This window comes from Microcebus murinus, chromosome 22 (assembly GCF_040939455.1).
Source record: "Microcebus murinus isolate Inina chromosome 22, M.murinus_Inina_mat1.0, whole genome shotgun sequence".
NCBI lineage: Eukaryota > Metazoa > Chordata > Mammalia > Primates > Cheirogaleidae > Microcebus > Microcebus murinus.
This window is the reverse complement of record NC_134125.1, coordinates 10,897,163-10,969,251: the sequence shown is the minus strand read 5'-3', so window position 1 is coordinate 10,969,251 and position 72,089 is coordinate 10,897,163. Positions and strand designations below refer to the sequence as shown.

At 46.0% G+C, this 72,089-nt stretch overlaps 1 long non-coding RNA gene across 1 annotated transcript; it reads left to right on the top strand.

Moving 5' to 3' along the window:
* Positions 1–14,003: 14,003 nt before the first annotated feature.
* LOC142863520 (uncharacterized) lies at positions 14,004–66,818 on the top strand. Its single transcript, XR_012914299.1, has 3 exons — positions 14,004–14,106; positions 15,014–15,128; positions 66,212–66,818. It is a non-coding gene; the product is annotated as an uncharacterized LOC142863520 (long non-coding RNA).
* Positions 66,819–72,089: the final 5,271 nt, after the last annotated feature.

Genomic DNA, 72,089 nt, shown 5'->3' with positions numbered 1-72,089 from the left:
TGTCCAGGTGGCATAGCTCACTAAAAATGGTAAAGCCCCAGGACGCGGCAGATTAGGGTAAAGATCTGAATAATTTGAAAGGCTTTGCTTTTAGTCTCCCATCATCTGTTTAGAAATAGACACTGTTCTGAATATTATAAGCGTGAATCTAGAGATAAAAATTGTTGAGAATACTCAGCCTCACTTAAATTTCATCTGCAAATGAGGGGTGAGGGTGATTCTGTGAGAAACGCTTTGCAAACTAGAAAGCTGTGTCCGTGTTATTATAGTTGCACTGTTAAAAGAAAAGCTGAGAAAAGTGAGGCCAGATTTTCGGTTAATAGATAATATGCCCAAATCACATAAAGAACTACACGTTTCCCAGATCCCATGTAATATGGTCAGTCCGATGACTCCTACGTCAGGTAAATAATGGGAATTAGCTGTCTTTTTGCAAGTGTTCATTAGCTTGGATGCTTTAGCTCATGTATCAGGTGAGTGCTTTATCCAACAATTAGTGTTGGCTTGGTTTATAATAGGAACGTTATTTTCCTAACTACCACTCTCTGTACCAGTTCAGCCACTGTGTAGCTAAATCTCTTTGAGGTAAGACCAATTGTTGCATGCATCTAAAACATTGTGCAAGTTAGATGTAGATAGATTCGACTTGGCACCTTAGGACCCACTGGTCTTCATCCGTTTGCATCGCTCAGTTGCTTCCTGACGCTCATCCATCCTCTCCGGTGACACGATCGCATGGCTTTATGTTTCTGCTATTCAGGAAGTCATGGGCCAAGCGATTTGTTCGCAGCTGGCATCAAAGAGCCAATAAAAATCTTCATAAAAGTGCAGTTTGTCAGTAGGAGTTTTTAAAAGCAGATTTCTTGTAAGACATACTGCTGGAGCGTGAGCCACACGGAAAATAGTCTTCGCTGCTCCCACTACGCAACTCAAGCCACTGTAGAAAGGAATTTGCTTTTGCTTTTGAATTCACCGCATGCTAAAATCCTATCAAGATGCAGTTTGAACTTATTACTGTGTTATCCTGGTGTTAAATGATCTCTTGTTTATATCCCCTTGACAGAAAGGTCACTTCAACAGTAATTATTTCATGTCATTAATACCTAATGAGACACCATTAGAAAATTCTGTTGTGCCAGGTAATTACATGGTTGTAATGTTTGCCCTGGGCGTCTTGCTCTGCTTGGAGCCAGGTTTACCAGTCCCTGTCTACTTTGCTTAAAATTCCCAGGTCAAGTTTTAAAAAGATTTTTTTTGACACTTACTGCTTCTGGCTAGAACTCCAGAGTAATGAGCAGCTAAGAAATAGAAGCTGATGAGGAAGAAAGTATAATCTCCAGGAAGGAGGTTGGATACAACTAAAGTGTTCTTTTTTTCTCTGCAAAGGTTATTTCCTCAATAGATATAGGTTACCAGGTGATGGGAAGACCCAAAGACAGACACGCCAGTCCCACTTTTTTTTTTTTTTTAAAAACAAGCAGAGAAATGAGAAAAGCACATGTTCTGTTTTAATAATCTGCTAAAACAGCATTTATCTGGGCTGTTGGTGATACGCCTGAAACCACGTCTTTGCCTGCGATCACCTGCTACAACAAACAGGCAGGCATGTTGAAATGGGCAGCAACTCTCAACACTTCACTGGTCTTTGCTGCCTATTTTATGCTTTCTTTGCCTTGCCAGTGGAGTTGGTATGTTTCAATCCACCTGTTTCATAAAACCAGACAATATTCAGGAAAATTGGCCACCCCGGAGCTAAGATGAGAAGCTCTGGGGGAGAAAAAAAAATCTTTGTACGAGGAAATGTTTGCTGTGGGGGGTGGAAATAGATTTAAATACTTTAACATGTAAAATAGTAATTGTCTTATTTAATTTGCGCTAGAACATGCTCCAGTATGCATTTTCAAGTTCTTATTTAAATCTTATTTTGTTCACTTAGAAGTCTTGATGTTCGTTTTAATTTATATGCAGTATTTACATGTATAATTTCCTGTCTGCTGCTTTTTAAGTATGTGATTTTTAATTGTAGAATAGATAATGTTTATGTATTATACATCATTTTTTTTGTTGATATTTCTTATAATACTGCAAAGTTTAGGAAGTGACCTCTTTTAACAGGTCTAGAAGTCAAGATTATGTTTGTTTCCCAGTCCTTTTGTGTGACACGGGACAGTTTACATGACACCGAGTTTATGTCGGGCTGAGACTATACACTGGACTGAAGTAGACACCCAGGAAACATTTGTTGAACACTGAGACTGTCGAAAGAGTAGAATTACTTGCACCTCAAAAATCTGACATAACTTACCAGTGAATTCATGAGATCCTGATGCCTTTGGAAGAAATTGTTTAAAACATATCGGAATTTATTTCCTTTTTTTTCTTTTGGTGGATTTGGGGTTTCCATTTCTTATGTCAATTTTGTTAATTTAGATTTTTGTGGGGGAAAATGAGTTTTTCAAATACATTACTATGCAATTGTGCAGAATACCGTCTTAATTTTGAACCTGTTTTTGGTGATGCATGCTTTTTCTCAGTTCTAACAATATTTCTTATGTGGTTTTTTTTTTTTAATCTTTCTTGATTGATTTTTCCATCAGTTTGTTGGCTTTTTTTTTTTAACCTTTGTTCAGTTTTTCCAAAGAAACAGCTCATGGAGTCAACCATTCTGCTGTTTTTATCCGGGCTTTGTCTTTTTGTTCCTTTTCCTAGTTTCCTTGAGAGTTTGGTTTCATTTTCCTTGAATTTTAATTGCCTACTTAGTTTAATTTATTTTCACTTTTGATGATACAAGCACTTACAGCCTGGGGGCTTCTGGGTGTGTGTAGCCCTCCTCAAATTACATGCAAAATGTTTTATGTATATGCATTTTTCTAGGGAGAAGATTCTCAGAGATGTTTGTTTGACCCTAAAAGGGAGGACAATTACTGATCTGGCACTAGATGTCAGTCGATTACATCCTAGAAGATTTGACGTTTAATATTTTCACTTTTACACTCTTAGTTCTTTCTTTTTTGATTCACTTTTTAAAAAGTAAGTTCCCTTTGCGTTTAAAGTCTCTCACACTATAATTTTCTCTTATACTACAATATAATCTAGTAATGATCAGTTTTTGCAAAAATTTTCTGAAACCTTCAAAAACAAGATATGTCTTGTTTCTTGGGCAGTATTGTTCAATAGAAACATCATGTGAGCCATAGTATGATTTTATATTTTCTAATAGCCACATTAAAAAAGTAAAAAGAAACAGGTGAAATTAATTTTAGGTGTATATAATATTTTATTTGACCCATTTTATATCCAAATTCTTATATTTCGACAGAAAATCAATATAAAAATTATTGATGAACTATTGAGCATTCTTATTTTTGCAGTAAGTCTTCAAAATCAGTATGCATGTGGCGTTTATAGCACATCTAAATTTGTATGCTAAAGTTTCAATGATAAAAGTAAAATGTAGCTCTACCAAAAAAGTCAAGTTGGATTTAACAGGAAAAAAAAAACATTTTTACACTGCTTCAGTTTTTAGATTTACATTTTATGTAAATAAAAATTTTAAAAGTTTCTCAGTCACTAGTAGTTCCATATTTCAAAGTGCTCATCAGCCACTTGGTGCCAGTGGGTATCTTGTTGGACCGTGCAGTGAGGGGGGAAAGATCTGGTATTGATTAATTCTGTCTGGAATATATTTTCTGCATCTTCTATGCCCCTATTTGGGCCTCAAACTCTGTCACAGGCAGATAGTGAGAGTTCTTATTTCCCACTGCACATTTGTTGTTTCTCTGTACTTCGTTATTGGTGCATAAAGTTTTAATGATGTATCTCTGTTATATAATTTATTTCTGTATAATGACCCTTTATTCTGCATAATACTTGTTGCTTTCAATTATCCTTTGATATTAATCTCACCACCCCTCTTTCCTTTGATTAGAATTCCAGTGTTAACATCTTTGACCACCCATTTATTTTCCACTTTTGGCATTTTGTGTTAGGTGTGTGCTGCTTCATATGAGTTGTTGCGTTTTATTTCTTAATAGGACATAACATTTTTATTTGAATAGGGTGATTTTTACCATTTGCATTTTCTGTTCTGTGTTACCCTTAGACTTGTCAGCCAGTTTTTATAAATACACACATTTATTTGCTTCCTTTTGCTCTTCCGTTTTGCCTTTTTTGTGTGTATGGATTTGCAATTTGTTTTTATTTTTTAAAACATTTTGTAAGAAGCCTCCAGTTTCTGATCCTATTAGTGATTACCTTGAAACAGGCCATAAACGTTTTCTCCATGCTCTTCTCATTCCGTATGTCCCCATTCTAATAAACAACATTCCCTCCAGTCCACCCGTTCCTGTCCGGTTCCCATTCTCAGGACTCAATGGCTGTGTCCTCAAACTCACCTGTCAAACTTGCTTCACGCAGTGTTCATTTCCCAGGCCACATTGTGGTCCTTTTCCCTGGACACTGCCCTTAGCTCCCTTAGTCATGGGCTGCTCCTCCCAACAAAGGCAGAAGCCACTTCTGCACAGGGACTGTCTTGTCACGAGGTTCCCTTAGTGTCTCACACAGAACATGTTTGCAGAAGGACTTTGTTGTCAACTTTGTTGACAAATATTACATGCCTCTGAGGTGCCAGGCCCCGTGCTAGGGGACAGAGAGATAAACGATCCTGTCTTCAAGGTGGGAATTGGTCGGCGTGGTAGCACCTGTGACACAGTGGACTGTCCTCAGGAGCCACGCAGAGCACCGGGCAGTGAGTGAGCTGCAATCCTTCAGGCTCTGTCCCCACGCGGTTCCCACCCGCCTGCCTCTGTCACCGGGCACACATGCTTCCCATGTCCAGTTCTGTCACCACAGCTGAGCCATCCGTCATTTCAGCCACTGTCTTGCCAACACCTTTGATTCCTCGCCCTTTTCTAATTCTGCACAGCTCTTGGCAAAAATCTCAGTCCTTGATCTCCTGGGGGCCAATGAGCATTCGGATTCCCAGGCTGCCCCCAGACTCTGACCCAGTCCTCGGGGACAGGACCCACGGTCTGTCCCTCTCCGGGTGACAGGGCTCCAGGGCGCGGTGGTCCCTGCTGTGAGAAGCATTTGTCCAATTCCACTCACCTTCTCCCAGGGCAGCACGGGCAGGTAACAAAGGAGACCTCCAGACCTGTGACTGCTGTCACTGTGTTAAAGCTTAGGACAGTCCTTCTGCACCTTTGCTGGATAATCCCGCCCTTCCCCGTCACGCCCAGATCTGCACCTGCAGATCCCGTCTTTCCATCCGCCCAGGAGATCCTCCACCGGAAGGCCACGCTCACCCCGGACACCTGAGCACCCCCGTCCTTCAAACTGTCCCTCTCGTCATCAAGATGAAGTCTGTGTCATCCCGAACTCTCTTTCTCTCCCTCCTCCCACATGTCTTGTCACTCGCTGATTCTACATTCTGAAGGTCACCAGTGGCCGTAGGGACGGGGCAGCTGTGGTCCCCCTGCCAGAGCAATCGCAGTGGGGCTGGGGAGGGCGGAGACGGAGGAACAGAGGTGCAGGGGTGCAAGGGGCGGGGTTGGTCTGCTTTTTAACCCGTGAGGGTCCTAACGTGTTGACTGCCGGGACAGAGAAGGGTGAGTGACAGGCTGAGGGCACAAGGGGAGGGATGGGAGCCTTGGTTGAGCGGAGCCTTGCTTGGTGGCCTTGCTGGTTCTCTTGTGACGAGGAGGAGGCCAGAGTGGTTGGATGGGAGTGGAGGGCGGGGCAGCCCAGAGGATTTTGGACAGCCTGAAGCGGACGGGCGTGGGAACTGACAGCAACACGACGGGGGTCTGAGCCTGTGAACTTGCGGTGGCCCCCGTCTGCCCAGGATGGGGACAGAGAAGGCAGCTCTCGGTCCCTCTGTCCCCCACAGCAGCCCGAGAACGTGGAATTAGCGAGGGACGCCCTGATTCTGCAGCTAGAAACACACTTCCTCCCTGGAGCTCGGGGCGACCTGTTGGGCGGCCCTGGGCATTGGGGACCAGTTGCAAGACGGAAGGTTCCGCATCTCCAGGGAGGGGCAGGAGCGTCTGGCAGAGCAGGAGACGGGAGAGCACGTGGCCGGGGAGGTGGGGACTGGGCACGTGGGAGGAGCAGAGATCGACTTCACCCCGTCCTTGCTAACAAGGTGCCTTTTGCCCTGAATGTTCTAGAAACCAGACGGAGGCTGAGCAGTGGTTCTAAGCAGCTCCAAGCATGGCCACACCCCGCCAGGTCACCCAGGCTAGGGTTCTGTCCTGGGCCCCCAGCGGTCCTTGCAGGGGCCCAGGTGCTGCAGGCAGAGACACGGCCCGACAGAGACTGTCATCGTAGGGGCACGGCTCCTGCACCCCCAAACTCTGCGGGTGCCAACTCATGAGTCCCCCTCAGCCCCATGCCCAGGTAAGCCTGCTCTCCCCAGAGCACGACAGCAGGTACCCGGTCTCCTTGCATCTCGTGCTCTCGGCCACCCACACTGCGGAGGGGCCCCTGGCTTTCTGGGCTTGGCCGCCGCTGGGGAGCCACCCTGGCTTCGGGCTGGCCCTGTGACCCCCGGGACCCCAGCGCGGCCGTGTCTCATCCTGGCTCTGACCACACCGTGTCATCCGCTGACTGTGACCCCCACAGACCTGCCCGCCCGCCGGGCACAGGGGGGACAGTCCCCAAACAGAGCGGCCAAGCTGCAGAGCTGCACGCTCTGAGCCACAGCAAGACAGGTTCCTCCCCACTGTCTTGCTGGGACATTTTTCTGGAACCTTCTAAACTTCAAAGAGAAGATCTGTTTTCTCCAGGTTCCCTCCCTAAGGTTTCAAAACTAAATGCATTTGAAGGCCGATCTGCGCTTGTCACCTTGGATTCCCACCCTGGCTCTATGTTGTTTTCTCTCCTTTGTTCTGTGTCGTTTCCTCGTCTGCAAAATACGATGCTAGCAGCACCTGCCTTCACCTGCCGTGGGGATCCGAGCCGGCGCAGCACCTGGCGGGCGGCAGACAATAAGTGTCGCCTCTTGTTTTCCCTGCAAGGGCCACAAAAGGGCTCACTACACCCCTCCCCGTGGTCGGCAAATAGACGTCTCAAACACACACGCAACTCGATCCCTGATTTCCCCCTAAGTCTACATCTCCTTCTGCATTCTGTTCTTCTTCCAGACGTGAGGGTCAAGCCCAAAATCTTGGGGTCACCCCAGACAGATCTCTTTTTGTCTCGCTCAGCACCTGATCCCCCCGTTTCAGTCTTGCGAGCCCGACCTCCCACGGGAGCCCAGACTCTGAGTCCTCTGCCCCACCCCCACCACTGTCACTGTCACGGAAGCCAGGTACTCTCTCACTCGGGGCCTTATAGGTGGCTTCTCGTCACCCTGTGACATGAGCCTGTGCAGTTCATTCTCCGTCCAGCGTTGCTGTGGTCTCTGCAAGAGGATGGATCCCCCTCTGTCCTGCCTCTGCTGAGAATACTCCAGAGACTCCGTGCTGCAGTGGGATAAAATCCCAACCCAATCCAGCCCACAGGACCCGACATGGCCACCCCCACCACCTGCCTCTTCCTCTGCCACGTTCCAGCTGCACTGGCATCGCGGAGTTAGCCAAAACACTCTCCTGCCCCAGGGCCTTTGCACGTCCTGTTGTCTCCACCAGAAAGTCTCACTCTGCCCCCTCCTCCAGCAAGGCCTGTTGTTACACACGATGTTTGTAAACCCACGTGCCCCCTTCCCACGCTGCCAGCCCCTCCCGATGGAACACACTGTGCTCCTCAGTGACTTGTTTTCTTTCTCACCCCTCGTAGAAGGTAAGCATCACCAGGGCCACAGGGATTGGGGTCCGTGCCGATCCCTGCTGTATCCCTGTATCTCCATACACAGCTTGTCCCTGGCTCACTCTCTGCCAGTCCCCAGCCACCCAGCCCCTTGCACTCCCTTACTGAGTTTTGTGGCTGTTACTATCCCATACAGACATGCCCATTTCCTACCAGAATGCAATGCCCATAAGGGAAGGGATTGTATTCCCAACATATATTCCAGGGCCTTCCATATTTGGAAGAAGACGTGCAATTTTTTTTTTTTTTTAACTTTTTCTTTTGGAATCATTTCAGACTCACGGAAAAGTTGCAGAAGCAGTACCGAGATTCCCGTACACATCTCACTTATCTCCCCCTGCGGTTCGCACCCTGCATCATCACAAAACAAGCATCAGAACTAAGAGATGAGCTGGGCACAGTGGCTCCTACTTGTCATCCCAGCACTTCAGGAGGCTGAGGAGGGAGGATCACTTGAGGCCAGGAGTTCGAGACCAGCCTGGGCCCATCTCTATTAAAGAAAAAAAATTCAAAAAAAAAGAACTAAGAGCATCGGGACATCACTGTCAACTCAGCCTCAGCCTTTGTTCACATGATTTTTCTACAAAGGTTTTTTTTTTTTTTTGAGCCAAGGTCCAAATCCAGGATCCCACATGGCAGGTACTTATCACATCTTCCTCTCCTCTGATGTGTGACTGTTCAGTCTTCCCTTGTCATTCTGTGACCTTGACAAGTCACGGAACCAGGTTATTTGGTCCTTCCATTCAGGCGAGTCTGATACTTTCTCATGCTTAAATTGCACTGACGTATCTTGGGGCAAGAAAATTGTAGAAGTCATGTGTCCTTCTCAATGCATCTCGATGGGGGGGTCATTCTGTCCAGTGTCAGGTGGTGTTAACCTTGACCCCTTGGTTTAGGCTGCATCTTCTGGGTTTCTCCCCTGAAAACTTAGTCCCCGCCTCAAATAGTTTGAGTAGAATAAATTCTACAAAATGATCACAGAAGCGCAGGCACAATTTTGTTATGTCCCAGATTTTCCACCAGGGGGCAACCTTCACCAACAAATCTTGCCCGGGGATTTGAAAGCAGGGGGTCGGGGCCCTGGGGAGCAGTTCAGGAGGGCTGGCCTGAGTCTGCTCTCCCAGGGGAGCCCTGTGGGGTGCGCAGCCCCAGGGGACAGACCCCGGTTGGGCATGAGGGCCATGTGTCTCGGGGCAGAGACTGAGCAGCTGCCGGGGGCGGGGTGGGGGTGTGTGTGTATTCGGGAGGGGCAGGTTTAATGCTGCTGCTTTCAATGATACCTGGACATCTGGCTAGAAATTAAGAAGACAAAGCAAATGTCCTGCCTGGGGCACCTGCCCCACCCCATATCCACCTGCCCCGACAACTTGTAAAGGTCTGTACCTGTGTGTGAAATGGCTCCTGTAGCCACGGAGACTTTAGGTTTGGACCAGTCCCCAGTGCAGTGGGGATATCATTCCTATTTAATTAAATCTTAATTCAGCAAGACATTTAAATACAGTCTGGACTGCAAAAGGGCAAGACAGAACTTTCTGGAGTGAAGGAGGTGTTTCTCTTTTGGTGGCAGTGGTGTTTCTATTTGTCAAAGCACAAGGAACTCTACACTTAAAGTGGGTCCATTTAAATATATATATATTTTTTATTGTAAAAAAATACACATAATATGAAATTTACCATCTTAACCATTTTATTTGTTTGTTTGTTTTTGAGACGGAGTCTTGCTTTGTTGCCCAGGCTAGAGTGAGTGCCGTGGCGTCAGCCTAGCTCACAGCAACCTCAAACTCCTGGGCTTAAGCGATCCTCTTGCCTCAACCTCCCGAGTGGCTGGGACTACAGGCATGCGCCACCATGCCCGGCTAATTTTTTCTATATATATTAGTTGGCCCCTTAATTTCTTTCTATTTATAGTAGAGACGGGGTCTCGCTCTTGCTCAGGCTGGTTTCAAACTCCTGACCTCGAGCAATCCGCCCGCCTTGGCCTCCCAGAGAGCTAGGATGACAGGCATGAGCCACCGCGCCCGGCCCATCTTAACCATTCTTAAGTGTACAATCCGGTAGTGTCAGGTGATTCACAAGGCTGCGCAACCTCTGGGACGTGTTCATATTGCAAAACAAACTCTGTCCACGTTCAACACTAACTCCTCATTTCCTCCCCTCCCAGCCCCTGGCCCAGGCCATTCCACTTTCTGTCCCCATGAATTTGCCTCCTCTAGGGACTGCTTGTAAGTGGAATCACACGGTATTTGTCTTCTTGTGACTGGCTTGTTTCCCTTAGCATGTCTTCATGGGTCACCCATGATGTAGCCTGTGTTGGGATGTCCTTCCCTTTGGAGGCTGAATGACAACCCATTGCTTGTGTACACGGAATTTTGTCCATCCATCTATCCATCTGTCCATCCATCCATCCATCCATCCATCCGTCCGTCCGTCCGTCCGTCCATCCATCCGTCCATCCATCCATCCGTACATCCATCCGTCGTCCGTCCGTCCATCCGTCCGTCCATCGTCTGTCCGTCCATCCATCTGTCCGTCCATCCGTCCATCCGTCCGTCCGTCCGTCTGTCCATCCATCCATCGTCCATCCATCCATCCGTGCACGCTCGGTCGCTTCCACCTTTCAGCTGCTGTGAATGGTGCTGCTGTGAACACGGATGGACAGAGTTTGGAAGTGTTGGATCATATGGCAACTCTATTTTTCACTTTTTGAGGAACCACCCTACGGTTTTCCACAGTGGCTGTACCAAAGTGAGTGCATTTTTTCAATATAAATTATACCTCGGTACACCCAGCTTTTAAAAAATATTTTAAGAACAGAACACATCTGATAGATCCTAAAAGGCGTCTTCCCTTCCTCTCCATTTCACAAAGGGGGAGCTTTCAAATGTTCTCCCTCCATCCTTGTAGCTTCAGACTCATCTGTGGCTCGAATTTCGCCTTCTGAAACCAACAGGAAGATGAATAGGCATTTTTTAAAGTGGCTCCCACACCTACAGGCCCCCAAACAAAACAAACATCCCCGTCCTGGTCAGCCCCACGCCTCTGTCCATGCTGCCTCCTGCCTCTCGTAGCCATTTTAGGGGTGTGAGCACATCGTATGTGCCAACTCCTTTAATTCTCACACCAGCCCGAAGAGATCGGCACCATTATTGTACCCATTTGACAGGCGGAGTTACTGAGGCACAGAGAAGTGACGGTATTTGACCTTTGAGCCTCCATTTCTCTATCTTTAAAAGGCTGGGGGGACTCATTTGGCTGCTGTGGGATGAAAACAGTTTGTAAACTACGAAGAGTTTTGCACGTGTGCACCGTCGGTACCTGGAAGCAGCTTCTGTGCTACGGCACCTGCCACATTTCACCTTTGCTAGCAATTGGGTGAGCCATTGGGAGCCTCAGTTTCCCCCTTAAAGTGATCTTCTTCCTTATTGGACTGTGAGCCCCCCAAAGGTGAGAAGCACACCTCGCACGCTTCTGTCTCTCAGTTCTGGACCCCCCTCCTCCCCGACATGTGGCAGGAGTTCAGCCCCTGCTCTTTCCTTTCCCAGCTCTCATCCAAGTAGAGTCTCCTCCCAGAGGGAACATCTTTGGGTATCTATCAGGTTATCTTTATCAATGGGCCAGTGGCCGCCACCTCATGTCCGGTTCAACTAGAGGGGCGAAGGGAAGGCCAGACTCGTTTAGTACTAAGGATGCTCTTGACTCCGCCCCAGTCTTGCTAGAACTGTCCCTGAGCTCAGGGCCAGGTAGTGCAGGTGACACACCTGGGCGTCTCCAACAGTGGTGTTGGCTTTTCTGTCTGGCAACACTGTGAACTGCCAGACCAAAAACCTGCTGCCAACAAAATACCTAAAAAATTGGATCACACATAAAACCCACTCTTTTAAGTCAGGATCTCATCTTCCTTTGGACTGTGACTTTTGGGCAGTCTGTGGAAACCTAGGGATCCCTTCTCAGAGTGATGTTCTTAAAGGCTTCAAATAAGATTATAAAGGAGACAACTGTATTTCAACATAATGTAAGCATTAAAAACAAATTTCTGATAGAGAAATATATATCAGCTTCTCTTTACATTAAAATATATATCAGCTTCTCTTTACATTAAAGCTTTTTAAAATTGATATGTCATAGTCATACACATTTTGGGGGCACATGTGATATTTTGATATATGTACACAATGTGTAATAATCCAGTCAGGATAATTGTGAAATCCGTCATCTCAAACATTTATGTTTTCTTTGTCAGGAACATTACAATTCTTCTCTTCTAGCTATTTGGAAATATACAAAATTTTTTTGTTAACTATATTTTCCCCACTGTACTATCAAATATGAACCTTTAAATTAATGCATAAAATAAAATTTAGTTGCAGACTTAACAGCAATCATAACTTTGAAGTAAGTAGGACAGATGAAGAGCACATTAATGAACTAGAAGACAAATGTGCGGATACATCCAGAATGCCACACAAATAGACCAAGAGACAGAAACTATAAAAAAGAGGTTAGGTAGCCTTGAAGATAGAATAAGAAGGTTTTACAGGCAAGTAATAGAAATATTTAGCAGAAGAGAGTGTAGAAAATTGGACTGAGGCGTTATCCAAAGAGTGTTTTTCATAATTGATGAAAGACATGAATCCTCATATTCGAGATAGATAAATATCCCCAAGCAGGATAAATAAAAATTCATCCATGTCATAATATAACTGCAGAACATAAAAGCCAAAGAACATATTGTTATCAATTGTTATCAATTGAAAAGCTCTTAATCAAGTGAAAGGAAAGGAAAGATTACCAACAAAAGCCTAACATCAGACTTCTCAACAGTAAAAAAGGAAGATAAAAGTCATTATCTTCAAAGTGCTGAGAAAACAGTACCTGACAACCCAGAATTCTATACCCAGTGAAACTGTCACTCAAGAATGAGGGCTGAAAGAGACATTTTCAAATAAACAAAAGTAAAGCTTTTATCATCAATTGACATGCTGAAATAACTACTAATGCATGTACATTGGGAAGAAGGAAGCCAAACCCAGTAGGAAGCAGTGAAATATGGGAAGAAATGGTGAAAAGAAATTGGTGCTGGGAGCAGTGGTGCATACCTGTAGTCCTAGCTACTCGGGAGGCTGAGATGGGAGGATTGCTTGTGCCCAGGAGTCCAAGGCCAGCCTGGGTTATAGCAAAATCCCATCTTTAATTAAACATATACACATAAAATAAAAAAGAACTTGGTATATAAATGAATAAATCTAAATGCACTAATTGTGTAAAACAATAAGAACAATGAGAGTTTTGGAGGATATAAACCGGATAATCTGAATAAAAGTTTCTAAGTTTTTTTTTTTATTGCTGGAGAGGAAGGTATGAATATTGATTAACTCAATTATCCACAATTAGCCTGAAATCAAGGGGACATATTAAAATTTTAAGTGTAGATAGTAATATAATAGGACCACATTATATAGCTTTTGACCACAAAGAAAGGTAAAAGAGAAAATAAAAAAAAAAAACTCAGTATACAGCAGAAAAGGGGGGAAAAGCCATAAAAAGCATGATATTTCGTGTAAAACAAGATGTTAGAAACAGATCTGAATATATCAAAGGTTACAATAAAACTAAATATATCAGTAATCTCTATAAAAAAACATTGTCTTATTGGATTACGAGCAAAAAAACCCAGTAACCCTCTATACTTTGTTTCTAAAAGAAATATTAATAGTTAAAACAGTAAGGGCACAGGAAGATTAGAAGTACAAGGATAGAAAAATATAAGCCAGGCCAATACTAAGAATAAGCTTGTACGATTGCATTTCTGTCGGGCACTAAAAGACTTTTAAGGCCAATAGCCCTGTCAGAAATGAAGAAGTTTACACCCTGATGTTAAAAGATTTAATTCACGGGGAGCTAGAATAATTTTAAACTTGTGTGCACTTCACAGATCCCAAATCCACAATTACAGCGGAAGGTTTTAGCATGCCTCTCTCGGTCCTCGAGGGCTGAGACAGACAAAAAGTAGGAACCTGGGGGATGACAGCAACGCAATTAACAACCTAGATCTAATGGACATGCAGAGAACCCCACAATTAGAGACTACACATCCTTCTCAAGCATTTACAAAAATTAACCCTATAACGAGGCCGCGACGACGACGCAAGCCTCAGCGGTTACCATGGTATCCATGGCCGGGGAGGAGGAGCAGAGGATTCTGGGAACATGGCAGCCCCCAAGTAGCTTCTTCCGTCTCCTCAACTCCAAGCCACTGCCGCTCCTGCACTGAAACAGCTGCTCATATCTGAAGTCCAGTGGGTGCGAACGAGGGCGTGGGGTCATTCGGGATCCAGCAGACAGACTGGTTTGTGGCTCCCTCTCCTATGGGCCAGGCCGCATCCGGGGAACAGAGTCACAGTCTGGGGGCAAGATGGAGACAGCTTTGGATGCTTCGAGCCTCCGCAGGGGGCAGGGAATCTGCTTTCCACAATAGGCTGACTGGGCTGAGAGATTCCTGCCTGGCAGGAATGGTCAACAACCCAACGTGAGCCCCTTCTACTGTGTCCTGAATTGACTGCAGAGCCCTCTTTTGTTTTTCTCCCCTCAACACTGGCAGGCTACTGGCAGGGCACCTCTGTAGATAGGTCAGAGTAGCTCACTTGAATGTGTTCCATGTTGCCACCCATCACTGTAATCTCTTTTGCGGGTGTAGGTGGGGTGAGTGGCAGCAACTTGTCTTTCAGCTTGGAGGGGCTATCTCGGCATATTCCATCTCGCGGAAGCCCAGACATTTCATCAAGGAGGTGGGCTCTGGAATTTCCGTGGGCTTTGTCATTTACGTATTTCACTAGGGCATCTGCAGTACTTGCTACTCAGCTGTTGCTCAACAGATCCAACCAGCATGAATATTTTCTGTGCAATGAACAAGCGACACAGCCCTGTGGTGAATGGTGAAGGTGTACTGTTGGCCCTGCCAGAAACAAGCAGGGCTGGGGACCACGCTTCAGGAACCAGTGGTGCAGTGGGACAAGCACTGGCCTGGAAGGTTCAAGAGATCTGGGGTCTAGTCCCCAGCTCTCCCTCTATAGCAGTAGCTGTTTTGGCTGAAACCGTGTCCCTTCTGAGTCCCAGTTTCCTCATCTATAAAATGGAGAGTTGTTTTTTTCTTTTAATTTTTTAATGATTATCAATTTATTCAGGTTTTCTATTTCTTTTTTTATTTCAGCATATTTTGGGGTTACAAATGTAAAGGTTACGTATAATGCCTTTGCCCCCCACCACCCTCAAGTCAGAGCCTCAAGTGTGACCATCCCTCAGACGGTGCACATCTCACTCAGTATGTATGTATATACCCGTCCCCTCCTCCCCCCTCTCCCCTGCCCAATACACGATAAATGTAATTCCTGTGTGTCCACTTAAGTGCTGATCAGTTAATACAAATTTGCTGATGAGTACATGTGGTGCTTGTTTTACCATTCTTGGGATACTTCACTTAGTAGTATGGGTTCCAGCTCTATCCAGGAAAATACAAGAGGTGCTATATCACCGTTGTTTCTTAGAGCTGAATAGTACTCCATGGTATACATATGTGACATTTTATTAATCCACTCATCTATTGATGGAGAGTTTTATTCAATATTTTAATCATTTTTTGAGGAACTTCAAGGTCACTATGTCCTTTGCTAGGCATGGAGAACACAGTGATGAACAAGAAAGGTGCAGAATCTTCCTTAACATAGAAACACAGTGTAGCACAAGAACTTCCCTTTTGGCTTAGACAACCTAGAAGATTTAAAATTTTATTAAGTCATGGGTTCTTTATGTGTTAAAAACAGCATGGATTGGCCGGGCACAGTGGCTCACGCCTGTAATCCTAGCACTCTGGGAGGCTGAGGTGGGCGGATTGCTCAAGGTCAGGAGTTTTCGAGACCAGCCTGAGCAAGAATGAGACCCCGTCTCTACTATAAATGGAAAGAAATTAATTGGCCAAGTAATATAGATAGAAAAAATTAGCCGGGCATGGTGGCGCATGCCTGTAGTTGCAGCTACTTGGGAGGCTGAGGCAGGAGGATCGCTTGAGCCCAGGAGTTTGAGGTTGCTGTGAGCTTGGCTGACGCCACGGCACTCACTCTAGCCTGGGCAACAGAGACTCTGTCTCAAGAAAAAAGACAGCATGGATCGCTGCACAAACCATAAAGTATGCAAAACACTTATTATGAAATATTTAAGACATATCAATAGGAATGAGGATAATAAAATGATTATTCATGAGTTCTCAGCTTAAGAGACACAGTTAAAGCAAACAGTTTCAACGGTTTAAAACATATGTTTTAAACTGTTAAAAAAATACAGTTAAAAACCACTTTCAGATCTCATTCTCATCTTCTCCTCTCTGCCTGTGGAGGGAACCATTGTATTGTGCAGAATTTTCATGTCTATTTTATACTTTTATTACATATTATGCATCCATAAAACGCGTACTTCAATTTGTAGTCATTTATACTCCTCTACGTGAGTGTAGATGTAGTCTCCTGCTACTTGCTGTCTTTCTTGTACAATGTAGTGTTCCACTGTTTGGCTACACCACATTATAGATACCTATAGTCCTGTGGATACTCATGTTGCCACCATATTGCAAGACTATCACAACGTAGAACTTCCTCCTACCTAACTTCTCTAGAAGTTTCCCCTGGAGTATCTACCTAAGAGTGGAATTGCTGAATCACAGAATGTTCATTTTCAGCTTTACACAGTCACATTTTAATGATATTCATAAGTCAGATGGTCATAAAAAGTAAAGTGAAATGTGTAGCCTCTTGCCCACAAGCTTTGTTAATTAAAGTGGATCAGAAATACTAAGTCATAAAGATGATAATGAATGAAGAAGATTATAAAATTTGGATTAGGATTAGGATTGACATTAAGAGATTGTAGAAATTATAATTCAAAGCTCTCCGCATTTTATGTTGTTTGTTATTTGGGTCACAGTAATGCATGCACATGTATGCTATAAATACCAATCCGGGGTGACCAACTGTCTCAGTCTGCCCAGGACTTAAGGATTTTATGGGACATCGGACTTTTAGTGATAACATTAGAAGAGTCACAGGCCAATGGATGGGTACTGCTATTTCTCTAGTTGAACTGCTATTTCTCTAGTGAACACACTATCTGTGTTCTTTATTTTTTGGTGTAGTCCATGATGGTTCATGAGAATGAACACATTCTCAAAGAATGAAGACGAAACAATCATTCTGAGATAAAGGAGAAAAAGCAATTTAATCAAATGGTAGTTCTACTTTTTGTTCTTTGAGGTATCTCCATACTACTTTCCATGGAGGTTGTACTAATTTGCAGTCCCACCGTTTGATCCAGCAATCTCACTATTGGGTATTCACCCAAAGGAAAAAAAGACACTCTATAAAAAAGACATCTGCACTCGAATGCTTATAGCAGCATGATTCACAATTGCAAAGATGTGGAAACAACCCAAGTGCCCATCAATACATGAGTGGATTAATAAAATGTGGTATATGTATACCATGGAGCACTACTCAGCCATAAAAAATGAACTAATACTCCTTGTATTAACCTAGATGGAACTGGATCCCATTCTTCTAAGGAAAGTATCACAAGAATAGAAAAACAAACACCACATGTACTCACCATTAACTTGGAACTAATCAATCAATACTTATGTGCACGTGTGGAAATAACATTCATCAGAAATCAAGCAGGTGGTGGGGAGGAGACGGGTGAATTCACACCTGGCAGGTACAGTGCACACTATCTGGGGGATGGGCACACTTATAACTTTGACTCAAGTGGTACAAAAGCAATTTATGCAACCAAAATGTTTGTACCCCTGTAATATTCTGAAATTAAAAATAAAAGGTTAGATGGGCAGGGGGAGAAAACAATTTAAAAGCTATAGGAATAGAAAAATCAGTGGTTTCAACTAAAGTATTGTTTCTGGTACACTGGGATCATGGAAAATCTCCTGGGTAGCTTGTTAAAAACACAGATATACAGGCTCCTCTGGGCAGCCCTTCCTCAATGAGAGGTTCTCAAACTTCAGTGCTTTGGAATCACCTGGAAGGATGTTAAAACACAGCTTGCTGGGCCCGACCACAGAGTATCTGATTCAGACTCTGCATTTTAATAAGTCCCCCAGTGATGCTGCTTTAGGGCCACACTTTGAGAACCTCTGGACCGGATACTCAGATGGATATAGTCTTGTGTTTCCATATTACTTCTCTCTCAAGACCTCGCAGGGTGAGTCCCACAGTCTCCTGTGCTTCCTTGAAATTGGAAATTACCTCCATTTCCGCATTTTATCACACTGGGTTGAAATGATTTGTTTAAACATCAACCTGCCCCTTGCTGTTCAAGGGTGGCCTTTAATCTTTGTGGTGTGCTCCATCCCCAAACTGCAATGACAGAACAGGATCTGTGCTCCTTAAACCTTCTAGGGTTTCATCGATGACCTGGGGGCTGGTTCAAGGTAAGTTCTGGGTGATGCGGTGATGACAAGGATGGTGGTGGGTCAGGTTAGCTCCATCAGCCCTACTCGGGCAGGTGTGTTTGAGAAGAGCTGGGGTGAACCCCTATTACCAAGGCACGTCCTGTGAACTTAACTAGCCACCAGGATTCCAACATCTCAGTGGAGGTCTAGCTCAGTATTCTGACCCAATCCCTCTGTGACCTAATTTTTCCCTTCTATGAAAATGGGGGCTCATTGGGGAAGAGGGATTGAGTCATCCATACAGCATGCTTTGAAGAGTGCCCAAGTATCTCGTCTACTGGTCTCTATTTGTAATTTCCACCATTACAAATTCATTCCTTTGTGTTTATCTTGGGAAGTTAGGGTGAGGAGATTTGTAAGACCTCCAGGGAGCAAAAACGTTCTCCAGTCTTCCCAGACTGTTTATTTAGAAACTCTCATGAGATTAGGAGCATCTCAAGAGCTATGTCTCATGGCCATTATGTGCTTAATGCTCAGCACAGTCCTTGGCACATAATAGCTGCTCCAGAAATGTTTGTTGATCCTCTGAGAGGATCTGCCAGGATGTCCCGAACTAAAGTGATTCTGTATGGGAACCAGGAAGGGTACAACTTGCATCTTCTTCTTTGTCAACTCAACTGCTCTGTAAGTTCCGGGAGAGCAGCGAAGGTGCGGAGGCCGGACACCTGGCGCCGCACCTGCATGGCATCTATACTGTTAGTAGGTGCTCAGTGATTAAGTTGCTGAATTGAACCAGGTGGTTGGGGTAGAGGTTGTGTCCTTCCGCGGAAGGCCAGCAGGTGTCGCCACAGACCGGGAACAGGAGACGCGGCGCGGTCTCACCTGGCGGCGACCCCACCTGGCGGCGGCCGCACGCCGCGTGGGAGCCCAGAGCCGTGGCGCTGGCGTCACCTGGGCAGTTGGGAAAGCAGCGCCCGGAGCCACGGGGAGGGCAGGTGAAAGGCGGGTGGCGGGCTGCCTGCAGCGCCAGGTGAGAGCCGGGAGCCCCGCCCTGCGCCGGGGACCGCGCTGACTCAGGTCCCCAGGGCCTTGGGGCAGGGGATGGGAGGCGACCAGGCCTGAACCCGGATGCTGGTGCCGGCCGGCTGGGCGCAAGTCCCTTTGCTCACTTGGGCCCCATTGTGCTTGGTCCCCAAAAAACCCTGAGTTGCTTTTCTCGGGGCTCAGACTCATAATAACTTTCACTCGTCTAGCAGTTTGTGGCAGGCAGTTTCTGTTCGGGCCTCACCACAATTCACTGAGGTCGGGGGTTTTCGTACTTCCATTTTGCAGAAGCACCCAGATAGGATCAGAGAGTTGAGGTCACTTGCTCAGGCTCACACAGCACCTGGTTAGCAAGTTGCAGAGTGGGGATGTGAAACCAGCTGGCCTCTGGAGGCTGAGCTCTTAGCCTGTGTCCCCCCCCCCGTTTGACCTACAAGTTCTGGCCTGAAAGTTACACCCTGTTTTTAATGTAATTTCTATTTTTTTTCTCTTGCCCTCCTTCCTTCCCTCCAGCCTTTTTTTTTTTAAATTGTGGTAAAATACACATAACATACATTTGATCATTTTCACCATTTTAAAACGTACAATTGAGCACACTCAGTGTTGTGCCCCCATTGCTACTATCTAATTTCCAAACATTTTCTTCACCCTCAAAAGGAAATCCTGTACCCCATTCTCCACACCCCCCCCCCATCCCAGCCCCTGGCAACCACTAATCTCCTTCCTGTCTCTATGGATTTGCCTATTCTGGATATTTGATTTCATTTCTGGCTCAAGACCCTCATTCTGTCTCAGGCTATCCTTGCTGCATCACAGGAGGCCAGGAAGATGAAATCTTTAGACTTCCAAGTGGTTCCCAAACTTTGCTGCATGTTGGAAATACCTGGAGAACTAAAAAGAAAGAAAGGAAAGAAAGAAAAAAAGAGAGAGAGAGGGAGGGGGAAAGAGAGAAAGAAAGAGAGAGAAAGCGCCTATGCCTGGCTCCCAACCCCACATAGTCTGATTTAATTGGCCTGTGATCCAACCAGGGTATCAAGATTTTCAGAAGGTCCCCAGGTATTTCTAATTCACAGCAGTGTCTGGGAACCACCGCTTACGCAACGCATTGCAGCTTAGAGTCTATGCTTCCCTTTTACAGGTGAGTAAACTGAGGCCCCGAGAGGGGAAAGGACTTGCTCAGGGTCACACAGAAAGTCTATGGCTGAGCTAAGATTGGAACACTGTATTCTTTTTTTTTTTTTTTTTTTTTTTTTGAGACAGAGTCTCGCTTTGTTGTCCAGGCTAGAGTGAGTGCCGTGGCATCAGCCTAGCTCACAGCAACCTCAAACTCCTGGGCTCCAGCGATCCTTCTGCCTCAGCCTCCCGAGTAGCTGGGAGGCATGCGCCACGATGCCCGGCTAATTTTTTATATATATATCAGTTGGCCAATTAATTTCTTTCTATTTATAGTAGAGATGGGGTCTCGCTCTTACTCAGGCTGGTTTTGAACTCCTGACCTCGAGCAATCCGCCCACCTCGGCCTCCCAGAGAGCTAGGATTACAGGCGTGAGCCACCGCGCCCGGCCTGTATTCTTGTTTGTTTTTATTAATACTATTTTTGATTGACAAGTCATAATCGTACACATTTATGGGGAACATAGTACTCTCGCACCCCACGCACTCGCCCCTCCCCGCCCCCGGCTTCTGCAGGAATTGCGCTTGTGTCCTATTTGCGACTGAGGGTCTGGGCGGTACCCGCCGGTAGGTTTGCGGTGGTGGCGGCTGAGATGATGTCAAGTGCTTAGCGCCATGCTGGTTCGCGGGAATTGTAAACATTTATTGCTGCTGCTGTGTTGTGGTGGGGGTGTAGGGATGAGTGGGGCGCCTGAAGGACCATGGGCCCACTGGGGACCATGACTGGGATTCGGCGCTCTCTGTACTTGGCGTTCGGCACAGACCTTGCCATTTAAAAGATATTTTTTTTCCAGCGCAGAAGAGGGGCTGGTGCGGCCATCGCGACTTTCCCTCTGCCGCGCCGGGCAGGGCCCTCGCCTGGGGCTGACCCGACTCCATTGCTCTTTCAGGGGCAAGGCCCCGCCTTCAGCGCATCCCAGGGAAGATCACAGTGGCCACCCCCCTCTTTCTTCTTGCTAATAAAATCTCATCGTTAGGGGGACCAAGATGGCGCCTCCAGTCTCCAGGCAACGGGGTCGAGGGTCGAGGGCACGAACTATGAGGAGTCTCTAAGGAGTCGCGGGAAACGCGGCTCAGGGGATTGTGGGAAGCCACGTGACCCCGTTCTGGCCAATGGGACTCAAGGGCAGCCTGCTGGGGGATTCTGGGAAATGCCATCCCCGCCTCTCCCCACTGCTATGGCGGCTGACGCAGGAGGCTGTCTCGGCTGCAGCTGAGTCTGGGAACCAAATCAGGAGAATCACAGCTGCGTCAGTCCAGAGCTCTGGCATCCTTGGGCTGCAGAACTACCCTGGGTGCACTTGTGATGTGGGAAGATCCAGCCCCAGTGTTTAAGGCACTCGTGGTGGGGTTTTCTGTTCTTTTCCTCTGAACACCTGTTAACCCACACGACCGTTCCCGACACTGGCTCTTTCCTCGTTTCAAGGCGGAAGGAAGGGGATGTCAGGCCCCACGGATTTGATGAGCAGGAAGGACTTTTTAATGATACATTTGTGCATTCAAAACCCAACTCAGCCAGGCTCTGATTACCGCTCCTCCCACCCCACCCGCAGCCTGGAAACCGTTTCTTACATATTAAAATGCAACCTCTAAGCTGGGAGATTACAGGAGAGGCGGCATCCTTATCTCAGGGAGAAGACTGGGAGGCAGCCCTCCTGGTAGCACTGTAACAAGATCCGTCCATACGAGGAACTAATCACTATGAAAGCTTTTTAGGGTAGAATGGAAGGGCGGAGCAGAGAGACAGCGCCAACCAGGCAGCCTAATTCCCCACAGTGACCCACGTCAGGGAATAAAGCCACCTGCTGGAACCCCGGGAGCTCCGCCTCACCACAGCTGCAAAGCCCAGGGCTACAGGTCAGACCTATTTCACAGATGAGGCTTATCAGGTTTCAGAAGGGCAAAATATGAGATAGTACTCCCTAAAAGAAATGCTTGGAAAGCCACCCAGGGCTGTGGATGTGTAGGGTCCTCTTGCAGACATATAGGGTCCTCATGCAATTGTAATAACCAACATGGATGGCCTGCTCTCCCATCTGAAGGGTGATCTGGGAATGGGCTAGGGCTGATGCTTAAATAGGAGTTTCATGAGTTGGTTGTTGAACTGTTGGTAGCCTCAAGTCAGCCATGGTGGTAGTATTTACACCATGGAAATCAACAAACACAAAAATCAGAGTTGTTAGATCAAATCTAACAAATCAGAAGCAAAATGGAACTCAGAAGATACAGACAGTCCAAGAGGTAGGAGAAAATTTCTATAAACATCATAATATCTTTAAAATCATGAAACAAGAACTGGATGCTATGAAAAGAATACAGAATAATTAAGAGCTTGCAAAAATACATGCATTTATCTTGTATATCAAGGAAAAACTGCTCAATAGAAGAATTAGAAGATAAAGTTGAGGAAAAGTCCTGAAAGTGGAACTAAAATATAAAGATAAAAAAACAGAAATGAAAGAACATTAGATAATCCAAGCAGTTAAACGTCTGACTAATAGAAGTTCCAACAGGAAGTAAAACAGAAAAAAATGGAGAGTTGGCAGTTAGAAAAGGAATAATACAAGAAAATAAAGGAAATTAAAAACATTAATGTGGATTTTAAAGGGCCTACCTAGTGCCCAGCACAATGAATGAAAAAAGACTCACACCTAGGCACGTCATCAAGAAATTTCAGAAGGCTGTGTCTTAACCAGTTCTCTCAGAAATCTGCTTTAACAAGTTTTCCAGGTCATTCTGCTACATGTTTAAACTTGAGGGCCATTGGTCAAAGCCAACTAAGTCAGACCTGCCAGAAAGCATTTTTTTTTTTTTTTAGAGATAGCATCTTGCTCTGTTGCCCAGGCTGGGGTACAGGGGCATCATCATACCTCACTGCAACCTCAAACTCCTGGGTTCAAGAGATTCTTCCACCTCAGCCTCCTGAGTAGCTGGGACTATAGGTGTGCACCATTGCATCTGGCTATTTATTTTTTTTAGAGATGAAGTCTCACTATGTTGCTCAGGCTGGACTCTAACTCCTGGCCTCAAGCAATCCTGCTGCCTTGGCTTCCCAAAGTGCTGGGATTACAGGAGTCAGCCACAGTACCCAGCCCTAAAGGGCTTTTTAATAAACTCTTGCCTGGTTTAGCATCTCGTTTTCTGGCTCTCTTTCCACCGGTACTCTTACCATCATGCTTAGTGGCTTCAACAATGACATTGAAGATCCACCTCAAACCCCAACCTCTCAGTTCCTGGGCCTTGCAGCTGTAGTGATTACTGTGTTTTCCTTGCTGCACCTCAACCAGCCATGTATACTGTTATCACTCAAAGCTTGACTTCACTGTTCCCTTCTCAGTGAAGCCTTTTCTGAATTTCCTAGCTATTAGCCCCAAGCCAGTTACCATATTTTATCTTATTCCTAGCACTTATTAGCACCTGATTATATCTCACTTAACTATTAGTTTGCAATGTCTTGGCTTATGTCTTAGGTCCAGGTCCCTGAAAACAGAGCCTGAAATGGGGCTATCATTGAACTGATTTATTAAGGAGACTCTCTCAGGAGCGGGGCAGTGAGGGAAATATAATAGAACAGGAAGAAAAGGCTAAGCAAAAATATGATCTCAAGGATAAACAAATAGATCAATGGAACAGAATCCAGAAGTAGATTCACACACATATAATTTTCAACAAATGTACCAACTCCATTAGGGAAGGAAAGTCTTTTCAACCAACAGGATAAATATTAGCCTCCAGCCCTACCTTCATTACACACAAGACTAATCTGAGAAGGATCATAGAGATCTAAATATGAGAGCTAAACTACAAAACTAGAAGAAAACATTGGAGAATATCCTAGCAACCTTGAGGGGCGGGTGGTAGGTGAAGATTTCTTAGAAAAGACACAAAATTCACTGACCATAAAAGACAAAGAATACATCGTACTTCATCAAAATTAAAACTCTTGCTCATCAAAAGATTCCATTAAGAGAATCAAAAGACAAGCCACAGACTAGGAGAAAATACTCTCTCAACACATATATCTGCCATGGACTTGTATCCAGAGTATATTGAAAACACCCACAAATCAACAATAAAAAGGTAAATAACTCAATAAAATGGGCAAAAGACTTGAATAGACACTTCAGAAGAAAAGATACGTGGATGGCCTGTAAGCACATGGAAAGGTACCATCATTAGCCATCAGGGAAACGCAAAGTAAGACCACAATGAGACATCATTTCCCACCTGCTAGAATGAGTAAAAATTAAAAATCCGACAACACCAAATATTGGCAAGGATGTGAAGCAACTTGAATTCTCATACATCATTGGTGCAAAATGGTACATGCACTTTGGAAAAACGTTTGGAAGTTTCTTATAATGTTAATTTATACATCCACCTTATGACTCAATCATTCTACTTTATAAAAAATCTTGTGCAAGAATTTTGATAGCAGCTTTATCCATAATAGCTATCAATTGGAAACAACCTGAATTTCCATCAACAGAAGAAAGGATAAATATATCATTGCATATTCATACAATCAAATACTCCTCAACAATAGAAGATGAATTATTTATATACACAACATAGATTAGTCACAAAGTGATTATGCTGAGTAAAAAGATATATACAAGACAATCCATATTGTGAGATTCCATGTATATGAAGTTCAATAATAGACAAAATGAATATATAGTGATAAAAATCAGAAAAGTGGCTGTCAAAAAGGTTGGAATGGAATGGAAGGGGCCAGGAGATGGTGATGGAAATATTTAATTTTTGATTGGGGTGCTGGTTACATTGGAAGACATTTGTTAAAACACATGAAATCGTATACTTTATATCTATGTATTTTACTGTATGTAAATTGTATGTCAATTCAAGAAACACAAAACATAAAGAGAAAAAAAGAATGTAATAACTGGGGTCAACTTCAGTCTGAACATAAATTGCACCATGGAGTTGGTCCCTTTTCGAGGGCTGGCTTTTGTATCCCCATGGGAGGGGAGTTTAATCTTCTGGAAGAGGTATCTCTAATCTGGCTGAGGGCACTTACCTGGAGAAGGGTTCACGATGAGCTATTAGCCAACAGCAGTGCAGCTGGGTATGGGTGCCCTTCCAGGAGAGAGGGTCTGGGTAGGGCACCAACAACGTCTACTACAGATCCACCTCTTGCACAGCCCAGATCCACATAAGCTCACTTTATCCAGGTGTAGTTTCTCCAGGGTTCTGGTTGGTCACAATTTCTGAAGAAACTTGCAAGAGGAGTGTTGGTTGCATGAACTAGAGACCCTGCGGCTGCAGTTGGCCCTGAGGTCATGACTAGTACCCATCGTCTCCCTCCTCCACTGCTCATTCTAGATTCCTTCTCCTTTGCAGGTTTCAGTGGCTGTCCTGCTGGGGTGACCTAAGCCCTCCTCCTGGGTGAGGGGTCTGAGGTCCTGGTTACCATGTCCTTATCAGGCCTGGGTTGCACTTGCCCATTCGCAGTTCCTCCTAGGCATGGGGGTACCAAGAGATGCCCAGGGAACCATCTGAGCCCCAAACAGACCATCTGACCTCCCTCTCCCCATCATGCGCCTGCAGCCCAGCCTTTTCCCGATGATTGCAGCCATCATTTTCCCCAGGACAGTGATTCCTCTTTCTTCCCCCTTCTGGCCAACTGGCATGAGGCGCCAGCCATCAATTTGAACTTAGTGGGATTATTGCTGTGTCCCGTGGTAAATAGGTACTAGCATCCTTCCTCTGGGCACTAAAGCTGCTAGACCCACAGAGCTCCAGGTTCCAAGGATGAAAAGCACAAAATCTGCAAGTGAGTCCCGGGAGAGAGATGTCACCAGGGACAGACGTACTCCTTTCTTCCTGCTATTAAAATGTCAGATCTTTGAGGTCAGCTGCTATCCAGGTCTTGTTCACCACTGTATCTTCAGTGCCGAGAATGGTGCCCAGCGAATATTTAGTGCAAATACTTGCCAACCGATATCCGGAAGCTGGCTTGATGCTTTATAGGGTGTGTTTAAGGAATATCAAACAATACTAGCTTTTTAAAAGACAAATTTATTTTTATGATTACCAAGTTATACATATTTATCATAAATGCAGAAAAAGCAGAAGAAAATAAAAATCACCTGGAAATAACCAATGTGAACTCCTACTGTACCATGAACTTGGTCTACACTGGTGGCTTCAAGCACGTTTCTGGAGCACAGTGGTTTTAGAGAAGACACCCCAGGAGTTCTCTTGAGAGGAAAGGGGAGAGTGTATCTGCCCCTTAAAGCTGCCAAAGAACAGGAATTCTTTTTAAAGTTTTATTTAAATTTTGTTTGAAAGAAAGGGTTTGCAATGAAAACAATAAAAGTGGTTGAAAAAAACACCGGTCTACACCGCGGGGCTGGCAGTTCCCATTCAGCTGACGTCCCGTTTCATATCACCATCAATAAATAGTGCAGATGGTCCGGGGATCTTCTATCGTGTATGGCAGCTGCTGGCATTGGACCAGCCCTTGGTGTAGACTCGCTCTCTCCTAAGAACACCGCAGAGTCATGTGATAGACAAAGGGAGCCTTTAGCTGCAAAAAACCAGATGTTGCCGACTGGAAGAGACCAGTGGTAGTTGAAAGCAGAACTATGAATGAGTCATGTTCAATCATCTCAGACAAGCATAAAAGCATATAAAAGATTAGTGCAGAAGAGAATTTATACCAGTCTCTGTGCCGTCTGGGAACATGATTTAGATTAAAAGAAGAAGAAAAAAATATATCTCCCAGCCACCTGGAGCACCGTCGTCAGAAGGCTTTTAGCATTTGGATTTCAATATCTGTCACCGTAACCGCTTAGATGATTTTTTATTTTTGGAAAGCACATTTGGTTGCCTATCAGAACAACCAGATCCGAATGAGAGTTTGCCTGGTTCTGATTCAGGTATTATGGCAGAGAGAGGTGACTGACTCATAGACCTACGGGTCCCCGGAGCCAGGGCTGAGCACGCTGTGTCTCAGATGACACATCCAGTCCCAACGCCCCTTTGATTTGGTGCTCAGATAAAAATACGTGGCCCTATTCAACTGTGCTTGGGTTTGTCGCGTTAAGTGGCAAATACCAGCCGGGCGAAGGACAGAGGACGTCAGATGGAGGCCTGGTGCGATTGCCTGGTGTCTGCGTTTATAGGAAAGAGCTGTTCTGTCGATTTGAAGTCTCTGAGCAATTGCTGCTCTTCTTGGCTGCCGTTGGTTGCAATGAACAGAGTCGACTTCACAGCCAGCAACCTGCTTACCACACAGCGCGTTGCACCACAACCTTACCAACACTTGGTATTGTCTGACTCTTTAATTTTATCCATTCTGGTGGGTAGGTGGCGGTATCCCGCTTTGGTTTGAAGTGACATTTTCCTGGTAACTAACGATGTTGAACATTCTTTCCCTGCATTTAGAGAACTGCTTTTGCGACATGCCTGTTAACCCAGATGTCCATTAAAGTAGTTTGGAAGATGGGCTGCCATGTTTGTACCGTAGAATAGTATACAGCAATGAAAAATGAACCAAATACAGTTACTCACAGCAACATGGGGGAGTCTCATACACACATTATATATATGTTGAGGGAAAGAAGAATGACTCAAAAAAGATAAATTCTATGGTCAAATGTATAAAATGCAGAAACAGGCCAAAATAAACCAGAGTGTGAGCAGCCAGGATAGACAAAAGGTTACCTTTGATTGGGAGGTGACGTGGGAAGTGTTTGGGAGTTGCAGGTGATGTTCTATTTCTTGACTTGGGTGAGTGTTTGCTTTTTCATAATTTATTGATGTGTACACTTAGGATTGGGACATTTTTTCTATATGTGTGTTATACTTCCCTATAAACAGAGGGATGGGGGAGATGGCAGGAGAGAGGGAGAGGAAGGCCCAGAACTGCAGATGGGGAGAAAGACCCCAGCGATGGGGCCAGGCTGCGTGGGGTGGGGTTCCACCACGTGACTGTCTTCCCTGGCCATCTTGCCCCCTGCCACCGAGGTTTGGGGGGCATATTTGATACTTCTTTCACTCGTGCTGTCCTGGGCTGGGTTTTCCAGGAAGCAGACAGACTCCGGGACCGGGGTTGGCTTGTAGGGTATTTGTCGTGAGTGCCATGGGAAGGAAGGGAAGGGAGCAGGAACAGGCAGAGAGGAAGTTGAGCCTCGATGGAGGTCCTGGCCTTTTCGTTCTCCAGTTTTGGTATCTGAGACCCTCGCTGACCCTGGAGAGACTGCCTCTTCCAAGGCTAGGCAGTTCCTAGAGACAGTAAATGAGTCCACTCTGGGTGTCCCTTTCCCATGCAAAGCAAGCAGCCTAGAGCCCACAAGCCCAACCACCTGTCCTAATCACCACAAGGCCAGGAACCAGACAACTAGGGACAGCCCCCATGCCCCAGAGCCTGCTAAAACTCTTCTAACTCACCAGTCCTAAGATTTCTTCTCTTAGAAATGGCAGTAAAGACTCCCTCTGCCTCCTGATCATAGTGCTGCCCCCATGTGGCCCTGCGTGGCATGGCAAGCTCCCCCCACCTGGGATCTGTGAGTAACAAACTAATGACAAGAGGGTCCCTGATCTGTTGGCTTTGCTGTTCCTAAATAATAATAAAACCTACATTTTTTTTTTTTTGAGACAGAGTCTCACTTGTTGCCCAGGCTAGAGTGAGTGCCCTGGCGTCAGAGCTCACAGCAACCTCAAACTCCTGGGCTCAAGCAATCCTTCTGCCTCAGCCTCCCCAGTAGCTGGGACTACAGGCATGTGCCACCATGCCTGGCTAATTTTATATATATATATATATTAGTTGGCCAATTAATTTCTTTCTATTTATCATAGAGACGGGGGCTCGCTCTTGCTCAGGCTGGTTTCGAACTCCTGACCTCGAGTAATCCGCCCGCCTCGGCCTCCCAGAGTGCTAGGATTACAGGCGTGAGCCACCGTGCCCGGCCCCTAAAACCTACATTTAAAACACCACTCTGAGAAGGGGCCTGGCCTTGCAGGTGGAAGCTCTCTGCATCTCAGGCCATCCTTGGAGAGGTTGATAGTTGGAGTCCACTTGCCAACACGGCCTTCCTTGGCTGGGGTGGTCTGTGTCTGCCACAGGGTCTTTGCCTTAAGGCCTAAATGCCCTTTCCTAGCAGGGCTGGGATGGGCGGGGGCGAGTGAGGAGCTGCACACCCTGAGAGTAGAGCCTGCTTAACTTCTGCCCCCTTCATACTTCACCCTAGTCTCAGCCCTGCTTCCCTCTCTTCTCTACCAGCAGCTAGAGTGATCCTGTGTCCCTCCTTCGTCCAAAACCCTCCCCTGGCTCCCTTCTCGCCCAGTGTAAAAGCCAGAGATTTTCTTGTGCTCCACGAGGCCCTGCAGAGTCTGGTCTCCATGGCCTGACTGTCCTCATCCCCCACGATCTCCCCCTCACCCTGCTCTAGGCACATCGGCCTCCTCACAACTCCTCCACAGGCACGCCCTACCCCAGGACATTTGCACATCCTTTGCCCCCTGCCTGGAATGCTCTTCCCCCAGATCTGCCCCTGGCTCACTCCTTCGTGTCCTTCCAGTCTTCGCTTGAATATCAGCCCCTCCTTGCCCACCTGCCAACACTCCCCCCCCCAACATGTTCTATTTCCCTTTCCTGCTTTGTTTTCATCCATGCAATGTCCTGTGCATTTGACGTATTATTTCTTCTAAATGTCTGTTTTCTCCACTTGAATGCAAGCTCCGGGGGGAGGAGGGGGAGGTATTTGTGTCTATTTTGTTCACTGCGGGATCCCCACAGCTCCAAACAAGGCCAAGCACCCAGCATAAGAAATTATTCATTGGCCGGGCGCTGTGGCTCACGCCTGTAATCCTAGCTCTTGGGAGGCCGAGGCGGGCGGATTGCTCAAGGTCAGGAGTTCGAAACCAGCCTGAGCAAGAGCGAGACCCCGTCTCTACTATAAACAGAAAGAAATTAATTGGCCAACTGATATATATATAAAAAAAATTAGCCGGGCATAGTGGCGCATGCCTGTAGTCCCAGCTACTCGGGAGGCTGAGGCAGAAGGATCACTCGAGCCCAGGAGTTTGAGGTTGCTGTGAGCTAGGCTGACGCCACGGCACTCACTCTAGCCTGGACAACAAAGTGAGACTCTGTCTCAAAAAAAAAAAAAAAAAAAAAAAAAAAAAAAAAAAAAAAAGAAATTATTCATGGAATGAGTGCAAAGGCACAGATTTTGGAAACGACGCTCAAGCCTGCTCCTCTGGATAAACTCTGGTCCAACACCCAGCATGTACCGTTTAATTAAAGATGCATCTTAATTTTCCCCCTCTGCTCTCTCCAATTCCTCTTTCATGTCTCTCTTTCCCCTCCCTCTGCTCTTTCACATCCATTTTCTTTCTTTCTCCCACTCCTTCCTGCTTTTTGGTACTTGATGGAATCACATTAAACTAATAAACCTTTCATTACTTGATTGTGCCTGTAATTACGCACACTGAGAGCCGGGTTTGTTTTGATTTTCTGTGGACTTTTGGTCGCTGATGCTTTTGAACACTTGCTTTTATTCCTCAGTTGCCACTTGACCCCCCCCCCCCAAACCCCCATTTTAAAAAGGATGAAAAGCTTAGAAAAACATCAGAAATATCCTTTTATTTTTTTTCCCTGCAATTGATTTGGAGAGTTTTGTTTTGATTTTCCTCTTGGAAACGGTGGGTGTTAAAGGAAGAATCACATGTTTCTAAACTGGCCACCAGGCCGTGGACTCTGAGATGGGAAAGAGATGAAGTTTCTATTTCCTGGGGGCTCAGAAAGAATCCACATTAAAGGGTGAGTTTGGTATAATCCTCTGAGCTGCCATTGAGGCTGGATAACGTTGGATTGGACCAGGACTTCTCAATCTGGCTCCTGTCAACATGGGGCCTCGATGGTTCTTGTTGTGGGAACCATCCTGGGCCTTGGAGGATGTTTGGCAGCATCTCTGGCCTCTATTTAATAGATGCTAATAGCATCTGCTTTATTTGTGATAATCAAAGACCTCTCCAGGCTCTGTCAAATGTCCCTCCCCCCCCACCCAGGGCCGGGGCACAACCACCCCAGTTGAGAAGCACTGGATTAGGTCAAAACCTGTGTGGAAATGTTTATAGCAGCATTATTCATTACGGCTAAAAGGTGGCCACAAGCCAAATGCCCACCACCTGATGGATGGAGCAACAAAATGTGGGCTGCCCATACAGCAGTGATGTGGTTCAGCCATAAAAATAAATGAAGGACTGACTGACACAGGCTGCGACATGGACAGACCTTGGAAACATTGTGCCCAGTGAAAGAACGCAGATGAGACAGGCCATACATTATAGGATCTCATGTGTATGGAATGTCTAGAACAGGTAAACCCAGAGAGACAGAAAACAGCTGGGGGAGGGGGTTTGGGGGTTGACTGCTAATAGGTATGAGGGTTCTTTTGGAGACGATGATAAAAGTTCTGGAACTAGGTAGTGGCAATGGTTGTACAACACTGCGAATGTGCTTAATGCCACTAAAATGTACACTTTGGTTAAAATGATAAACTTTCTGTTATGTGTATTTGACCACAGTAAAAAAACAAAAAAACCCACCAAAACTCACGTGAGCTGCCTTTACTGGTATGTGTGATGGCCACTCTCACACATCAGGACTCCCAGAGGTGACAAAGGTTTGGTCCTTTCTCTTCCCTTCCATGGGGAGATGTCACCTCCCACCTCCCACATTCCCTGCTACTCCACCCCTGGGATAAGAATCACCGATTGGCATAAATCAGATTCTGTTTAATAGCACACTGGGGAAATCTTTCTTGGGGTTGGTTACTTAAACGGAATTATTTCAATCATCTTTTGTCATAACGAGATAGAAGCTTAAGCAACAACCGTTTACTGGCTCACAGTTTTGTGGTTTGCACAGGGCTGAGCCAGGACAACTCAGTGCTGCTCTGTGTGGGGTCGCCCGGGGGCCACTCAGGTGGCAACTTCAGCGGCAAGAGCGGCGGGGGCCGGGAAGTCCAAGATGGCGTCACTCACACATCCGGCCGCTGGTTCTGGCTCTCGGCTGGAGGCCTCAGTGCCCCACGAGGCCTCTCTCGTGCCAGTAGTGTAGACCAGCTTCCGTACAGCATGGTGGCCGGGGTATTTCCAAGAGCAGGACAAAGGAGCTTAAAGTTTCTTAATACCCGGGTGCTGGAATTCACTCACTGTCACTTCCATAATTTTCTATCAATCAAAGCAAATGACGAGGCAAGCCCACATTGAAGAGGTGGGGTTAGAGACTGTACGTCTTGATGGGAAGCACTGAAAAATATTGAAGCCACGATTTCCAGTCCTCTACGGGTATTGAAGCATGAGTGGGTGTGGCGTTTTCAGAAGAACCCAGATCTTGTGGCTAGAGGATGGCTTCAAGGTGGCTCTCATAATTAATTCCTCCTCCTCCTCTCTCTCTGTTCTCCCCACCTTGGGGAAAAAATGAGTCCTCTGTGTTCTGCTTTTATTTATCTTTGACTCAACAAATATTTATAGAGAACCGACTTGTGCCAGGCACTGTTCTAAGACCCTGGGGCCACAGCAGTGAGCTGCTGTTTTTTTGGGGAAAGTCAGGCCAGTAACAAGTAAACAAAAAGGTCAGCAAGATAATTAGAGAAGGTGATATAAGCTCTGCTGGAAATGCAGCCAGCCCCAGGGGGAGCTCGAGGCAAGTGGGCCTGGATAGAAGAAAGGAAAGGGGAGAGTGGCAGGGGTTAGACTGAGCATTGGAAGAAAAGTTTGGGCCTCTCTCTGCATATAAATTGCATAGGATCGATTCAAATGCAGAGTCTCATTTGGAAGGTCTAGAGTGAGGCCAGAGACTCTGCATTTCCAGCAAGTCCAGGCGATGTTGATGCTGCTGCTGATCTTTGGACCTCACTTTGAGTAGCAAGAGTCTAGATCAGGGGTCAGAAAAACATGGCCACTGGGCCAGTCCACCCTGCCCCCTTGTTTTTGTGAATAAAGTTTTATTGGAACAAAGCTCTGTGCATTCATTTGATATTGCCTGTGGCTGCTTTTGTGATACAACAGCAGAGCTGGGAAGTTGCCATAGAGACTGCATGGCCCACAAATCTGCAAACGCGTATTATCGCGCCCTTCACAGAAGAGGTGTGCCAATCCCTGGTCTGGATTATGTAGTGTCTTGAAGGAGTTTGCATGTTGTTTTCTAAATGTGATGGGAAATCACTGACGGGATTTAAGCAGTGCATGACGTGGTCTAAATTATGTTTGAAGAAGAACTCTGGCTGCTTGGCAGAAAATGAACACGGGGACCCTGAGACAAAAGAAGGAGCCCGTTTAGCAGCAGAGATTGTCGAGGAAATGGTGTAGCCACAGTCTCTTCCCCGTATAGCGTATCCTGCCAAACGCCATCCGTTTTAAATTTTCCTCCCTTCTGCTCTAGAAGGGTCTACTTCTTAAGTTATGGGAACTTGAATAATTAGGTTATTCTTGGCATATAACATCACGTTTCAGTTTCTATACACTGTATGTAGGTCTTCTAGTTTTGTTGCAAGGTTGATACGCTTTCTAAATCTAACACCGCAAAGGCAACATTAGTAAACAGTGTTAGAGAACATTCAGGAAGAGAGTCAGGGAGTCCAGTGGGAAGGCTGTTGGAATCACCTAGATGGGAATGAATGCTGCCGGCTTGGACTAGGGTGGCAGCAACAGAGAGGAGGAGTGAACAAATCCTTGCATCAAAAGTGGGGATTCCAGAACTTCGGGGCAGTGGATGAAATATGGAGAAAGGGCTTCAAGCCTGCTCTTGGTTTAACAGACGATTCTTTCTAAGGGATGGAGCCCTGGTAACTTCAGTTGTGCATGGGAGTTTATGGTCCCCTTCCACGTGTCTCTCCCATGCATGTCACTTTCTCAGGGACCTCATGTGATCTGGGACAGGATTCCAACATTCCTGAATCCTCTGGTCATAACGTCATTAAGTAATATCGATGTTATTAGCTTTTAATGATTTATTTTTTAAATTGACCAATAAAATGTATACAATCAAAATTGTATATATTTGTGGTATACAACATGATGTTTTGAAAAAATATATATATATATTTATATATACACACATTGAGGAATAGCTACATCAAGCTAATTAACATATGCATTATCACGTATACTTTTTTGTGTGTCGTGAGAACACTTGACATCTCTCTTAGTGATCTTCAAGTATACATCTTGTTATACATGTGTTACACACAACACATTGTTATTAACTATAGTCACCATGCTGCACCCCCGATCTCTTGAACTTATTCGTCCTGTCTAACTGAAATTTTGTATTCTTTGACCAACACTGGCAGATGTTGTTGGCGCAAGGGTACATTATTTGTATTATGTTATTAATTACACAGATTACGCTGATTTCTAACCTACTTCCTACAAAGTCACAGGAGACAGTCTGACGAGGAAAATGACTTAGATAATGAAATGTTTGGGCTATGCCAGCAAGCAAGGTGATGACAGCTGGATAAGAAGGTGGAACCATGATTTTTATTCCCATGGGGATAGAAGATTCTTTAAGAGGTTCTATATTGTCCTTAAAGATTTTTAGTGATAACTATTCCATAACCTTTGGTTAACCTTCTTGCTTCTCAGAAGAGAGTGAGAGTGAGTGAGAGAGAGAGAGAGAGAGAGAGAGAGAGAGAGAGAGAGAGAGGATTGTGATGTCAGTAGGAGGGAATTGAGAACAACAGCTCTTAAAAGTAATAACAGAAATTTCTCAGAAATGATGCGGCACTGAAGAGCTTCCCTTCTGAGAGGAAAGTACATCAGATCATGAATGTTCTGGAAAAGGGCCTCTGAGACCGTCATCTGCCGGCTCCCTCAGGGGCACAGAGCAGGAGTTGGGCTCTCGAGAGGGCCCAGGACTTGCCCAAGGACACACAGGAAATTGGCTTCAGCGTCAGGACCAGCACTCAGGCTTTCTCCTGTCTTCTCAGCCAGGACACTTGTCCCAGGGCCGGAAGATCCCCAGTGGCTTTTCCTGCAATGGAGGTGGCAAGCCGGCGACTCTCAGATACCTTTGGTTTGGCTCTCCCAGTGGTGGCTCTACTTCATTTTGTCTTGGTGCCACTTACTAAATTAGTTGCCTTCATTTAAAAGGGGGAAAATTCTGCATTAGAATCCAGATCTTTGGGTTCTCTTTAAAAGTCAGAGCGGTTAGCAAGCTAGGTCCTCTAATTTGCACGCCTGCAGTTGGGAGGAGCTGAGAAGTAGTTGTCCCCTTTAGATGGGACAGGAGCCCTCTGGGAACCACAGGCACTCCCCACCATTTCTCTTGGGCGCTTTGCATCCAGGGCCCGGGGGTTTGCGCTTTCACAAGCTCTCCTGTGACCCTGGTTCACCCTGAAGTTGAGAATCATTGTCCCAGCTCCTCACGTGCTTGTCGGCTTCCTGGGTGTCATCCATCTGGAAGTCTCGGGTGCCACCCTAGCTACAGCTGCAGTGTTAGGTAGACACACGTTCAAATCCTCACTCCATCCCTCGCTAGCAGGGTGACCTTGGCTAGCTTCCCCTCTCTCAGGACTCAGTATCTCTGTCTGTGAAATGGGAGCATGGTGTGCTGGCCGCTCTCTGTTTGACCCTCCCCGGACTCTGGGTCAGCTCTCCAGCCTGCCCGTCCTGCTCTGCGCGTTGGGGCGCTGACCGGCACGAATTTTCTCACCAGGTCCCCTTGGCCTCTGGCTTCCTATCGGGATTGGCCGATGGACTCACTGGTGAGAGGTTAGAGAGTAGAAGAAGAGAAGCTGGAACATTCTATTTTCCAAACTTCCTCCTGCCTGATGGGGTTTGGGGACGTGCCGTGTTCCCCCCTGGCCAGAGCTCCTGTTGGGGGGTGTTCTCTCGTGGCTCAGCCCTCCCTGGCTCCAGGAACACTGTTCTCCTCCATTGGCTGAGAACAGCAATGGCTGCCTCGTGCTGCTGGCCTCCAGGATTTCAATATCCCCTTTGCTGGTCCCTTGAACCCTATCCACACCTGTGTGAGGAGTCCCTTTATTAAACTCTCCTCAATTAAATCCTTTGAGTGCGCCAGCCAACTATCTCCTGTTGGGACCCTGACTGATACAATATCCTAGAGCAGTGGCCCCCAACCTTTTTGGCACCAGGGACCAGTTTCATGGAAGACAATTTTTCCATGGACTTGGGGGAGGAGGAGATGGTTTCAGGACGCTTCAAGAGCATTGCATTTATTGTGCACTTTATTTCGGTTATTGTTACATTGCAATATATAATGAAATAATCACACAACTCACCATAGTGCAGAATCTAATGCCGGCACTGATCTGACAGGAGGGGGAGCCACTCGCCCCCTGCTCACCTCTTGCTGTGTGACTTCCTTCCCAGTAGGCCATGGACCGGTACTGGTCCATGGCCTGGGGGTTGGGGACCGCCGTCCTAGAGGATTAAGGGAGGGCATGATACATGGCTTGGCACTCAGCAAATGCTCAATACATTTGTGGCTATTGTTGTCATTATTACTACTACTGCTAATCGTAGTGATGATTACTACTACTACTACTATTACTAGTAATATTGTTTTCATCACTGTTAATCTCGATGTAACCAGAATTACTCTTCTAGTTGGAAAGAACCATGGGAATCACTGCCTAGCCAATGCTGGATGAATAGCACCTGGCCTGTGTTTGTTGACTGAATGAACAAATAAATTTCTGCGACTGGGGTCGCCTCATTTTTCACTCCTCCTGTCCCACGCAGCTCGGTAACGGACAAGGCAGCTTCCTGCGCCACAGGAAAACCGTCTGGAGTTCTGGGTCTTCCCACTGTCCCGATTTTATCCCAACATTAATTTCCAACATAAATTCGCAGGAGGCACCCTGATGAGCAAAGTGACTTCAGTAACCAAAACGATCTGGCAAAAACAGCAGCTAAGGTGAGGAAGACTAGATGAGGAAGGATGTGCTATTGTTTTTCATGGGACCAGAAGACAATGTGAGGGGCTCTATACTACCCTGAAAGATCTTTGCCGAAACCTTTGCCTCGCCTGTCGTGGGATCGGAGCTGCAGCAGATGTGGAGCCCGGAGGGGAAAATAAATAAATAAACGCACGCATAAAATCAGACAGCGGTGCCGGCCCGCCGCCCGGGGGCCCAGGTGCAAGGGTGCGGTGCATCATCTTGCCTTTGGACCGCAATCAATGGAGCGGGCAGGAAATGAGAGGAAATTAATTTTTCCCTCCTCTTCTCTCTCCCTTCCCTGCCATCCCTCCTGTTTTTACACAAGGGCCTTTTAAAATGTTGGTTTTCTCTCTGATTACGGCGCACATACAGAGGTTCGCAAGAGCCTCTTCTTGACTAAATTCTCCCTGCCCTTAACCAGAATGATCGGCTGGTTGCCTTGGTAATTGTCCTCATTCGCTGAGCAGGAGCCACAATTATGAAGGTTTTTCTGGGTACTGATCCTCTTAGTGCATTTTTCTTAGAAGTTCACGACAAGAAGGGACAAAGGAAGACCTAATAGATTTTATTGTTCTGGCCCCTGGGAGCATCCAACGGGGTCCAGGACATATACGTGCGTGAGCTGTGAGTGCCATTTAAATTGGGTGGCTTTGCCCGGAGAGAGCTTTATGCTCAAGAGAGTGGCTGAGGTTCTATTAGCTGCAGGGCGAGGGCCAGAGAATGAACCCCCAGACCCGGCCTGTCCACGAGGGCTCATAATGCAAACCTTAGATGGGCCCGGCCGGGTGGCATCTGGGACCGAGGGCCGGGCCACTTCACCTCTCACAGATAATCGAAGGAAATGGACATGTAACTGCTCTCTTGAAACCCCAGCATGATTCGGGTTCAAGGCAGGAGAGCTCCGGGGGCTGTTGAAAAACCCAAGCTGGAAATGTTCTGGGCAGAGACGGCTCTTCACTCTCTAAAGAGAAACAAGACTCCATTAGCTGGGGGTAATTGCAAAGAAGAAAGAGGGGAGACATGATGATTGCGGTGATGCTGATAATCATGATCACAATAATCCTATAATTTATCCGCAAAGGGTACAAGATGCTCACATCCATTACCTTACCCGGTCCTCACAATAGCCTGGGAGTTGTTACCCATGCTCCCTCCCTTTCTTTTACTAGATGGGGAAACTGAGGCACAAGAAGGTAAAACAGCTTGTTCAGGTTGGAAGGTGGCAGAGCTGGTATCTGAATACAAAGGTACATGGCTACTAAAATCTTCCCACCACATAGCACCTCCTTTCGCAAAAATAAAATCAATTTTAAGTTTTGGCAGGGACAAAGTCTCTAAGAGGAGACTACTTTGAGCTGTAGTTGGAAGACTGTCTACTTAGTTGTTCCAGGAGGTGAAGTTCCTTCGTTAGAAAGGCTTTGAATCTTGCCGAGTCCCCAAGCTGGATCAGAAAAGTCTCTGGAAGGGGTCACATCCATGGCTATTTTATCCAGAGGGTTAACTTTGCTCGGCAGGTAGTGGCTGTGTTGAGAAGGATTCCGAGGCTGTGTCTGGATTTACTGAGAAAGGATGCCATCTTGGTTAGTAACGCTGGCCAGGAGGGAGCAATGGAAAAATCACGTGTTTGTCTCCTCTGCGGGCTGACCAACTGATTCCCTGCTAGAAATTAGTTCACCAGATTGCTTTCCTATTGTTGTTTTCAATCATTATTTTCTTCTTTCAACTATGATTTGAAAACCCACAACTATAATACCAGGAAGCTCTCAGACGTAGCTCACAATTTGCAAAAATCTTTCTTCATATAATGTTGCTGCATATATCATGGATTTTTACCCGTTAATTTTTCAGTGTGTATTTCCTAAGACTGTGGATAGCCTCTTGTGCGACCACGTTACAGCTACCATCTTCACAGAACTGAACACCAATGAGACACTGTCATCTGATCTCCCACCTGTAGTGCAGCCTTGCCAACGGATCCCCCACTGTCCTTAGGATTCTTCGGGATCCTAGTCAAGCATCCGGCATTGCATGTAGCTGTCGTGTCTTTTTAGCTTCCTTTGTGACGTTGACCCATTTGATATTCCCAGAATTTTGAAGTGTCCTGGCAGAGAGGTTTAAAATATCCATTTGTTTATTTGATATTTTTGGAGACCCCAGTGTGCGCATTGTGCTAGGTGCTGGGCCTCACAAGCAAGGACACACTTGGCAATTCTTGCCCTAAGTGAGATAACCCTGGAACCACTAAAGCTAACATCCATTGAGTCCTTGTGACTTGCCGACCACTGTAGCAAACACTTTACACATACTGTCTCATTAAACCCTACAACAGCCCTGTGGGATACAGAGAGATGTGGGCAGTATGATCGTTCTCATTGATTGGGAAACTGAGGTTTGGAAATGTCAGCTAGCTTATTCATTTATTTGTCATGTCATTCACTGATTAATTAATTCAATTATGTATTGATTAATTGATCCACCCATCTATCCATTCATCCACTCGCCCATCCGTCCATTTATTCATGCCTCTCGTGGGCAGGACACCGTGTTAGGTTCTGGAGATACAGCGGCAAAACCGGACAGATGTAGTCTCAGTCCTCATGAGCACTGTTCAATGGGGGCAGACAGAAAATAAAGTATAATTGGTGTTATGAGAGTGGCACTATAGGGAGTAGAAAAATCTAACCTCATCCAGAGAGTCAGAGAAGGCCTCCCTGCCAAAGCAGCATCTCAGCAAAATCCCAAAGGCACATGGGAATTAGCTAAAAGAAGGAGGGGTTGCTTCTGTGTAGGAGAAAGCCAAGAGAGCTTCCTGGAGGAGGTGGCAGATGAGGCTTAAAGATTGAGAGGAGGGTGAAGGGTTTCCCAGGTGGAAGGGACAGCATAAGCAAAGGTAGGGCACCGTGGGAGTGCATTGCAGGAAATCTTGACCACGTAGTCACTTCTCCTAGCTGCACAGACTTTACCAGTGTTCATTTATATCCCAGGGACTATTCGGGGAAAGGCTGTGAACTAATCTTTAGTGCCAACAAAATACATTGAGCATCTAGATGTTTTGTCTTCATGATCTAGTCCCCCAAATAGGCACCATTTTGAGTACAGAGCCCAGCGGCTCTGCATTGAGTCATGCACATCTTGAGTCTGGGGACAATTATTCTCAAAATCTCACCGCACAAAACTGTATTGAGTGTCTCCTGTGTGCCCACTGCGAATCTAGGTGCTGGGCTTATAGTCCTGCACAAAACAGAAAAAAATATAAAAATAAAAATCCATGCCCTCTACAAATTTAATCTGTAATTCTCATTGCAAATTTATTTGTAATATTATTGCAGGTTAATTTGGAATTTACAAATAAAGGGGGATTTGGGGGGGTGGTAAAAGGTTCCCCTGGTTTGAGTATAGTTGTCTTAGATAAAGGGGTCAAATCTTAGCACCTGGCGTGCAGACAACCTAGACTCAACCCTTGCTCTAAGCCTCAGTTTCCTCATTTGTCAGATAAATGGGCTCAGTTAGACCTTCAAGGCCTCCCGAGTCCTGAGATTCTCGGATTCTACTAACCAGAGGAGCAGACACACACTGGGAACCGCAGGCGTCTGTGTCCGGGCGAACACTTTCCTTTCGTGTTTGCACGGGGCTCTTCCTGACAGTTCGCCCCTCCAGGGCTAATCAGAATTCTCTTTCCGTCTGCCTTGGTTTTCTGCACTTTGACTTGCATCATAAATTATTCTTTCTCTAAATGGCAGGCGTAGGTAAGTTACCAAAAGGTCACTCAGAACCCCGATCAATCCCAGCTGCTCTAATCACTTTAGTGCTGTTCGGACTCGCGTGTGTGTTTGCTGGACCAGCTCAGAGAAGGGGCTCCAGAGCCGTTTTCTGCAAAGGTGACGGAATTTCCTTTAAGGACAGTTCATTGTGTTGGGCGCGCTGGGAGAACACCCACCCACGCAGACCTGGATATTAAATAAAATAATGTATTAGCTGCGGTGTCGCTGGTGTTCGGCAGGCTGGTGGCAAATTCTGAAGACTAAATAAAGGATGAAGCCAAAGCTTTAATCTACAACTAAGATTAAAGCCCAATAGAAAGCATCTACTTATTAAACTAGGCCAGTTTTTTCAACCCCACTTAGGAAGTTCTAGACGTGGCGTTTCAGCTTTAGTAAGAATTTGGAGGCAAAGCGACGCATGATGGATGCAGTTCTGCCTTTGCCCTGTTTGTGTCTGTGTTGAGTGTCTCTGAGTTGCCCAGTGGGCGCAAAGATGTTGCCAAAGATGTCCAGTGTCTTTGGCCACTCCATCTGGCCCACTGTGTGGTTTTGTAAAATAAAGTTTTATTGGAACACAGCCACATCCATTTGTTTGTGCATCCTGTGACTGCTTTTTGCAGAATGCAGAGGTCCTGGGGCTTCTAACTGACCCCAGGGCTTGGCCAAAGGCCCACGTCTTAAGAGGTTTTGGGAAAGGCCAGATTTCTAGTGCTGTCTTCTTTGCTTGCGAGGAACAGATTCTCCCCCTTACTCTGTTGATTCCATCCCTTCTCTGTGAGAAATTATAGGATATGATAATAAGACAACAATTTCTCATCGTAACATAGCAAAAACGATAACTCGAGCTAACTTGTAGTGCTTTTACATGCATTGTCCTAAGCAGTTTGCATTTCTTTTTTTTTTTTTTGAGACAGAGTCTCCCTTTGTTGCCCAGGCTAGAGTGAGTGCCGTGGCGTCAGCCTAGCTCACAGCAACCTCAAACTCCTGGGCTCAAGCAATCCTCCTGCCTCAGCCTCCCGAGTAGCTGGGACTACAGGCATGCGCCACCATGCCCGGCTAATTTTTTTTTTTTATATATATATGAGTTGGCCAATTAATTTCTTTCTATTTATAGTAGAGACGGGGTCTCGCACTTGCTCAGGCTGGTTTCGAACTCCTGACCTCGAGCAATCCGCCCGCCTCAGCCTCCCAGAGAGCTAGGATTACAGGCGTGAGCCACCGCGCCCAGCTAAGTTTGCATTTCTTGTCTCATTTGGTTCTCATAACTATTATTGTCTCTACTTTAGTTAAGGGAAACTGAGGCACAGAGAGGTTATGTCATATGCCCAGGGTCACCCAGCCTGGAAAGGGTGGGGCTATGTCTTAGTCTATTTGGGTTGTTATAGCAACATAGCATCACCTGGGTGTCTTATAAATGGAACAAATTTATCGCTCACAGTTCTAGAGGCTGGGAGGCCCACGACCTAGGCAGCAGCCGACTCTCCCTGCTGTGTCCTCGGGTAGTGGAAGGAGCGAGGTAGCTCTCTGGGGCCTCCTTTATAAGGACACTAATCTCGTTCGTGGGGGGTGGCATCCTTATGACCCAACACCTCCCAAACGCCCCACCTCCTAATCCCGTCACCTTGGGGTTCAGGATTTCAACATACAAAGTTTGGGGAGGACACAAACATTCAGGCCACAGCACCATGGTCCAAACCTCAGCAGTCTGGACCAGATGTTAATAACAGCTGGCTTTGATCATGGTTTACTGAGTTTCAGGAATCGTGCAAAACTCCTGATTTAACCATCCTCACAGCAACATCGTGAAGCTAGTACCATTATTTTTCTGAATTTTGACACAAGGAGACTGAGGCTCAGAGAAGGTAGGTGATTTATGTAAAACAACACAGCGCAACGAAGCTGGGATTTAACCACCACTCCATCTGGCCCACTGCGTGGTTTTGTAAAATAAAGTTTTATTGGAGCACAGCCACATCCATTTGTTTGTGCATCCTGTGACTGCTTTTTGCAGAATGCAGAGGTCCTGGGGCTTCTAACTGACCCCAGGGCGTGTGTGTTTGAAAGTGTGTGATGAACATGGCTTACTTAGAACTTGAGAAGAGCAGGAATCCTTGGAATTGCCCTGAAAACGGATGCATGTCAAAAATCCAGAGACTTGGGCATCATCCCGGGACCTAGTGAGTCGGAATTTCTGGAAGAGGGTCCTGGGAGTCTGCACATTGACAAGCTCCCTGGACAGTGCTGGTGGCTCCCAGGACAGATGTCTGAGATGCACCTGTCTTCAGCCCCCAGGGGGACAGTCAGCTTCCTCCGAACAGGAGGTCGTTAACTCACTTCCTGCCGTCCCTCCAGCTCCCTGAGCCCCAGCTCTGTTCTCTGCCAACATTCCTGTATCCCTACGAAGTATGTTCTACTGCCAGCTCCATTTTACAGGTGGGGAAACTGAGGCTCTGAGCAGCGAATGCCTTGCCCCAGGTCACGCAGCCATGCCGGGCAGAACTGCACTGAACTTAGTGATTCTTGCCGCTTTGCTTTCAGCCACTGCTCTGGGTTACCTCTGAGAGCTACCTGGGCAGCCCCACCTGTGACAATTGCGAGAGCCAGGGCAGGAGAGCACAGAGAAGCCCCACACACTGAACATCCAGCATTTTAACGTCATAACGCAAACTAGCAAACTGCTGAATAAAATATGTCCTGGGCCCCAATCCAAACATATACATCTCATAACAACAAAATAAAAATTTTTGGTGTGTAATGATATGGTTTTATATCATTGAAGTTTGGGAAAATATCAAAGATGACTGGATTTAATTATTATTGTGCAAGACCTGGTATTCTGTTAATGGGCTGATGATATTTGCATAAGAAATAAAATAAAGGCATGTAAAATATAAAATTGCCGTATATTCATAATGTAGGAGACTATTTTCCTGTGCTCAGAGTGGCACAGTGACAAATTATGTGATTATAATCAACATTTTCAGATATTAATCATTTGGGATCTATCGATGTTAATGCCAACTTGGGAAAAACCTGTCTTCGGGCATGAAACTTCCCAAGTAGGTTTTTTATGAAATTAATTTTTGTTCTTCCATTTTTTTATTTGCTTCATTGGATGTATAATTTATATATCCAATAAATTTATAAATTACATGCCCAGTAAAACACACACATTCAAAATGTAATATTTTAGCGTGTTTTCACGAACATGTATGCTCACGTCATCGCCACCTCAATGAAGATTTTCATGGTTTTTAAAAAATTAAGTTCAATTTGGAGAAACTTTTCTTTCTGCTGAGGCAAGAGTTACTGGAATTGTCAATGAACTTTGCAAAGTAAGTCTCATATTTGGAAATAAACCATGGATTTTAAAATTTCATGTTTAAACTTTATAATGGAGTCATATTGGATACATTATTAACATTGCAGAAAATGTGATACATTTATTTCACTCTGTCTCTCCCTGGACTCTCCTCCGGTAGAAAGTGAGGTCCATGGAGACAAAGTTTACGACAGTGTGTCCAATCCATAGGACGGTGCCGGCACTAAATAGGTGTTCATTAAATATTTGCTGAATGAATAAATGTAACTTGGGCTCAAAGGTGTTCTGAGTTCTATGTGATTTTGCTTAAATCTCAAACAGGACATCTTCATTTTAGGAAAGTGTTTCCAAGCCAAGTTCAATCAGCCTTTAGAGGAGATGACACATCCGATTAGCTCGCGAGGCTTATTTGTATCTCAGAATCCAAATATGGGCCTCTGTTCAGTGTTGTTCGAAGACAGGACATTGGGTTTGCTGGCGCCTTCCAGCAGGCGGCCTGCCGGGTCGGAGGGATCTTAATGCTATAGATCGCTTTTATTTTTTATTTTTTTTTTATTTCAGCATATTATGGGGGTACAAATTTTAAGGCTTCAAATAATGCCCTTGCCCCTTCTCTCCCCCCACAAGTCTGAGCTTCAAGCATGACCATCCCCCGGACGGTGCACATCTCACTCGTTATGTACGTATATACCAGCCCCCTCCCCCTCCCACCCGCCCAATATCCAAGTAATGTAGTTCCTATGTGTCCACTTAGGTGCTGCTCAGTTAATACCAGTTTGCTGGTGAGTACATGTGGTGCTTGTTTTTCCATTCTTGGGATACCTCGCTTAGTGGTATGGGTTCCAGCTCTATCCAGGAAAATACAAGAGGTGCTATATCGCCGTTGTTTCTTAGAGCTGAATAGTACTCCATGCTATACATATACCACATTTTATTAATCCACTCATGTATTGATGGGCACTTGGGTTGTTTCCACAGCTTTGCAATTGTGAATTGTGCTGCTATAAACGTTCAAGTAGAGGTGTCTTTTTTGTAGAGTGCCATTGGATCTTTTGGGTAGATGCCCAGTAGTGGGATTGCTGGATCAAATGGTAGATTCACTTGTATCGCTTTAAGGTATCTCCATATTGCTTTCCACAGAGGTTGAACTAGTTTCAGTCCCACTAGCAGTGTAGAAGTGTTCCTATCTCTCCACATCCACGCCAGCATTTATTGTTTTGGGATGTTTTGATAAAGGCCATTCTTACTGGAGATAAGTGATATCTCATTGCAGTTTTGACTTGCATTTTCCTGATGATTAGAGATATTGAGCATTTTTTCATATGTCTGTTGTTCATTATTCTGTCTTCTTTTGAAAATTTTCTGTTTATGTCCTTTGCCCATTTTTTGATAGGGTTGTTTGATTTTTTCTTGCTGATGTTCATGAGTTCTAAATAGATTCTAGTTATCAGCCCCTTAACAGATGGGTAGGATGTGAAAATTTTCTCCCATTCTGTAGGTTGTCTGTTTACTTTCATGACTGTTTCTTTGGCTGTGCAGAAGCTTTTTAGTTCGATCATGTCCCATTTATTTATTTTTGTTGCTATAGATCTTTTGAGCTGAAAGTCGGCAGCGTTCTTTTTGTTTGTTTGTTTGTTTGTTTTTATTATGTGCCAGTAGCAGAGGGCTCTGCTGAAGGAGACAGAAAAGTCATCCAGTGTGGCAGACCGTCTATGAGATGGCCCTCAAAGGTCCCCACCTGCTGTCTTCGCTCTCTTGTGTAATCCCCCCGCCATTGAGGGTAGGCGGGACCTGTGACTTCCAAGTCAGAGTCATCTAGAACCTTCCCTGTCCCCTGCCTCTCACACCCAGTTGACATCCAAATTCTGCTTCCTGGACGACCCCATCCTTGCTTCTCTGTGTCGCCATGACAACTGCCCTGATTGAATAGGTTGCCATCTCTTGGGTACCAACTTTCTAAGTGTCCTCCTTGCCTTTTCCCAGTTCTCTGTCCTCTTCTGGAGCCCAGAGTGATCTTTCTCGGCCTCGAGCTGTGTCTGGTTACCCACCCGCCCCTGCTTAAACATCTCAGCCCCTTCCCTCCTGCCCGCCAGAGTCTAACGTCCTTACCAAGGCATACATACTCCTTCAGACTTGGGTCCAAATCAAACCTTTTCACCTCTCTTTTTCTCTGTCTTCTAGCTCTCTCTTTTTTCAAATCGTTGTATCATTTACACTTAAAATGCACAAATCCTACGAGTTTTGACTTGATGAGTTTTGACACACTTACACACCTATATAACCACCACTGCGGTCAAAATAGGGAACGTTTCCATGACCCTGAAGTATTTCAGTTCCTGTCTAGTCAACAACCCAATAGTGTCTTTCACCATTACCTAGTCTTGCCTGTTCTAGAATTTTATGTTCTTGGCTGTCTTGTGTCTTTCACTCAACGTGATGTTTTTGAGAGTTATCAATATTGTTGCTTGTATTAATATCAGTCGTTTCTTTTTGTTGTGGAGTAATCTTACACAAAGTTACAGCACAGCTTTTTTTGTTTTTTTTTCCTATCTGTTTACCTGTTAATAGGCTTTTGGGATTTTTTTTTCCTCAACCTCATCGCTTTCCATCGCCTACGTCACACCCTGGCCAATTAGCATTTCTTGGTACCTAGTGGCACCTCGTGCTTCCTTCCTCGTGCTTTGCTGTTCCCCCCTGTGGGAACACCTTTCCCTGCGTCACTGGGCAAACGCCACCCACTTATCCCTCCCAACTCAGCGCATGTAACACCCCTTGGTAGCCTTTGTTCAACTCACTCCGGCTGTTTTTTTTTTTTTTTCCTTCTCCCCCATCAAAACACGTGTGCACAGTATTAAATCATCTATGCATGTGCCTGTCTCTTTGCTGGACTGCTCAGCTCGTGGGCAGGCAGGGTCTTACTCATCCGAACACTGTGCTTAATGCTGCACTTGAACATTTGTCGAATGAATGTTGTTCCAAAGAGGAAGCCCAGCTTAGGAGTTATGAGTTCAGATTCAGAGTCAGGCTGTCTTGGTGTTAAGATCTTATTTCCGCCATTTACTAGCTGTGCGATTTAGGCAATGGTCTCAACCTCTCTGAGCCTTGGAACTTACCCATGAGGCTTTTGTGAAGATCGAACAAATGTCACGTATGTAAAATACGTAGGACAGAGCTGGAGCGTAAAAAGCACTCAGTATCAGATGTGTTGGCTGCTATTATTATTGTTGTCATTGCTATTGTTGGCATTTGTGTTCTAGAAACCAGGACGGACCAATAATCCCCGTCCATATTTGGGCAGGACACTTCCCATGTGTGTTTCCGTTTCTGTCTCTATAAACAAGGGAGGTTTCTTCTTTCAGGATGTTAGCCAACAGGTTTCTCTTTTTGTGTTTTCTAGCAGCTATAAAACATTCAGGTGGTGAGTCATCCACCTGTCTTCTAAGTCCACCATGAAATCACCCCCAGTCTGACCAGTTCAGCCTGTCGGGGCACTCTTTCTCCGGAACTGTGCTGGGAAAAACAAACAACAAACAAAAATATCCTTCCCCTCCATTCTGGGCTTCGCTAAGCTCACTGCCCAAACCCCTTTCTAATTCCTATAGTAGATCAGGCCAACCTGGATTCAGAGAGACCTGGGTTTGAATCCCAGCTCCCACGACTTAACTAGCTGGATAATTCGGGGTGTGTGATTTGATCTCTCTGAGCCTCACCTGTGACAAGGGGCTAAAAGCAGGTACCTCGTAGGGTGGTTGTATTAAATAAGATAATGCATGTTGAGTGTTTTGCAGGAATGCCTGGTGCATCATGTTTAAGTCATTACTTTCCCGCTTGGTTGGAATAAGAGATTACTCTTAAAGACCATGTGGGTTTCAGGATGAGGGCAGAATTCTCTTTTGTTTTATTGCCTCAGTTTCCCCCAAGGTGGTAGTTTTTCTAAAGAAAGTTTCCTCAAAGCAGTCTCAGTTTCCCCACCGTCAAAGCGACTCAGGCAAGATTCCCGATCAAGGGCAGGAACCAAGGGTGACTGGCCATCTTGGGCTGCAGAGGAAGGGCTGACCATGGGGTCACACACAATCTCTCCTAGGACAAAGCACATTGTTGGTGCGTTTAGAAAACCACCGTTATCCCCGGGATGCTCTGATGATCAGAGCCCTAGCTGATCTGCCTTCCTGGGCCCTTGATTCTTGACCTTTTTTAAATGCCCCGGAGCCAGCCTGTCTGCTGTGCGTGTCCAGAGCTCTCCTAATGAGTAAACAGGGCATTCTTGCTATAAGGAGGGTTGGGCTGAATCCCATCAGAAAAGACTTCATTGGCCTGTGTGTGCATGTTTGCCCCAAAGGATGCTGATCGTTTTGAAGTGACAAGGAGGCAATTAGTTCCCATCTCAAGCATAGCTGGAAAAAGATGCAGAGAGTATGTGTTTTGTGAAGACGTTGGAAAAACTGTGGATGCTGAATGCTGGCAGTTGGAGCAGCTGCTTGCTCCAACTCATCTTTCCATCCCAGGAGCCTCGAAATGGCCTTTTGCAACCGTCAGACATGCAGCTAGTGACTAGCGTCTTTGCATTTCATGGGGAAACTGCTGTCTCGGTGACTCGACCTTTCTACGGAGACAGCACTTTGATTCTTCCTGCATTTTGCACAGTGCCTACAGAAGCCTACTGCATCCAGCAGGGGCTCAAAAAATGCCTTGCAGATCTGAGCACATATGTGCGGGGCCTGTTACAGAATTTGGGCTTGGACTTGGGCATTCAGAAATACACCTGTCAGAATAGAGGCCAGTTCGGTTTGTTTCATGGTCTCGGTCAAATACCTTTCATGCCTTCCAAGGTCAGGGGCGGTTTTCTGTTCACCCGTCTCCCACCACGACTGCCAGATACGCAAGGCTGCGTCAAACTGCAGGACAAAGGCCTGCTCATTATGGGTTAGAATCCAGTTTTCAGTATCCGAGGTTAGAGTCCGGAAGTCACTCACAAGCTGGAACTATGACAGCACGTTCCAGAAGCAGACAGAGTTGCTGATGTCTGGTGGGCAGGGAGGGCCACAGGGCAGAGCCGTTAAGAGAGGAACCTGTGCTTGGAAGTCCGGAAAACCCGAGTTCCGTTTCTGCTGCGATCACTTCGTTTTCTCTGAACCTCATTATCATCCTCTGGAAAATGAGGCTACTATTACCTTCCCCCATAGGGTTGTTGGGTGGATTAAATGAGGTTACGTACGCTAGGTACCCTGCCAAGTCCCTGCCACCAAGGACATACTCAAAAGGTGGTTGCTATGATTGCATTATTATTATTTCTATGATCAATAGTCATTATTAGTAACTATTGATTATTATTAATTTTCCTAGAGTAATGACGATGGCCGTGGCCATAAAAGGAGCAAACCGCAGACCCCTTCTCTGCTGGGAAGCTCTTCCAGGTCAGTAGTTGGATGAAGCCACGCTGCTTAGGCACCAGAAACACATGCCAAGCAGAGGGTGTTGACATGAACACGGCAAGGAGCCCGTTGCTGGGGTTTAGTCTAATTATACCTGGCAGCTCATTGCGCCCCCAGCGGTGCCGGCCCCAGGAGGACAGATCACATTTCCTGTTTTCTCAGTAAGCCATGTTGTGTCCTCTTCAGAGCTCTCACCCCCACCCGGCCCGGCCCAGCCGCTGCACTTTGGCAGCTGGGTGAGCTCTCGGTTGTGCGAGGCGAGCTAGGGGCTGTAGGGGGGATGGTGGCTGGGGATGGACTCTGCAGACAGGGAGAAGTCGCTGGGCTCTGAAAACAACCTCCGGATTGGAACTAGAAGGATCGGGAGTGGTGAGCTGTTTGTGGGTCACTTTGACCTCCCGGGTCAGGTCACACATGTGCTTCTCCGGCTGCTCATGCCAGCAGAAATTAGACACTCGGCACACTCCCACCCCGTCTCTGGGCGAGGCACCGTTCCACGGCTGCTCGCTTGATCCTGCTCACATATGTGCGCCTCTCTCTCTCTCTCTCTCTCCTGACCCCTGCCTCCCTCTGATTTTTTTCTCTCTCTCCCCTGGGTACGGAATCTTGTCTATGTGGCACTTAGGACACTCCAAAGCTGTAGGCAACATCACTCACCTGCTTAAAAGCCTTCCGTGGCTGGCCGTTGTCACCGAGCTCTTGCTCAAGTTTCTTTCCACGGCCTGCGAGGCCCTGCGTGACCCGGCCCCAGTCTACTCTCCCAGCTCTCACCACTTTGGCCTCAAACCCTGCGCTCCCGCCAGGCGAGCCATTTGGAGCCAGCTCCTCGCTGTTGTGTGCCCAGGACCTTGACCCAGCTCCTCTGACCTCTTCCCCTCTCTTCCCTTCTCCAGGAAGGTTCCCGGATGGCCTTGCCGGGAGCCCCCGAGGCTCTCCCGGGGCCTCCTCTGTCGCCGTGGGCTCGTCTGTGTCCTGCAGTGCTCAGGGACTTGTGTGGCGTGTCGTGGGTGCCCAGTGCGTGTTGTAGGCTGTTTTACCAGCCTGGCGTTTGCTATTGTCCAAACCATCATGATAGGACGTGAACCTGAGAGCGAGTGGGGGCATGGGAGTCTCAGGTTTTGGGCATCTCCAAGTGGCCGGCATCATTTAGGTAACGAGCCAAGTGTCTCCCCTTGGCACCTCCGGATCCACTGTCCACCCTTCTGCACCCTGCTCCCTGCCCTGGGGTGCAGACCCCTGTCACTGCATGGATCGGCCCCCAGCTTCCTGGCCTCCTGGTGGGCTCAGGCAGTGGGAGCATTAGCAGACTGTGCAGGGGGGAGAGCAGAGTTGGGCATTTATCCCCAGCTCCCTCAGTATGGGGGTCACTGTGGGGCGCTGTGTCCCTAGCTTAAGGTCGGAGCCCCTGACAAGCAGTCCCTCTGCAGACAGCCCTCCCTGGAGGGCACCGATCCCTCTCCTTGCCCTTCGGGCCTTTGCAGTGCTGACAGCTCACGCCGGTACGAGCTCCGTGGTGCTGCACAGCCCTTTGAGTTCTCCCCACACCTTGTAAATAGTGCCTTCCTGCAATCATCTACTCTGAGTCTGCTATCTGCTTCCAGCTGGGACGCTGACCAATAACACACAGTACACATGATTGGTAAACCCGACTGAGGGCCAGGCACCAGGACTCACAGCTGTAATCCCGGCACTTTGGGAGGCAGAGGTGGGAGGATTGAGGCCAGCCTGGGCAACATAGCAAAATCCCGGTCTCTACAAAAAAGTATTTTAAAAATTAACTGGGTGTGGTGGTGAGAGTATGTAGGCCCCGCTACTCAGGAGGCTGAGGCAGGAGGATTGCCTAAGCCCAGGAGTTTGAGGCTGCAGTGAGCTATGATCATGCCACTGAATTCCAGCCTGGGTGACAGAGTGAGATCCTATCTCTATAAAAAAGCAAACAAAGAAAACCTGATTGAACTTTGACACATTTAGAGGGTCCATTTAGCCTAAATTGATGGATCTGGTTTTGGTTATTATTTATAATGCTAATGCAATCGCAATAGCTTCTGTGTGCCAGTTTCTGTGATAATTGTTTAACATACATTATCTCCTTCCATCTTTACAGCAATTCTATGATGTGGGAATTTTCTGTGATGTGAGAGACAGGACTAAGCCAGGCCTTGCATCTGTCTTCTTCTTCTTCTTTTTTTTTTTTTTTTTGAGACAGAGTCTCACTTTGTTGCCCAGGCTAGAGTGAGTGCCGTGGCGTCAGCCTAGCTCACAGCAACCTCAAACTCCTGGGCTCAAGTGATCCTCCTGCCTCAGCCTCCTGAGTAGCTGGGACTACAGGCATGTGCCACCATGCCCGGCTAATTTTTTCTATATATATTAGTTGGCCAATTAATTTCTTTCTATTTATAGTAGAGACGGGGTCTCGCTCTTACTCAGGCTGGTTTCGAACTCCTGACCTCGAGCAATCCACCCGCCTCGGCCTCCCAGAGTGCTGGGATTACAGGCGTGAGCCACCTCGCCCAGCCTCTTCTGTCTTCTTGTTTGAGGGCTTTTCTCGTGCCTCCCTGTCTTAACCTGTAAAATGCTAACACCTGCTCATTCCAAATACCCAAGCGTGCTCATCTGTCCGTGAGAGGCCCTGAAAACGTTAACACGTGACATGCGTTCAGGAGCAGGTAGGGCTACGGAAGGGATCAGCCCTTTGTGAATATAAAATATGAAATAACAAATGGCTTTTATCCATTTGCTTAAATAACTCCTCTTATTGACTTGGCTTAATGAGACCACGGAGCCCCAGACGAGTCAAGATATATGTTCCCAGTTTTATCCCTGGAGAAATTTCTTCATGCTTCAAAACAGGCAGAAGTCATCGGGTCTGATTGTGAGACTTTATCTGACCACTGTAGCTTTTAAGAGATCTGGGAGTTGTTTTGGCTTTCTAAATTCTGAACTGAAGTTCTCATTACTCTTTGATTTATTTCTTCTTGTGCGGGTTGTTAGATGTTAACTTAGGCATGTCCTGCTTAGCATAGGAAGGGAAAAGAAGAAAAGAATACTTTAGTCTCTTTTGATTCCTGAAATCTCAAAGCAGCTATGAAGATGGAACAGTTGGCACCGCTGGATTCAAAGACTGCCCAGGACAAGAGGACTCAAAGAAAAGACCAGATGAACCCCAGGGAGGCAGAATCTGAACAACAGTTATCAGTTATTGAACGCATGCTGCTTGCTAGGCATGGTCCCCTGTCCCCCAGATCATTTCCCTTAATTCTCTCAACAAGCCTGAGTGGCAGGGACAGTGACCTCCCAGTTATCTGCGCAGGTGAGAAAATTGAGATTTAGGGAGGCTGAACGACTTGGCTTTAGCAGAAGGTGTAACACAGGTTCACACCGACTTCCTCCCCTTGCCCATTCTGTGGCCCCGCAGAGGCGAATGAATTTCTACCTCTGATTATCCTCCCTTTAAAATGGGACTGGACAACCTCACATGGTCGTCGTGGTGATTAAAATGGTGAGTGTGTCGTTTGATCACTTGATCCACGCTTGTTTTCGTCACTGTCCAAGTTGGCTCGGCTTGGACATGATGGCGTGTTGGGAAGTTGACCCAGATCTGATTCTCAGGCCTGGGCTCCTACACGTCAGCCCGATCAGCCCCAGCTTCGGTTGGGTTCTCCCGCGTCCTGTTCGGCGTTAGCTCTTAGCAGAGTGCTGGCGGACAGCGTCATATTTGTTCATGTGATTCGTTTTTTTTTTTTTTTTTGCCTCCCTGGACTGTGTGTTCTGTAAGGGCAGGAGCCATGTCTGCTTTGCTCAGGAAACATCTACTGGCTAAGTTGTGCCAGGTTTCTCTTCGTGCCTCATTGCAGGTTCTGGGAATGGGGGAAAATATTGTTTCTTAGCAGAGGAATTAGGGACATTTTTTTAAATGTCAATTAGGCGAGAAGCTTGGAATCTGACGGCCTACCCATATGAATTATTTCAGAGCATCTCTACAGGCATTGCCTTCACGCAATTCGTATTTCGCAAGGTCTTAAAGAACATATCCTGGTATCAGGTCAAATGTATCAGCTCCCCTTCAAGAAAGTAATGGCATCACATTGTTACTCCTTTTGCTTCAGGTTCTTTTCTTCTGTTTTCTAGATTGCTTCTTCTTTTTTTTTTTTTTTACCTTTGTTTTTTAAGAGAGGATTTTTTTTTTTTTTTTGAGACAGGATCTTGCTTTGTTGTCCTGGCTAGAGTGCAATGGCATCATCACAGCTCACTGCAACCTCAAACTCCTGTGCTCAAGCGATCCTCCTGCCTCAGCCTTCCAAGTACCTGGGACTACAGGTGCATACCATGACGCCCAGCTAATTTTTCCAGGGGACATATGCAGCACTTTTCCCTTCTACTTTTTTCTGTCTTGAATTTGGGTGTGATGGCTGGAGCTGCAGCAGCTATTTCGTCAAAACTTTGGCCAAGACATGGCTGAGCTGCTGAACCACCAGCATGCTATATAAGAAAAAGAAACTCCTGGGGTGCATGTTGTATAAGAAAAAGAAACTCCTAATAAATGAAAACACCATAGTGGGGTATTCTGTTACTCAAAGTCGAATGTATTACTAATGGATGAAAGGACCTTTCCAAAGCTTTCCCTCAGATGCAAAATAAAGTCCCAATATTTATAGTTTTTTTTTTTTTTAACTGACTCGGTCACTTTTAGCTCAAAAACTTTAAGACCTTTTATTCTGTGCCAGAATAAGATGTCGCTGTACCCATTGTTTGCTATTCAAAATTTCAAAGCAGATCCGAGAGCCTTGTGCAAATACACACTGTGGCTTGCACGCAGAGACCACGCTCTGTCTCTTACTGGCTTAACACGCCATTTTTCATATCCCTAAGAAGGATGGAAGGGCCATACCGAGGCTGCCAGAACCTCAAACAGTGGTTCCAGGGAGTCTAGAGGGTGGAAACCTAGCGCGTACGGCTTCCAGGCTGTTCTCCTGGCTTGGGTATTTATACTGCAGCTCCGAAAAGCGGGAATTAGCTGAGGACTGATTGGTGACTGCAAATGTTGAGGGGCGTGCACGGGCGGGAGAGCCGCCTGCATCTTCCGGACAGTGGCGGGTACCGCTCTGAGCCGTCCAAATTGCTAATGTTGAGAATACCGACTGTACGCGCACCCAGCGATGCTCCAGCTGGGACTCGAGGCTGACGCAGAACATCGTTAGGGGCGACACGTAGGAAGGAAGACTTCCCGGGAAATGTCAAGAGATTTTCTTCTGCAAAGGAAACCACCAAGCCATCAGTTCCGAATGTCGAAGACAGCGGGCGTTCGTGCTTTCGAGCCTGACTCCTGTCTGCACTTTCAGCGTCTTTTCACTTTGTCAAGACCCATTTTAACTCCATTCTGTGAGCTAAAAATATCTCGGTCCCAAACGCGACCCCATAATCGTGAGACACTTTTATTTTCAGATTTGCGATTTCCCTTTGTTTCCTTTCCAAAGGCTTTATTTGCTTTTTATTTCTACAAAGAGGATTCTGACTTTGCTCTTCCCCCAGGCACGTTTAGCCATTCCATTTCTCTTTTATGCTATTTCCAGAAACTTCCTGTCCTTTATAGGCATTTAAAATGAAATAATAATAAAAAAAAACAATAGCTAAATCTTATATAGTCCTTTCCATATGCCAGGAACTGTTTTAATTGATTTATATGTATTAAATTATTTAATCTTCACAACACCCTAAAGGGTAAGTGCTATTATTTATCCCCATTTTACAGAATAGGAAGCTGAGGCACAGAGAGGTTAACTCACTCACTCAAGGACACACAGCAAGTAAGTAGCAGTGCCAAGATTCAAACCCAGCAGTTTGGCTGAAGCTGATAACAACGGTACCAGTAACAATAACTAACTAGCATTTGCCAGTACTTACACTATGTCAGACTCTCAGTGAAGTCCTATATGCACATTGTCTCTTTTAGTCACTTGGTTAATATTAATAAAACAGACACCGTCAATGCCTGTTCTACCTGGAATGCCCCCTCCCCTCCCCCCACCTCCTTGCTTGGCACATCGTGCCCTCACTGGGGACCCTTTGTGGCACCCCGCAGCCTGATTTAGGTGCTCCCGGCTCTCTGCGTGTATTACCATAGACTGCAATAGTCCAAGTCCTTACTAGTCTCACCCACCAGACCGTGAGCTCCTTAGGCAGCATGTATTCATCGTATCACGAGTATTAGCAACACCAAAAATTATAAAAAAGAAAACAAAACCTACCCTACATCCCTGGTAACATCTAGGCATCTCTTCCTAATATATTATGTATGTAAAAAAATATATATCTATCTATATCTAAATGGACTCAATAGATAAAATATACATAACGTAAGTGTACAATTCAGTGGCATTAAAGGATGTTTATGATGTTATATAACCATCGCCACCCTCTGTCTCCAGGACTTTTTCTTCACCCCAAGCAGAAACCCTGTACCCACTCAACGGTAACTCCCTGCCCTTTCCCCCAGCCCTTGGTAACCTCTATTCTATTTTCTGCCTCTGGGAATTCGCCTATTCTAGGCATTTCGCATAAATGGAATCAAACAATATTTGTCCTTTTGTGTTTGGCTTCTTTCATTTGGCAGTAATGTTTTCAAGGCTTATCTATGTTGTTGCGTGCATCAGAATTCCATTCCTTTTCATGGCCATGTAATATTCCATCGTACACATAGACCACCACGTTTTGTGTCTTTGTTCCTTGGCTGATGGACTCTGGGGTTGTTACCACCTTTCAGCTGCTGTGAAGAATATTGCTATGAACGTTTTTTTTTGTCCCCGCATTCAATTCTTTTGGGTTTATACGTAGCAGTGGAGTTGCTGGGTCCTATGGCAATTTTAGGTTTAGCTTTTTTGAGGAATCCCCACTGTTTTCCCCCAGTGGCAGCACCAGTGTACATTCCCAGCAGCAATGCCAATGACTCCAGTTTCCCCACACCCTCGCCAGCACTTGTCACCATTTCCCGTTTCGATCACAGCCGTCCTGACGTGTGTGAAGTGGTGCCTCTGCCTGGTTTCGACTTGTAGTTTTCTAGTGACTAAGGATGTTGAGTGTGTATCTTTTCATGTGCTTCTGCTATTGTCATAGGAGATATGCATAGAAAACCAGAAAGAAGTGTCTATTCAATCACTCTGTGATTCCATTTTTAATATATATATATATATATATTTTATTTTATTTTATTTTTTTTTGAGACAGAGTCTCGCTTTGTTGCCCAGGCTAGAGTGAGTGCCGTGGCGTCAGCCTAGCTCACAGCAACCTCAAACTCCGGGGCTCAAGCAATCCTCCTGCCTCAGCCTCCCGAGTAGCTGGGACTACAGGCATGCGCCACCATGCCCGGCTAATTTTTTTAATATATATATATATCAGTTGGCCAATTAATTTCTTTATAGTAGAGATGGGGTCTCGCTCTTGCTCAGGCTGGTTTTGAACTCCTGACCTCGAGCAATCCGCCCGCCTCGGCCTCCCAGAGAGCTAGGATTACAGACGTGAGCCACTGCGCCCGGCCCCATTTTTAAAATATTTTTTAAAAAAATCAAAATATAATTTCAATACAGTACAACTACCCTTTTTTAACGGACAGGTCTATGACAGAAGCACGCAGTCTGGTAGACAACCTGGGTTAGTTTCTGTGGTTGCTGTAGCAATGACCACAAGCGGAGGGGCTTGGAACAATAGAAATCTATTGTCTTACAGTCCTGGAAGGCAGAAGTCTGCAAGTGGTGTGCGGCTGCTTCACACAATCTCTTCCTCTGTGTTCCCAAAAAACATTCTTCCCTGCGTGTATCGAACCTCCTCCTCCTTTCTTTATAAGGACACTTTCATCGGATTTAGGACCAACTCCCTCTCCCAGTACAATCTCATCTAGATCTTTGCCTTAATTACATCTGCGAAGAACCTATTTCCAAATAAGACCCTAGTCACAGGCACCAGAGGTTAGGGCTTGGATGTAGCTTTTGGAGGGACTTTTTAACCCAGTACGTAGCTCCACAATCACGGTGCAGAACTGCTACCTCCAAATTCATTATATTTTTCTTTCAATGAAAAAAAATACTGAAAATGGAGCCATGTGCACTTACTGTTTTATAACCTTTTTCATCCATGTAATGATGGATTATTTGCAATTTTTGCATGTCGATAAATTCAGGTCAAGGTGTTCCATCATCATTTAAAATAAATGCCTATTTTATTTATTTATTTATTATTTCAGCATATTATGGCGGTACAAATGTTAAGGTTACGTATATTGCCCATGCCTCCCCTCCCCCCTCGAGTCAGAGCTTCAAGCGTGACCATCCCCCAGACATCTCACTCATTGTGTATGTATGTTCCCAACCCCTCTTCCCCCCTCCCACCTGCCCAGCACCCGATAAATGTTACTCCTTTATGTCCACTTAGGTGTTGATCAGTTAATACCAATTTGCTGGTGAGTACATGTGGTGCTTACTTTTTTCCATTCTTGGGATACTTCACTTAGTAGAATGGGTTTTGGTTCTATCCAGGAAAATACAAGAGGTGCTTATATCACCATTGTTTATTAAAGCTCAATAGTACTCCATGGTATACATATACCACATTTTATTAATCCACTCATGTATTGATGGGCACTTGGGTTGTTTCCACAGTTTTGCAGTTGTGAATTGTGCTGCTATAAACATTCGAGTGCAGGTGTCTTTTATGTAGGGTGTCATTGGATCTTTTGGGTAGATGCCCAGTAGTGGGATTGCTGGATCAAATGGTAGATCCACTTGTATCGCTTTAAGGTATCTCCATATTGCTCTCCACAGAGATTGAACTAGTTTGCAGTCCCACCAGCTGTGTAGGAGTGTTCCTCTCTCTCTGCATCCACGCCAGCATTTATTGTTTGGGGACTTTTTGATAAAGGCCATTCTTACTAGAGATAAGTGATATCTCATTGCAGTTTTGACTTGTATTTTCCTGATGATTAGAGATATTGAACATTTTTTCATATGTTTGTTGTTCATTATTCTGTCTTCTTTTGAAAAATTTCTGTTCATGTCCTTTGCCCATTTTTTGATAGGGTTGTTTGATTTTTCCTTGCTGATTTTTCTGAGCTCTAAATAGATTCTAGTTATCAGCCCTTTATTGATGTGTAGCTTGTGAAAATTTTCTCCCATTCTGTGGGTTGTCTGTTTGCTCTCTTGACAGTTTCTTTGGCTGTGCAGAAGCTTTTTAATTCGATCAGGTCCCATTTATTTATTTTTGTTGATGCTGTGATTGCCTTTGGGTCCTATTTTAGACGTGAGTTTCTTAAAGGATTGGCACCTATTGTACTAGGCTTGAACTCTCAGGGCTTAACCTAATGTCTAGCACATAACAGGTGCCTGCTAGATGTTTGTTGAATGAATAAATGAATGAATGACCTTCTAAGTGAGCTTCAAGGATGCTACCTGTGCCTGCAGCCGGCCTGGGCTCTCAGAGTTTCCAAGCTCCCTGCCCTTTCTAGGTGTGACTTGCATTGTCCAGTCCCTCAGATTCCCAGGATGAGTTGCTTGCCTTGGCTTCTCTGGAAATTGCCAGCGACTTTGAAACCACTGCCTAGAGGGTCAGAGGTGTGTTTCCCCCCACTTGGGACTCTGCCCCCCAAGGGTTTTTATTTCAGAGGGGGCTAAGCCAACTCTCTCCAGGTTTTATAAGCTGATAGAACAGGGCTGTCAAATGCTTTTTATGGGAGAAGAAACAGGAAGATGGTTTGTTTTGCAGACAGCGGGTTATTGGGTAATTACATTTTTATAGAACTGTTGTGGGACAAGTCACGGCCCTGCTGTCTCCTTTGATGCTAAAAGGCAGACGGCCCCATAAAGATCAGAACAAGGCAAGGTGAAAGGGGTCAGGGACAGAGTTGCCCCTTGGGGGTCAGCTTCTGCCTGGAAACACCCCCCCACTGACCACCGGGTGCCCCTTCGGGAAATGCCCTCCTTCCCTGGCCGTGCGTTTCGGGTGAAGTCCCATTCGAGCCAGCCTCTCCTGCGACTTTCTCTGCCTGCACACAGAGGACAGGAGGGGCAGAAGAAAGCTGTTAACCGATAGGCTCAGCCCTGAGGGAACCATCATCCATTCATTCATCCTTTTACTTGCTCCTTCCTTCATTCATTCATTCATCCACTTCCTCACTTAGTCTCTCATTCATTCACTTACTCATTTATTACTTATTCAGTCACTCATTTATTCATTCATCCACTAATTTCCTCACTTATTCTCTCATCCATTCACTTATTCATTTATGACTTATTCAGTCACACACTCATTTATTCATTCATCCACTCATTCATTTCCTCGCTTATTCTCTCATTCATTCACTTATTCAGTCACTCAGTCATTTATTCATTCATCACTCATTTCCTTACTTAGTCTCTCATTCATTCACTTATTCAGTCAGTCATTTATTCATTCATCCACTCATTCATTTCCTCACTTATTCTCTCATTCATTCACTTATTCAGTCACTCAGTCATTTATTCATTCATCCACTCATTCATTTCCTTACTTAGTCTCTCATTCATTCACTTACTCATTTATTACTTATTCGGTCACTCACTCATGCATGCATTCAAGTGTTTGCACGCTTAACTAGGAGACTGAGGTGCAGTTACGTATTTTCCCTGAGCATCCATTCATTCATTCATTCATCATGCATTCACTGGGGGTCTATCATGGGTCATGCACTGTGGCTTTAGTGTTGAGCACAGCACAAGCAGTGGAGCAGCAGCCATCATGCTGGGGTGCTAAGCCCCGAGCAACGCGCTGTTTGGGGAGGGGTGGGCATGTGAGCGCTCGTATGAGGCAGCTCAGCTGGTCGGTCCCCGTGATCAGAGAGGGCTTCCCTGGTTGAGCCGAGATCTAAATCACAGAGGAGGAGTTGCCCAGGCCAAGGGGTGTTGGTGTACGACGGTATGGTGGGGAGAGAACTTTCCAGGCAAAGGGAGAAAAGCAGGCACAGGCTCCATGGAAGGAGAGGGTGTGAAGATTCCAAGAAAGGGGAGCACGAGGCACCTCTGCCAGTCTGGCTCTCGGGAAAGCTGCATCCTAGATGCTCTGCCCAGCCCTGTGACCAGAACATCTCTCCTCAGACCTTCCCTTGGCTCCATTTCAAAGATGGAAATGAAGAATGGTTTCTCCCTCTGCAGAAACAAAACGTGCTGCTGGGCCATCATCCTAGCCCCAGCAAGCATCCAGGGAGAAGCCCTGTGGGCACGAGTTTGAGGGGAGCCAGTGTGGAGGTCTGGAGAAGGCCTCTGAATTCCTTGTCTTTCTTTCCGACCCGGAAGGTTCTAGAAAGCTGTCCACTGCTCTTCCTCTTCCTGGGAGGTTTGGAACAGGCTGAGGCTCTGGGTTTTTACGGGTTCCATCTGGACACAAGTGTTTCAAATCAAGCCGGACCCCCCGTTAAAGATGGCCGCCCTCTCCACGGAGGGGATTTCCTGCTGCGGAGACAAGTGCCTTAATAAATGATTATTTATTTGGTCGGGCAGCCCCTTCTGAGTGTGTTTGGTTTCCTGCTTCCACCTCCAGCCAGAATCGCAAGGCATCTTCCTTAAAGGGGCCAAGGAGATGCAGCCCTTTCTAGTTTTCATTTATTTGCTGTGAGCCGTGAGTTCTCCACAAAGCAGCTTCCCCCTGGGGACACCTCTGTCCTCCCAAAGTCCCTCTCTCGTTCTGTTAGATGCAGGCCTTCCTACGCACGCCCCTCAAACCTGCTAGTTGGGATCGAGGGGCCCCCGACCCTGCTTGTCTGTGCCACTCGCCTTGGGGGCTGCAGGGGAAGGCAGCAGTGGTCCCCGGGAAAGGACAAGGGACGGAACAGAGCCGGGGATAAAGCAGCGTTTGGAGGAAGTACCAGCCTAAGGCATGTCAGCTCTGCGATGCATCCCAGGTGTCTGGATGCCAAGCGTTGGGGGTGCAGCGATTCACGAAACAGAGCCTGTTCCTGCCCTCATCAGCTTACATTTAAGAGCGGGGGAGATGGACGATAAACAAGTACACAGATATGATTTCCTGGTAGAGGGAAGAAAATGTCCCACGGTTTAGAGGCAGGGCTGGACGCGGTGTGTCTTGGGGCAGCCAGGAAGCCAGTGGATGGAGGAGCAGCCACAGGGAGGGGACAGAGGGGGAGAGAGCTGGACAGCCAGGTCACACCAAGCCTCGCGGGCCATTCCGTGTCAGGATTTTGGATTTTATTGCAAATGAGATGGGAGCCAATGGAAAGGTTTGAGCTGAAGAGCGACAAGGTCTCATTGATGGTTTAAACCATCACTAGTTGCAGTAATCGACACATACTCATTCATCTCATCTTCACCATTCTAGGACGCAGAATTTTTTTGTTCCCATTTTATAGATGCCACCACTGAGGCACAGAAAACTTAAGTAACTTGCTCAGGGTCCCACAGTGAGTGAGGGGCAGAGCCAGGGTCTTATCCCAGTCCTCTAGCAGGCACTGCCGCCTCCAGGAAGCCTGCTTCACACTCCACAGAGCTAGGGAGGCGCCCCTGTGAGCTTCACCTTTCTGAGCCTTGGTTTTCTGTAAAATGGGTATGACAGCAACCATCCTTGCCTTGCTTAATGCACAGTGCTGTTGGCAAAACCAAACGAAATAGGCTGCAAAATAAATGACTCTATACCACTAACAAAATTGTTATGCAAACTAGCTCCTATTTATCGAGCAACTCGGGGGGTGGGGGAATGCCTGCTTATTGGGTCTCATTTAATCAATAAACCACTCTATGGACCGGGAGTGGTGGCTCACGCCTGTAATCCTAGCTCTCTGGGAGGCCGAGGCGGGCGGATTGCTCAAGGTCAGGAGTTCGAAACCAGCCTGAGCAAGAGTGAGACCCCCCCCCCATCTCTACTATAAATAGAAAGAAATTAATTGGCCAACTAAAAACATATAGAAAAAATTAGCTGGGCATGGTGGCGCATGCCTGTAGTCCCAGCTTCTCGGGAGGCTGAGGCAGGAGGATTGCTTGAGCCCAGGAGTTTGAGGTTGCTGTGAGCTAGGTTGACGCCACGGCACTCACTCTAGCCTGGGCAACAGAGTAAGACTCTGTCTCAAAAAACAAACAAACAAACAAACAAACAAACAAAAAAAACCACCCAAAAACCAAACAAAACAAAAACAAAAGCAGAAAAACACTCTATGGCTTAGGTGCTATTTTTATTCCATAGAACCTGGCACAGAGACAAAAAGTTTTAAAAAGGGTATTTTATGTTGCTTTTACTTGAGAAGGGATTTAATATACTCTTCCTTTTTTGTCCCTAGAAGGTCATTGAAAAGGTCACAACCCAAGTGCCCTTAATAGAGGGAATTAATTGTATGAATAAGCACTACTCTTCATGGCCTATAATGCAGCCATTCAAAAGGTCAGATCAGATAGACGTGTTGATGTTTAAAGATATCGATGGTTCACCGTTAAGCTGAAAATGCAAGCTGAGAGCTACATTTTCAAGAAACTTTTTTGTCATATAAAATAAGATATATAATTTATTATATATGCTATGTATAATTACATATGAGTAACTGTTTTATATATACACAAACATATGTGATTATATGTCTTTCTGCATAGGAAAAAAAAATTGAAAATAACGTACCCAATACTGTTAACAGTGGTTTTTGTTCTATGTCATAGAATTATGAAAAGTTTCCATTTTCTAAGTTATGCATTGCCACATGGATTAAATATTTTTAGTCAGAAAAACCAATAAATTGAAGAATTGAAAAATTATGTATTGCTTAAGTGTATGTAGCCATCTTAAGTTCTTTTACTTATATAGTTACTATGTTACTTGCTTCAATTATTCTGTTACTTATATAGTTACTATGTTAGATTCTACAAAGCACATCCTCAACTAATCTCTTCCCAGTCCATGAGTGTGAATAAATTCACACTGTCTTTGAAATTATGTTGCTTTCATTTCACAAAGCCACGTTTTATGACCAGTGACTTTTTCTCCCCATTTTAAAAGCTCTTTGGAAAACATTTTCCCCCTTCCTCCTCCCTACTTTTTCCACTCTCGTGGCCAAGTCTGTGTCCTGTGATCTTCAGTTGCTCTCTCTCTCTCTCTCTTTCTCTTTTTTTTAAAAAGACCAGTTACTATGAAATACGATGTTCATCTGCGACATAGATACATGTTAATGGCATTGTTGGCCAGTCTGTGATTTGATGACAGGGTTCTGGGAAAGTCTGTAAGGTGAGAAACCTTCTGCCTCTGACATTTGAAAACCCAGAGATGTAAGCAATTTTAGAAAATTGAAAACATCAATGGTAACGACAGAAGAAAACAAAAATAAGTCCATGTCTTGGGTTGAGTGGTTATTTTCCCTCACCTCGTCGGGACTGGAAAGATTTCTTCTTTATACATCCCTCCGCAAACTTTTATCCTCCTGATTTAATTTGGAGATCAGGGCTTTGCCAGTGGCTGAAATGGTGAGGAAATTAGTATCAACTGTATTTCGTTTTAGTTTTGAATGCATGCACTCTGGGGGCCTTTCTGGGGGTCGTCGTGCATTTTGGATATCTATGGAGAGCCTGGGAGCCCTCAGGGCTGAGAAGAATTGAGTTACAGATAAAATGTGCTGTTAGAACCCCTGCTCAGAGCATGCTGGGTATGCAGATTTCTTGCTTTGTTATAAAAGTCATTTTTTCTGTAACATTTTTTGAAAATCTTTTTCTTATTTTTTCTTTCTTTCTTTTTTTTTTTTGCCTAACAGCTGGAACAAAAAGGACATTTTTTTCATGCGTGAAGGATAAAAGAAATGTATATTTTTGATTTCCTGATGTTGTCTTTCTTTGAAAATTTCTCCCAGTCCAATTTGTTGACACCCTGTGAATTGCAACAGAAGGAGTTATTATAAGCAGCTGTAAATTCTCAGTCCACTTAGTGTGCCTACGTGTGCCTCATCCTGAAAAATAACCTAAGTCTTTACAACTTGAACACTCACAACACCACCTGTGATATAGTCTTGCCAAAAATAAATCGACCTTGCATCAATTAAGTCTCGAATTAAAACTGCAATTGATGTGAACTACAGAGAACAGAGGAACATGCAAAAATGACACCATGAGGATGCATTGGAAAATTCCAGACTGTGGATATTTTATAGGACAAATCATTTGTGATAGCTAGGACAACGGTCCCTCAAAGATCTCATCCGAATCCCTGGAACCTGTGAACACATTAGGTCACAGAGCTAGGGATAAATAAGGTTGCAGATGCAATTAAAGCTGCTAATCAGCTGACCCTGAGATGGGGGAGATTTCTCTTAAATTATTTGGGTGAAGCTTCCTTTCCCTGGACTTTCCTCTGTCCCAGTTACTCTCCCCATTGTACCCCCAAACATACACCCATTTTCCAACCCCACACAGAACTGACCAGCTGACATCAGCCAGGCTCATACTTGAATGCAGGTTGGTCTAACCTCAACACACATGCTCGGCACCACTGTTGCTCAAGGTCACACTTACAACCTACTTCAAGTGGAATGTGCTAGATAAGTGGGCATTTCTACACTTCTTTATTGTGGAAATGGCCAACATACATAAAAGAAGGAAAAATAGTCTAATGTACTTCTACTCATCTCCTAGTTTCGACAGTTATCGGCTCATGGCTATTCTTCCACCTGCACTCTCCTCTCCCTCCACTCTTGCATTATTTTAAAGCAAATACCAACATTCTATCAATTTTCAGTGTGTTCATAAATATTTCTAAATTTATCTCTAGAAGATAAGGACTCTTTGTTTTAACACAATCACAGTACCATTATCTCGCCCCCAAATTTAATAATCATCCTTTTTGGTGTCAGTGGTGGGATACAATCATTTCTAACTTCTTTTTTTATTTTATTTATTTATTTTTTTGAGACAGAGTCTCACTCTGTTGCCCAGGCTAGAGTGCCGTGGCGTCAGCCTAGCTCACAGCAACCTCAAACTCCTGGGCTCAAGCGATCCTCCTGCCTCAGCCTCCCGAGTAGCTGGGACTACAAGCATGCACCACCATGCCCTGCTAATTTTTTCTATATATTTTTGGTTGTCCAGCTGATTTCTTTCTATTTTTAGTAGAGATGGGGTCTTGCTCTTGCTCAGGCTGGTTTTGAACTCCTGACCTTGAGTGATCCACCTGCCGTGGCCTCCCAGAGTGCTAGGATTACAGGCGTGAGCCACCACATCTGGCCCCATTTGTTAATATTATCATGTCCAGTGTTCAGATTTGTAGTTATAATGTCATTGATGTTTTTTCAGGTATTGGAGTTTGGCCACGAAGATGAGAAATGGCATTCCAAGCAGCGGGAAGAGCAGTGAGCACGATCTCAGAGGCTGGAAAGAGCTTAGAGAACTGAAAGTTGTTGTTTTGTATAGAATCTTTGCATTTAGAAGCAAATAATCATTTTTCTTTTTTTTTTTCCACTCTTACATGCTAATGGATGTTCCTATATTACTTTGACCTAAAGCAAGTTAGGTTCATGTGCTGAAAAGCACTCTATACTGACACCCAGCATGCCTCCCTCAGGTTATGCATAACAGCTGTCCTCTGAGGTTGACATTAAGGATCCTCTAGGACTCCACCAACATGCTGACAAGCTTAAAAATCAGTAACTGAACCCTCAGTGCATACAGGGTAATCAATCTAGAGGGAATTGTCATTGAGTGGAAGGAGGATTCAGGCTGGGAGGAGATCGAATGTCTAGTTCTCACTCTGCTGCTTTCTGGCTGTGTGATCATGAACAAGTTACTTACCTTCTCTGGGCCTTGTTTTTTTTTGTATCAGAAAAATTGGGGGATTGGACAAGACCATTTTTCGTTCTAAGATTTTTAGGATTCTATGAGTTAAGGTGATGTGCAATGGTAATAAAATGTGTGACATCTTCAGGTAGTGCCTCGGATATCAATATTTCTGTATTTGTTAAGCATCACTACTCGGTGACTCTGTCCCAGGTGCTGGAGATCTGGTGGGCACAAGAGAGACAAGATCCTGCTCTCAAATAGGCCAGAGGTAAGACAGAGACAAATGGAAGTAAACGCACATGCCAGATAATTGCAGGTTGAGATAAAGGCTATTAAGATAACAATTAGGTGGCCAGGTGCAGTGGTTCACACCTGTAATCCTAGCACTCTGGGAGGCCGAGGCAGGAGGATCGCTTGACCTTAGGAATTCAAGACCAGCCTGAGCAAGAGCGAGACCCCGTCTCTAGTAAAAATAGAAAAATGTGTTGAAATCTTCACTCTCAAGGAGACAATACTAGGAGGTGGGTCTTTGGGAGCTGATTGAGTCATGAGGCTGGAGCCCCTAGGAACAGGATTAGTGCCCTTATCAAAGCCCCCAGAGAGCTGTCTTGCACCTTCCACCGTGTGAGGACACAGCGTGAAGTCGCCGTCTGTGAACCAGAAAGTGAGCCCTCGCCAGACATTGAATCCGCCTTGGTCTGGGACTTCCCAGCCTCCGGAACCGTGAGCAATAAATTCCTTTTATTTATAAGCCACACAGTTTATGGCATTTTGTTACAGCAGCCAGAACAGACTGAGACAGGAAATCTCTCTCAGCTTCCTCTCTCTCTCTCTCTCCACTGCGAGCAGACAGAGTTTCTCTCCTCTCTTCAAATGCACCATTCCTCCCTGACCTCTCAACCTTCTCTTTGGCTGTTCCCTCTGTTCTCTCCCATCCTTTAGCCGACTCCGGTCATCTTTAGCCTTCAGCATAAATCTCACCTCCTCCTGGAAGGCTTCCGTGCTACCTCCACACCAGCCGGCCCGCCTTGCCTGGTGGCGGCGTCACTCCAATCTCTGCCTCTGTTGCCACCTGGTCTTCCCCTGTGTGTGTCTCTGTGTCTTCTTGTAAGGCCAACAGCCGTGGGATTTAGGGTCCGCCCTAATGCAGTACAACTTCCTGTGAACCTAATTAGGTCTGCGAAGACTCTATTTTCAGATAACATCACATTCGTGGGTATCAGGGATTAGGATGTAAATGTATCTTTGGGGGGGGGGACAAAATTCAACTCGTAACAGAATCTACCACATCTATCCGTAGTAAACATTTGATGAATGAATGAATGAGTGCAGAAATAAATGGGTAAACGGATTGTCTGGGAGTCCCCGTTTCTCCAAGAAATGCCAAATGTATGTTGGTAGATAAAAGGGAGGGAGGAGGGACAGGAAAAAGAAACGTAGGAGAACATTTGGATTAAAACACGCTCACACGCACATGCACAGTCACCCCCCTGCCAAGCCCGGCTCTGGGCTGTGGGGAGGGGTGGTGGCCCTGGGCTGGGTCCCGGGCAGCCCTCCTGCCCCCTCCCTTCCAGCACCGCCTGTCCCCCAGGGCCACGCTGCGGTGGGGCCCAGGCACCGTTTTATTAGTTGTGATCCACTGTGGTTAATTCTCTTAATCTAGACTTGCTCGCCCATAAAGCCCAGACCTCAGGTATTGGATTTCCCCGATCAAAGGGCGGCGTGTGGGGGGCGCCGTCCAGGAGGGCTTGGCCAGGCTCGTAAACACGGCCGGGGACACGCGCCCGTGCACCCTCCCGAGGACGGGCCGGTCAATGGCCGGGGCGATCCCGTGTGAAATACAACTGCTGCTTCCATGCAGCTTCTGGGATTTATGGCAGGGTATTAATCTGCCCTGCTTAATGCACTGACCTCTGCCCTCTAGCAATTCAGGGGATGGAGCTGGTGGGGCCAGAAGCTAATTCCTTGGATTAAAGCAGAAGGAGCCCCAGCATTTGGTCAGCGACAGTTTGAGCGCCAGCAAACCTGCTCTCTCGGGTACAGTGGCTGTGGGGGGTTGGGTTTTTCAAGCAGGCGACACACAAAGGGACCCGAGCAGGACGTACCTTTTGCTAAATGCAAACCGTTTCCACCTAGTTCAGAACTCCAGGGACGTAACTCCTCTCTCTTCCTAGCCTCCAGGACTTTGCACGTCTCCTTCTCCGTAGAACTCTCTTCCCTCCACGAATCCTCAGGTCTCGCCTCGAACGCCACCTCCTCCAGGAAGGCCTCCTAACCCCTGAGGCTCTCGAATGCTCCTGAGTAGTCTCACAGTTGCCACTGTGAGTTTTCTGGCCGTGGGCATCCACCAAACTGTAAATTGCTGAGAGCAGGAACCGAGTTGTCACCCTAGCTTTCTACTGAGCCAAGCTCATAGACGCTCCATACACGTTTATTACACAAGTGCATCCAAAGAAACCGAGCAACAGCCAAGAGTGCCGTGGATGGTGCACAGGGGTGTTGCATTTGGTATGCTCAGTGTTTTGATCATGTACTTCCTCTCTGTGTGCCTCAGTTTCCTCTCTAGTAAGACAGGACTAAGATTAGTGCTAATCACATGCCACTGCCATTCGTTCATTCGTAGGTTTTTTGAGAGCTTGCCATGTGCAGGTGCTGATCCCAGCAGTGGGAACATAGCCATGAACGAAACAGACAAAAATCCCTGGCCTGCAGGAGCAGTGGCACTCTGGTGGGGGCAGACAAATAATCTATAAGCTAGTGTCAAGTGCTGAGAAGCAGAAAGAAAAGAACTGGGGCATGAAGGGTCAGGAGAAGAGAGAAGGGTGGGTTTGGAGTCTTAGCTAGGTGGCCAGGTAGCTTTGGACAAGGTAGCTTTTGAGTTAAAGACAAGGAAGTGAGGGAGAGAGACACGTGACAATCCGAGAGCATTCCAGGCAGAGAGAACAGCCAGTGCAAAGGCCCTGAGGCACCACCCTGCCTGGTGCTATTTGAGGAAGAGGCTGGTGGGATGTAGAAGCACGAATGAAGGGGAAGGAAGGAGGGAGGAAGGACAGAGAACTAACTGAGGTTACAGTGAGTTAACATATATAAATTCCCAGCACACTGATGAACTAAACCATGGTCCATTCATACTAGAAAGTTCTATACAATCATTAAAAGGAGGGAGGTGGATTTGTGTGGACTGATACAGGCAAGTCTCCAATGAGAAGATCTTCTTCAAGGCATGTTTTTAAATGCTTTTAGAAATACATATGTATTAAAAATACATGTTAAAAAACATGTCAGTAAAAATACCCCCAAATAACAGCCCAACATAAGCACACAGGGAAACATCTGGAAGACCACATACTGAAATGTTAGCAGTGCCCAATAATAACATGCACCAAATTATATTCATGATCTTTTGGGGAAATACACAAACTATATTAATTGTATGCATCAATTTTAAGACATTTGGATTTCAGATTTTTTTTTTTTTTGTATAAGTCAAGGAAATGTGGCACTTAAAGTTTTTAAGTTGAAAGGGCTCATGTTGGGAATTCGATGTTGTTCCCTTTATTTCCAAACCTAATCTCCTTTGGAGCCTACAGTTGGTCGTGATAACCATGTTTCTGTAGCACCGTTGGGGGTGCAAGTATATATACTACGTATTAACTCATTTGATTGATACAGTGACATCTCAAACAACAAATTCTTAGGGTTTGATGACCAGCCCAGTAGACTAGAGTCGGAAATGTGCCCGGTGATGCACTGTTGAATAGGAGATTTGGTTACTGCAGTGTCTTGATAAAGTGAGCTTGATGCTTTGCAGCATTTGGGGGTGATGCCTTAACCCTAACGGTGCTTAAGACGGAGTGGGAATTGAACCTGAAAAACTCTACTTGGCCCTATGGCATTCCGTAGATCCTCGCTGCTCCAAGTGCCATCTGAGGACCAGTGTATCGGCATCACCTGGGACTTAGAAATGCAGAGTCTCTCTCCGGTGCCAGCCAGAACCTGCATTTCGACAAGATTCCCAGGGGATCACTATGATTTTTAAAGCATGAGGAATACAAGTCTGAGCGGAGGGATTTGAGAACCACTGCCCGAGATGAATCGTTCTTAAAGCTGGCAGCATGTTAGTGTCCCCGTGGCAGGCAGACCCTAAGCCGGCCCCCAGCAATCGTGCCTCTGGGCGTTTCCATGGTGGGTGTGGTCCCCTCCCTTTGGGCATGGGCTGCACCTGTGGCTTGCTCTAGCCAAGAGCACAAGGCAAAGGGGAAGGGACGTCTCTCCTGTGATCATGTTGCATAAGAGCATGTTCTAGAGACTGGAGCTTCCGTTTTGCTAACAGACTCTCTCCCTTGTTGGCTTTGCTAGAGCAACTTGCCATGTTGAGGCGGCCCACGTGGCCAAGAACTGAGGGAGCCTCCAGCCAACGGCCAGCAAGGAAGCAAGGAACGGAGGCCCTCGGTCCTCCAGCCTGCAAGAAACGGAGTCCTGCCAGCGACCTGAGGAGCTTAGCAGCGATGCATCCACAGTCGGGCCTTCAGATGGGACCCCGACCCCTGGCTGACGTCTCCATTGCAGCCTCGTGAGCTGCTGAAGCAGAGGCTCTCGCTAAGCCATTCCTGGATTCCCGACCCACAGAAACTATGGGATAATGAGTGTGTGTTGTTATAAGCCCCTAAGTTTGTGGAATCCTTTGTAGGCAGCAATAGAAAATTAATGCAATCACTTAAGGAACTTAGAGAACAAACACAATAACAACTACCAACATCCAAGCCCAACTTCTGGCCTGTTAAAGCCCAATCTCCAAGGGTTCGTCCAAGCAATGGTATTTTAAAAAGATTTCCCCACGTGATGCTGCAGTGTGAGCTGGGGGTGAGGAGTCCTGGCCCAGATGTTGCTCTTAGAAAACAGTCTCCAAAGATTGCAGGTTTACTGGGCGTTCCTCATCACCCCCACCCCCATCCTCCCATGTGGTCATTCGAGCTTTCTGACTATGCACTCCTGGGTTAGCGAGAGTTTAATCTTTCCCCAGCTTTCTGCCACTGACCCGCTCTGGGGCGAGTGGCTTCTGGTGCCCCTTTTTGTCAGAAAGATGGAGGCCTCTGGGAAGATGGTGCGATGTCTGATGGGGCCGCCCGTCCCTGGGAAAGGCCACTTAGTGCAAACCCAAGGCCCAAGAGGCCCAAGACCAGGCCCACAGGAGCTTTGAAATCGGAGCTTTCATATCATATTCACACATCTGAAACAAATCAGGGGGTGAAGGACAGCCACAGGGCAATGACTGGGAGGGAATGCGGCAAGAATGGATGTCTTGGGGACAGATGAGAGGCTTCTGGTGCCATCTCTCTGGGCCAGGCAATTTTGCAGGGGGTGGGCTAATGTCACCCAGTCAGCTGTCGGGAAC